General features: G+C 33.2%; 3 protein-coding genes across 7 annotated transcripts; 2 read left to right on the top strand and 1 right to left on the bottom strand.

Moving 5' to 3' along the window:
* The first annotated feature begins 15,666 nt into the window (after window positions 1–15,666).
* Csl4 (exosome component 1 Csl4) lies at window positions 15,667–19,215 on the top strand. The gene is made up of 4 exons (XM_085954684.1): window positions 15,667–15,971; window positions 16,486–16,734; window positions 17,370–17,531; window positions 18,157–19,215. The coding sequence occupies exons 1-4, from the start codon at window positions 15,792–15,794 to the stop codon at window positions 18,217–18,219; spliced, it is 654 nt and encodes a 217-aa protein (XP_085810810.1). The 5' UTR covers window positions 15,667–15,791; the 3' UTR covers window positions 18,220–19,215.
* LOC147067075 (uncharacterized) lies at window positions 18,529–27,009 on the bottom strand. Its single transcript, XM_085954682.1, has 12 exons — window positions 26,599–27,009; window positions 25,711–25,913; window positions 24,183–24,385; window positions 23,939–24,087; window positions 23,668–23,852; window positions 23,437–23,569; window positions 23,036–23,182; window positions 22,474–22,618; window positions 21,736–21,802; window positions 21,188–21,314; window positions 20,087–20,251; window positions 18,529–18,921 (listed from the first exon to the last, which is right to left on the bottom strand). Exons 1-12 carry the CDS (start codon window positions 26,912–26,914, stop codon window positions 18,716–18,718), a joined length of 2,046 nt encoding a protein of 681 aa, XP_085810808.1. The 5' UTR covers window positions 26,915–27,009; the 3' UTR covers window positions 18,529–18,715.
* A 1,528-nt stretch (window positions 27,010–28,537) lies between these two features.
* Window positions 28,538–53,559, top strand: LOC147067074 (uncharacterized). 5 transcript variants are annotated; one of them, XM_085954679.1, is made up of 10 exons: window positions 28,538–28,602; window positions 31,326–31,434; window positions 31,886–31,979; window positions 33,592–35,430; window positions 37,612–41,210; window positions 47,162–47,251; window positions 48,067–48,207; window positions 49,107–49,252; window positions 49,968–50,212; window positions 51,838–53,559. In XM_085954679.1, exons 2-9 carry the CDS (start codon window positions 31,337–31,339, stop codon window positions 50,177–50,179), a joined length of 6,219 nt encoding a protein of 2,072 aa, XP_085810805.1. In that variant the 5' UTR covers window positions 28,538–28,602; window positions 31,326–31,336; the 3' UTR covers window positions 50,180–50,212; window positions 51,838–53,559. The 5 variants fall into 5 exon arrangements, with proteins under 5 accessions (XP_085810805.1, XP_085810806.1, XP_085810807.1 ...); XM_085954680.1 differs by having other exon boundaries at window positions 28,538–28,657; XM_085954681.1 differs by having other exon boundaries at window positions 28,538–28,712.
* Window positions 53,560–72,089: the final 18,530 nt, after the last annotated feature.

Raw genomic sequence — 72,089 nt, 5'->3', positions numbered from 1 at the left:
TTGGGTTATCTTCTTATTTCCCGCAAATATATCTGACAAGCATGGTTACTCTCCCACAGCCTACCTCTTTCAAAAAGTCACCCTTCGCCACTGAGGAAAGATATAGGTAGGTACTTTGATATTTTCACTACATGCCTACCTACGTTGATAAATAGAATTTACGGTTTTTCTTTTATTTTTATTGTACAGGGCCTCAAAGTCAGTCAGTAGGTACCTAAATCCCTAATCCCGAAGATACTGAAGGAGTACCATTTGAATGGAGTCGCACTCCTTAACGATCATTAATACGAATACGACTGAGAGGAAGACAATCCCACCCAGAATTATTTTGAAACCACCATTTTCGTTAGATACTACTAAAAAAATAAAGAAAAACAAATACCTACTTAGGTAGATAATAGAAAGAAAGTAAATAATAACGACTAGTCCTCGAGCTCGTAATTTTAATTCCCTGGTATGAAATATTTATCTATATTTCCAAGCCGCATACATCAATTCGTAAATACATATTAAAAATTGATATCAAAAAATAATAAATATTGTAATTTGAAGATTATTACGTGCGCCGTGGGCGATCTATCGGAGAAAAAAAATAATAAGCGATAATCAATTGATTCAGAAATTATTCTATCAATAGCTTTATCTCTGTGTTATTATAATGTTATTATTTGATTTTTCAATAATGGTCACTTATTTTAGTTTTTGGTAGATAAGTACATACTTAATATACTTAGATACTTATATTTACACTTACCTACCTAGTAAACTTTACATATTCTATACATACGTACCTACCCGCATATTTTATACGAAATTGTATGAGGCTTGTGATTTTGTCTGACTATTAAAATTAACATTCGCTTTTGAAATATCAAGACATCTATTATTCTACTATACGACTATATTCTATTATACCTATCAATACTTTTGGTTTATTTCTCTAGGGTGGACGTACGTAATATTTATAGTTATAGGTAGATACAGTGCTCGAAATGGAAAATTTCACGAACAGGAACGCTCTATAATTTTCCGAAAAAACGGTATGCTTATTTTTTTCTTTACATACGTACGTACGTTGAATGTATAAATGCAACAATAAACTTTGAACTTCTTACGTGGATGTATATTGAGCAAGTGGGCAAGGATTGTCAGCGCCGCAGGCGAAAGAACCTAGTCTCAACAAAGTATATCGTCAAGAATTGTATTATTCTTTACTCTTACTTTATCTACCACCCACAATCAGCAGGCATGTTACTTCTACCACCACTCGTCACTGCTTATAACTTATATTACTGTCTCATTTGGGATAGTTCAGTTTGTTAATTAATTAAACTTAAAAAACAACATATCCACATACCTACCATAAAGATTCAAATTAAAAATTAGTTTACATATAACAAATTTTACAGATTATAGATTCAAGACAAGCACAGAATATTTAAAAAAAAATCAAAGAAATAGTATTAAAATAGTGTTTAAAAATAAAGAAATAGATGCAGCAACTATTAGAAAAAATAGTAAGTACCTATACAGAGACGAGTAAATACAAAATTTATACAGTACATATCTGTACACCGATAGAGCTAACTACGCCATTTAATTATTTAAGAAGTTATAAAACAAAGAATTATAATTATTATAATTATAATAAATCGTTCACATAAACTCGTTCTCACGCAGGAGGAATATACCAATATCCGAAGCAATTTGGTTGAACACAGTGTGTAAGCGTTCTTAAGATAAATCAATCGGATAAAGCCATGGATGGCATCCACACAGCTTCAAAAAAAGGATCCTCAAAGATTTCTTTTGAACCTTCTCCACCATAAGGGCCATTAGGCCATACCCACTTCTAAAAAAAGCTTCAAGCCATCATCACCAAACTACGTATCTATAGCATTTTAAATTACCAATGGTGTATCATTAATTATCGGCTTTTGAGCTTTGAGAATCGATGTCTCCGCCGAATCTTAGGGGTACATTGGTACGACCGCGTTACAAATACCCGAGTTCGTGAGTACAGCAGCCTTCGGTGATTAAAGTTATCACGAAGAGACGATTTACGTGGCTGGGACACGTATTCCGGATGCCGCCAAAGAGTGCGGCACTTCGTACCCTTGTGGCACAGCCTCAAGGGTTCCATCGCCGTGGCCGCCTCTCCCTCACCCGGCAGCGGTGCTACAAAAGCGACCTATTTGCTGCAGGTCTGACATGGCGGGAGGCGCATGGCGATGGACCGAGGGAAGTGGCGCCAATGCTTGCCCTATGCCCCAATATTAGGACATGACAGGGTAGAAGAAGAAGTATCATTAATTATATAAGATAAAACATGACGGAAGGTGCAACTCGAGTTGCTAAACACGATTCCTATAGAATAATATAAAATTGTCATTAATCAGTAGGTGTAGGTACCTACCTATATTCAACATTATAAGGACTAATATTGTAGTGTATGTATATACCTATACCATAGGCCCCACATCGTGAAGCTGGCCCCCAGGCTAGGATCTTTGGTGGGGCCCCCTTCTTATCGCTAAGAATAAAGGCAGTATGTACGGGGTAACAATAATCTGTATATTTAGTGTTTTATTGTATATTTTAAAACATTCATACGAATTATGGAGATGTCCAGTATTGATAAACAATTAAGAATTGTTTCGTATAACCACATAACTATAAATAATAGTATTGTAAGAAAATTCTTTTTTTTACTATTAAAGCAAATTTGTGATGTGTGTTTATCTCACTTATCTGGTCGATTCGCCTCGCCAGGCTCCTCCTGAGCACGGGCTCCCAGGCTAGAGCCCTCTCAGCCCCTCGTTGTGGAGACCATGACCTATATGTTACAATGATGATGCTTTGGTTACCATTATTGTAATATACGTACACTTACCACCTCAGATTAAAGAACTTACCACCGTATTTATTTAATCTATGACTACCATCTAAAATTATTTGTTGTCCGCACTGAACACGTACCTACCTAATTTGTGAGTGTATTTTAAACTAAACGATTCAATTTGTGATGTTTGTCCTTACCTAGTCTCATTATAGTCATTATTATTGCCACGGTGATGAATAATGATAATACAGAACAATAATTTATTATTATGATAGTAATAAAATTTTATTGGAGGATATTCTTTTTTTTTAAAACAAATTTACAACAAAAATTAACTAAAAGTTCTCTACATAGTAGGTATCTATTATTTCTATTATTTTTAAAGTAGCAAGTTACAACGTATGTAATTATAACACAATAGAAACGTCCCTTAAAAATAAACTAATTACGGTAGGCTATTCAATAGTTTCATACCAAATCATTTTTGTAGGAAAATGGCATAATGGTGCATTTATTTATTATTCACTGTAAAAATAAGGGTTTACGACACGTCATAAATATTTTTTAACACGTCGAGTCAATTGTCGAAATGACATTGAATCAGAAAACCCTGTTTCAACTGTATTGTCGATCTTAAATGCTTATCGGAGTGAATTCTTAATGTTTTAGCAGATTTACAAGAAGTACCTACTACTTAATTAAACCTTCATAAAATTTATAAATATCCACTCATATTTATCATTTTCAAAACGAAAAAATTCTGCTTGTGGCCACTGGTCAACAGCATTATATGTTAAATCAGTTCGGATACCAACGACAAAAAATATACTTATATGTAATATATAGAAAGGTATCGCCTGCTGAGATGTTTAACCAAATTTTAAGAGAACAAAATTAAATAATACAAAATGTTTTAAAAAACAAGCGATTATCACTAATAAGTAGATTTTAGCGGAATTGTACGATTTAAATTACCAAACTTTATCATATTAATTTTACCACCGAAAATTTTGCCCGCAAAAATAGACGTGGGTATAAAATTAACACGGCGATTAGATGGCGATGAAAATAAATAAGTTTTATCACTCACAATAAAATATAAGTAATAAATTAGTAGGTAAGTAAATTCGCAATGCATACCAGTCAAAGGTTAAAGCGAGACTGTACTGAGATGTTTCATACTTTAGAAATTATTATACAAATATGTAGGTGCCAACTTTATTTTTTATTGAATTTAAGTTATTTAAGTACAAAAGGTTTTCAAACAATGTCAGCAAAGGCACAATTCTTTTGTAACTTGCAGCTGTAGTTACTTTTTTATGTAAGTATGCAATTATTTGGAGTGCTCAGACAATGCATTTAGACACGGATGTATCGACACAAAAAAGAAAATTGAAAGAAATTTAGGGATGTCATAAATTTTATTGTTAACCCTTGCACGCCCGGCATGACATAACTTCGTTAATTTTTAATTTTGAGAAAAACTTTAAAAGATACATTCACACATAAATATCTCAATCTAACGAACCGCAACGCAATTTTAAATGAATCCACGAGCCGGAACGGTATATTTTGAAATTCCACGAACCACAACGGCGCTCCGGTGCGTTCCTGTCCATTTCGAGCGCTGGGTAGATATATTTTACGGCAATGGTATTCAAATTGTGCGCTGCGAACAAAATCCAGGGGCGCCGCTAGCAATTTTAATAATTCCAGACAACTTAATAACCATCTCCAACTCCCTGATGCACGATTGCAATGATAGTTCCCATTGTTGTATCTGTTTGTGACACAGAACACATTAATAAATAGAATTCCGATACACTACATTTTGACGCATGGTTTTGAATGTGTGAGTGTTCTACAAAAATGAACCACACATTATAGTTGTGCAATGGTGTGTGTTGCAATTTCAAATACACCAATATTGAATAAGCGTCAGTGCATAAAATGAGAGCAGTGAGAGCAGCCAAAGATCCTGGCCTGGGGGCCTGCTTCAGGATGTGAGGGCCATCAGTGGCGCACCCAGGGGGGGGGGGCAAGGGGCACTGGCACCCCCCAAAATATGAAAATCATCAGAATGATTTTACCCATTGAAATTGAACGCCAATAAACTATACCTTGGGCTTAAACAAATAACACGGAAAAAAATGATTTGTAATTCTCCAGCACCCTTTTTTTAGAAAAATTTCTTAGATTTTATTTTCTAACGCAAAAATTTCGAAACACTAACGTCGGGGTTTTTTAGAAACCCGTTCCCTAATGAACTGTCAAAAAAATCTCGGTGTCTACCTGAATTCAAAAGTGGTGTAGGTCATGGCTGGGGAGGGCTGACAGGGCTCTAGCCTGGGGGCCCGGCGTGTTGGGTTGACCAGATAAGTGAGATAAACACACATCATAAATTAGCTTCAATAGTAAAAAAAGTCGCCTGCGGCGCTATTATACTTCATGGCCATGAACACTTTAAATTATATAATTGTCCAATATATTATCTGATTATTATGTGTCGATACTCGACAGCTCCATTATTAAAGTAGAAATGTATTGAAAATCGCCAATTATTCACTGTAGGTAGGTGTATCTAAATAATCTCAATTTGAACTAAAACACAATTTGAAAAACGTTAATGTAGTGTTTCACACTGCCTTTAATCTAAGCGGTGGATAGGGGGCCCGTCAAATACCCTAGCCTGTGGACCCGTTTCAGGATGTGGGGGCCATGGTGTAGGTACACCGAGTGCAATAGACAAAATACCGATAAGCGAGATATTCGGCTGTGTTGTGTTGAGTAGGTTGTGTACAAGTTAAATGCAATAATACTTTTTTGTCCATTTTCAATTAATATTTTGGAACCTCAATATTAAAAAACCAAAAATCTACGATAAACATTCGGCGAAAAGAACGACTACACCTACTACAGTCGGTGGTGGTGTAAATCAAAAGAACATTTTTTTCGGTGGAATTCGGCATAAATATTGTAGCTCTCTAGACCAGTGTTCCCCAAACTTTCGTTATCTGTGTACCCCTTCTATGATTTTCGTAACACTGAGTACCCCTCGTCAAAGAAAAATGCATGTACCTAAGTACTTTAATAATAATCAAAATATATTTAAATTTTCCTTTTGTAGTACATAAACAAAATAATAATAAACGAAAAATAAATTCATTCATAATAAAATATAAATAAAAGTTATATTATAAAAAATAACATTCATTATAATCAATGAGAAGGATGAAATTGTTTATGTTGAAACGACAGATCATCGTAATTTGGTTCCCTGGTTATTATTTTAATCTGAGATGCGGTTCCACACCCAAAAGGCTGTTCTCTTTTTTTGATTTAATGTCTACAAATGCTGAAAAAGCAACTTCACATTGATATGAAGTTGGAAAAGGCAAGATGTATTTCAGGAATTTCTCTGTTAAAACTGGATACACATGTTGCATTTGCAACCTAAATTATGTTTAAGTACACTCCTTATATTTATTTTGCAAGAATCCGTCTGAAGCTAATAATTCCAACAATTGCTCTTCTTCCGCATGCGATAAACCTTCCAGCATGGATGTTGTATTAATGCTTGTTGAACCAGGCGCAGCCATAGCCCGGTGCAGCGCGTACCTCCACCAAACTCTTCCCGTACCCCAGGGGGTACGCGTACCACACTTTGGGAAACAGTGCTCTAGACCAAACGGGTAGCACAGCCGATATTATTTGAGTAATGTTTTAGCATACTAGGTGCACATGTCCAGCATGGTCGCTGTTAGTCACTTCCAATCCGCCAGTCGCTGATGACATGCTCAACGGTTACCGCCACTATGCCTCCAATTTAATAAAAAAAACTAGGAGAAACTGTACAAATATATCGCCATGTGTTGTGAAAATATGTAAAAATAATTATATGAAGAAGAAAAAGAGACTATGGGACTAATTTACATTCTCCTCCTTCCCCCCCCCCCCCCCCCAATATTAAATCCTGGGTGAGCCACTGAGGGCCATGGTCTGTAGATAGTAGTTTTAATAAAATTATATTAATTATTCTGACAACCAATTATTTCTTTAAATTGTGCCACTGAAAGAAATATGTATCTACAATGCACAAATATATCAGAAGCGTTCTATTTTTTCATGCTTTTAGATTTTAGGACACATAAAAAGCATTTAGGTAGGTATGTCGCATCAGTGGAATCCTTCGTGGTTAGAAACACGTGTAGGTATATTAATTTTGCCTTGTGCTTAGGTACCTATATGTAAGTAGGTACCTACCAGTCGACGATCACAATATTTATGTACTTATAGATTTGGTGACTAAAAACATTTTTTAGTTCCTAAGCAGTGACCTCTCGTGGAGGCAAGCAAGTTATGCATTGATTAGGAGCGGCACATTCTAAAGTGCGGTAAATTGAAAGCAAAGCTTGTGAATAATACAGCCTTTTAGAGATTTATGGATTCCATGAAGACGAGATTTTTCTGTTTGCGCTAAGTAGGTACCTACTACTCGCTCTAATCCCTAGCGGATATGTATATTATGTACATCAGATTTTCATTGCAATATTTACCCATTTAAAATAGCCACGAATAATTAATAAGGAAATGTAAAGGATTTACATAATTAAACATAAAGACAATAAAATCTTAAAGGCGGATATATGAGACTACAAAAGGGCGTCACTAAAGACGTTGGTCACAAATGCCTAAGCATGATGTAGGTACCTATTAGACCAGTGCCCCTCCATAATACGTAAATGATTTACAAATCTGACCCGATAGCAAGGATTGTTGAGAACCCAGAGAATCTCTTGCTATCGCTAGAACTTTTTCTGACTAGGCCACTATTCTTCTTCCATCTAAGGTTGGTGACCAAATCGCAGTATGTACCTAGATAGGTGTCTCTCTGCACCCTGGGTCAGTCGTAGCGTATTACCTATGTCTTGGAGATTGCGTAGCAGAGAGAATCTCCTTATACATAATATGCTTCTCCTCTTCTGCCCTCTACCGTTATCTGCAGTACCTACATATGTGCTAGACTGCACAGGTTCCCAACCTTTTTCGGGTGCCGACCCCTTTTTATAAAAGCCATGTGACCCGCGACCCCGATGCAATTGAAAAAGGCATCTTAATAAGGTACCTAACTAAAAAAACAACGAAAATAGTTTTTTTAGTATAATTTTATTTTAAATTATGTTTAATAATTAATTTAATGTGATGGTTGAAATTGCATGTTATTAACGAGCCTCAAAATTCGCGGGCGAGTTTTTGTTAATGCCAACCTCATGTGATTCTCAACATTTAATCTGTTTCTTTCTTTTGTTTTTAAACGAAGAAGGGCTGAAAATCCACTCTCGCAGAGATTTATTATGTAGTCACAAATGGAACTAAAACTCGAAAGGCAAGCATCATCACATTTGGGTATGAATGATACATACCACGCCAGAATTGTGTGAGCAATTTTTTATGTGCCGAGGTACGTTTACGGTTTACGTAACGTCATTCCGCAAATTCAAGAATTCATCTTATAATTCATCGGAAATACTGGCTACATCAAGGGAAGCAGAGAATGGATTTCGTGTAAATGTAGTTTCTTCTTCTTTCAGCTCAGGAAAAAACGCTGAAGTTCGTTTTCAAGGGATTATTTCACCTTCAGATTCATCTACCACACTGCAGAGTTTCTCAAACATGGCAACGTTACCAAGATTTATTTTTCTTCGCCAGTTTTTCAGCTTGGATAAAAATGCCCCGAGATTATCGTTAAATAATATAATATTCGTTTCCTTTCCCTGAAGTTTCAGGTTAAGCCTATTTTGCTGTTCTAATATATCTGCTAGATATGCTACTCTTTTAAACCAAGCTTTGTCGTTAAATTATACTAAAAGGTCATATCGTTTCCATTGCACTTCCAGGAGCAACTTGATATTTGCATCTTTCAATTCAAAGACACGATTCACAACATTTCCTTTCGACAACCAGCGTACTGCAGTGCAGAAAGTAGAAAAGAAGAACCTTGTGATCAGAATCTATGTCTTTGCACAGTTCTTTAAACAGAGCTCCAGATTTGATGTAATTTACGATTTTTATCATCGAATCAAGTACCTCTTGCAGAGGAGTTGGAAGAGTCTTACTGGCAAGGTCATACCGGTGAACAATAGAGGCATTTTCACCATTACTCCCAAACTCTCAACACGTCATGTTTCAACCAACTGTGACAGAATAACGTAAGTATCTAGTTAACACTTATTTTAATTTAAAAAAAATATATACTTATGAAATTATTCAAACTTCAAGACACCATTAAAAATAAAAATTGCATTATAGTGAATATTTTTTTAGTTGACTGTATAAGTTGGTGACCCCACAGAAAACCCCCTTTGGGGTCGCGACCCATAGGTTGGGAACCCGTGTGCTAGAGTTTAACATAGGTACTCCAGATTGCGATATACCTAAGTCATATTAGCTGTCGGTGTAATGCCTAAAATAATTGATTAAATCATTCTCATTGGTAATGTGATCGTCCAGGAAATCCTCATCGTACGCCGATACAGCCACATCTTGGATTTATTTCCTCATATTGTTTTGTAATGAATGGAGATATTGTATTCGTATTGGAATTATTAATCTTTCGCCCCGTGGATTATGTATTGGTCTTTCTAATAAAAATTGTAGTACAGTTACTGCCATCTATTAGTTGAAACGGTAACGGGTTAAGAAGCATAAAGGTAGATTAAATTTATTAGCTTTTTATGGTTTGAGTCTTAGATAAAAATGATTGCATAATTCGTGAGCTTTACTACTTAGCTAAATGATACTTCAATAGATGTCGGTCAATCTTTTTTTTATGGTGTTGTCATAATACAGTATAATATAAAATAAATAAATAAATAAAAATAATAATATAAAGCTGCTATAGAAGTACTTTTCACCAAGTATGACGTAGGTAGGTACTTTTTTTCATACAGATAATAATAAATTATGATACCTACGATACTAAACAAATAACCATAATATTTCATTGAAATACGTACAATGCTATGTTATTGATATAGATAATTATTATTCTATATCAATAACATTGGGTAGCGGAACTTACCAGACTCCAACTTTTCGACACAGATAATTGGGCGGGGGTTCGCTACGCTGAAACCCAAAAACAATATTTGGCGGCCCCGTCTTTCGTTGAGTTGGGACTCAACGATGAGTTACGCCCCTACGATCGTTCATCGCAAACGATATATCTAAGCGCTTGGCCGTAGTCATGGGGCGTGTAATACGCGGAATAGGCGCGAGGACGGGCACGGGTAGAGTGTCCGTAGTAGCCCGCGCGCGTCCGGTCGTGTACAGCGTCAAATCAGGGATAGGAAACCATAAACACAGAAAAGTTTTTGCTGGAAAACTCCTATTTAAAATGGCAAAACTTTGCAGCAAAATATGGGGACAATGAAATCAATATGGAAAGCACTTTAACAGAAGAATTTTATAACTTATACAAGAAACTGCGGGAGCAACCAGACAATTTTTTCTAATAAGAGTAACATGAGCAAATATTTGATTAAGTATATTCTAATTGACTTAATGTTTTTACTATTCTTTTTGAGCCATTTTTTGCGATCCGAATATCGCCTTTCGGCATCTTCAAACACTACCAATGGTGAATACATACTGTCATCTAATACAGTTAATTCCTGTTTATTTGGTAAATTTATATTTTTATTAATTTAAATTTAAATTCCATCAAGTACCCTTGGTTGATATTATATTTTGATAATATATTGGATAATATAATTATAAGGAAACTTAGTTTAAAAATGACTTTTGGGTTCTTAAGGTGTGAATGAATGTAGGTGTAGAGTATACGCTTCATAACTTTGCACCCCGGCTCTAGGATGGAAATGACGTACCTACTTAATATTAATTTTTAATTTAATTTTTATTGTGTTTATATTTTTTATTAAGGGAAACAAACATTTACATAGATTACAAATATGTATAAAATAGACTAGAAAAAAGATATTGCAACCAGCAAAGTTTCCATATAAATTATAATATAGTTAAGCCTAACAATATATAAAGCAAGAAGAACATAAAATACAGAGAAATTAGATAAAGAGATAAATGAGAAAGAATATTGAATAATTATATACAAAAAAAAAACATTTTTTAAGTACCTTTATAAATATAAGTAAGATAAGTATACAATATTATAAGTATGTGTGTTAAGAATTATTGAAATTTAAACATATTATTTTTACATATACTTAATATTATTTATATAGTAAAAAGTGCAAAATTATAATATACCTATTTTACATCACTTCGCACTATCTATGCTTTGCGAAGATAATACCACAAATGCACCTGACGCGCGCGGTAAGCTCATGATGGTTTGAGACACCCGCTGCTCGCTCGTTTCCCGCGTCGGCGCCCGTCCATTCAGTGCGGACATCTCTATGCGCGCAGTATGGGAAGAGCCCGCCGCATGTACGATCTTGTCTGCGCCAAGCTACACGCGCCAAAACAACACGCGCGAACACCCGTCCCCGCGCATTGTCTACGGACACGTCGAGACGTCTTCATACGTTTGAGTTGCCCGCCCCGCCGCCGCCCCGCGCCCGCCAAACCACCACGGACGAGCACTAATGGAGCGTACGATCGCCGGCCTCCAAAATGGTCGACTCTGTCAGCGACCACACCATCGGTACGGCTCTTTTTGAGACGGTCGTAAAAGAGTTCGGGACCTCTTCAGCACTCAACAAAGTGTCTGAGGACGTCACCCGAATCCTTTGTGGAAAACGGGCAGAGTTGGTTCAGACGAGGCGGAAGAAAATCCTCTCCGTTATAAAATACACCTTCACGCGAGAGGCTCTTAACAAGATCCCACCTAGCGCCGATCATATCTTCAATAAAGATAAACTGGCGGTGTTCCTAGAAAGAGGTGGGGTCGTGAGAAGGTCTTCGATCAGACCACCAAAGTGGTTGACCAGAGCAGGGAGAGTCAATCTAGCACTTCATACCAGACCAGGTTAGGGGTGGCTTGCCGAGAGGCCCACGCCCATCCAACCGAGATTTTCCCAGAGATAACCGAGGTAGTGCGAGGGGCACTTACCCTAGACGCAGGTGACCGGGTCTCCCTCACCACGTTCAAAGGGGGACGCCTCCAGCATTTCCAGGAAATCTGGTAAGCCAAGGATTGCACCACCACCATTATTAAAAATAATAACGGGAACCCGTATTCCGTTTATAAAGAAACCCCCTCTAATAATGCCTTCCATGCAATTCCAGAAGGATTTCCAAACGCGACAATCGCCGGAGATCACTTCACAAATCGCGGAACTGAAGAAATCGAGAGTATTGGAATTATTGGCAGAACCATCTCCGAGCTTCCTCTCAACCCTGTTCCTAGTAAGGAAGCAAGACGGCAGCCAACGACCCGTCTTCAACCTAAAACGCCTAAACGGTTTCCTACAACCAAGGCCGTTCAAACTGTTCCACCATTTCAAGGTCCCAACATTCCTGCAAAGGGAAGACTGGTTAGTAAAAATAGAACTAAGCCAAGCGTACCTACATGTACCTATAGCTATACAACATCGCCGATTCCTTCGGCTAGTTTACCAAGGAGAACTCCTTCAATTCACGTGCCTTCCGTTCGGACTGTCGGCAGCACCAAGACTGTTTGCCTCATTAACCTCCGTGGAAAAGGTATGAGAATCGTTACTTTCTTAGACGACTTTCTGATGGCAAATCAGTCCAGAGAGATTCTTCTGTCGCAACTGACTTATATAATAGATTTCATGCAGGCACTAGGCTGGATAATCAACAAGAAAAAATCTTGTCTGATTCCAAGCCAACAGCGGGAGTTTTTGGGTATCACGTGGGATACTCACAATAATCGGAAATATCTATCAACAGAGAAGTGCACATCACTTCGTCACCACCTGCAATTGCAGATCCAAAAAGGCAGTTGGTCGCTCAGGCAGGACCAACGCCTCCTTGGGCGACTCAACTTTGCGACCTTCGTCACTCCACAGGGGAGGTTGCATTGCCGACGTCTACAACGTACGAGCGCTCAATTATCAAGGAGCCACCCTCACAAAACAACATCGATTCCACCACAAGCTCGAGAGGACATCATGTGGTGGATTCGAGCGGTGGGCTCCTCACGAATGATTCACAGGGCAACCTACAATCACTTCCTCACCACAGACGCAACCAATTCAGGCTGGGGAGCGCAGTTAGACGGGTACCACCTATCAGGTACATGGAAAAAACGCCAATCCACGTGGCACTCCAACCTAAAAGAGCTGTATGCAGTACTCTCAGCCATACAACTCCGGGAGCAAACGCTCAGGGGATCAGAATTATTCCTACAAACCGACAACAAAACAGTGGTGGCCTACATCAACAACGAAGGGGGCACACAGTCCGCAACCCTACTAAGTCTTTGCCGACAGATCCTGGAAATCGCCAACCAGGCCAGTATATCATTGGCTGCACAATACCTTCCAGGAAAATACAACTGCGTGGCAGACCATCTCTCACGCAGCAAAATTATCCCAGAATGGCACCTAGTTATGGCGGCTACAGCTCCCCTATTTCAAAGATGGGGACTCCCAGACGTAGACCTATTCGCGTCCAACACAGCCCATGTTGTCGCAACGTAATATGTCTCACGAAATCCGAACGATGCCCTTGCACTGTTCCACGATGCCTTCAGTCGACAGTGGGACTTCAAACTAGCCTGGATATTCCCGCCGCCGAATCTAATTCCACAATTAGTATTGGCACACCTGAACATGGCAAGGGGAAAATATTTACTAGTGGCCCCATGGTGGAAGAAGTGTTTTTGGAACGCAGACCTACAGCAGAGATCACTGGAACCTCCTTACCCTGTCCCGCACTGGAGTCATTTCTAGTGGATACGGTGACAAACCATCCATCTCCACAAGTCCGGGACCTATCACTCCAGTTATGGATAATTTTGGGTGGGCAGAGTTAGTTTCTAGCTGGTCGGTAGAGGACAGATCACTTCTCACTTCCGGCTGGCGACCATCCACTTTGAAGACTTATAGACCTGCATGGGACAACTGGAAGACATGGTGCATGGCCAACACGATAAGCTATAATACCCCCGAGCCGATTGAAGTGGCTAGATACCTGGGTCACTTATACAATAAGGAAGGTCTTTCATATAACACTATTCTTGTACATAAGTCAGCCATAGCTACCTACCTTTTGCAAACCTATGATCAGTAAAAACATCAGCAGTAACATAGTAGTGCGTCATAATAAGTTAAAAGCCATATCCACCCGCAAGATTAGACCTACAAAACCACCGATTTGGGATCCAAGAATAATCCTGAACTACCTCAAGAAAACAACACCACTAGTATACAACCTATATGAAGTTTCACGCAGAACAGCTATATTATTATTACTCGCATCGGGACGACGGGTTCATGACCTTACCCTACTCAGTGTAGCGGATAATGGCCTAGTCAATAATGGCGACCATATAATTCTATTGCCAGTGTTTGGTTCCAAGACAGACATATCAAGGCACCGCCAATCTGGATGTAAATTAAGCGCTTCCAGTTGCCATCGATCCAGTATTTTGGCTACGAATTCCAATGAGAGAAGAGAAGAGGATGGTAATATTCCGGCATTATTTATCTCGTCAAGAGGCCCCCCAAAACCTGCGACTCGAGCAGTCATCGGAAATTGGGTGAAGTCAGTACTCGCTGATGCAGGGGTACAGGAATCACCAGGCAGTACTCGATCAGCAGTCGCCTCTCTAAATTGGTTAGAGAATTACCCCATAGATCACACCCTGCAGAGAGGTAATTGGCGCCAAGAAGCTGCTTTTAAAACATTTTACCAGAGACCGATAGACACACAGACTTCTACAGCGGGGGAACAAAATATGTTGACCTCTCTGTTCAGCCCGGTGCACTGAGCCTAAAAGCAAGGAGATGTTATACCTAATTCTCATGTTAGGTTCATCCACCCTATCTTGCAGGATGTATCTTGCTTTACCAGGTGATAATAAACAGATATCTCCAGGGACTTTAGAGTCAATAGCGAATAATTAAAGGAGTTTTACCTACCATTAAAACTCTTATTATTCTTGTTGACTCTGAAGTCCAAAGAACACCTACCTGGTTTCCTTGAGACATATCAAATTGAATAACCAAAGACAAAGGACGCTACGATAGAAGCGTCGGTCCTGCCAGCCTGCTAAACAAGTTAAGCAACCAGAGAGATAAATAATCGAGAAGAAAATGGGGTAAAAAGAGGCCAGCACAGAAGAACACAAGGCAAAAAATACGATCAACATTTCAAGGGAGCATAAGCGTTGGACTATAAAGCCGTGGGTCCCAGGTTCGAATCCTGGGTCTGGCAAGTACACATATTGTTTTTCAATTTGTGTGTGTCAGGGTATGGACCTAATAGGTTGAGCAAGTGGCTGACATCCATTTCTCGTAAAAAAAAAATCTGTCAATACAAACCTCCACTCTGTGGAGGCCCATATGATCCTATCAGGATCGGACATGGTCGAAAAAAAAAAAAAAAAAAACTCCTTTTATTATACATCACGAATTTTCGTTTTCTACGTAAAGAAATTTGAATTTTAATATCCTTTTTATTTTATAGTTTACAGCTATTTTTGTTTCATACTAGGTGCCTAGATTTTTTTTATATAAAAACCGTTTTGTACAAATCCAATCTCTTTGGTTTTGTAAATAACGAGTCATAATGACTTATATCTATTTATTTATGAAATAAAATAACTTCTAGCAAGGCTAGTAAAGTTTATCCTTATCTATGAAGGCTAGTCTATGCCTTAACCTATAACATAACGTTAAACGTCAAAACAAAGCTCATCGTGTTTTTAACCATTAATATTTTTAACTGAACTGTCCGTAATTTATTTCTGTTAGTCTATTCTTTTTATTTTATAACAATGGAGGACGATGCGAAAGCTTTATTGGAAAAGGGGGAACTGATTGCATTTCCTGGTCTCCGGTTGTGCTGTTCTGACGATGAGATGATTCCCGGTGATGGAACATACGAAGATCAGGGTTATATTTTTTCCAGCTTAGTTGGAACTGTCAAACTCGTAGAAATAAACAATGAAAGAAAGGTTGGCTATTCTTTAATTCTTATTGAGATATTCACGCAATTCCCAATATTTTCGGTAATTATATAGTACAGTACGTCTTACTATAAAATTAGATTACATCCCATCGAAATATTGTATAAAATTATTTTATTTTATATATTTTATTGCAAACACTTATAACATAAAGAAACTATAGTAATAAGTTGAAGAGTAGAGTTCGAACATGTCCCATCTCTGCTTCATCATATTTTGCGATGATAATTTTTGTGAACATCAGTGAAAATATACTCAATAAAGGACTAAAATTTGTGATAGGTATGGCTATTTATCTTGGAATAGTAATAATGGAACTTGAGAACAATACTTTATTTACAGAATGTAGAATTTGCAATCGCATACTTATTTACCTAACATTACAATCGATTTACTCGACTTAATAATTTTTATAGTCAATTGTGAGCACCTAAATTTTAATTTTTTTTTTCTTCATATTCACCATTTGTTGACTATTGCTAATGATATAATATATTTGCAGACACAGCGTGTAGAAGTATCAGCTTGTAGAGGTGGCACAGCAGTGGCTCGCGTGGGAGAATTAGTGACAGCAGTGATTGCGCGTGTCACGTGGCGGGCAGCACGGTGTGAACTGAGATGTGCCAGCTCCCGGCCACTCACCAGGCCTCTGAAAGCCATGCTTAGAAAAGAAAATGTCCGTGCCACTGAAGTGGACAGAATCGATATGTACAAGAGCTATCGACCGGGAGACATTATATTAGCGAGAGTTGTATCCTTTTTAAATTGCAAGCAGTGATCAATTCACTAACACAACCGAACCATTGTAATATCTGGGACCAGCGTATAGTTTAAATTTCATTACATTTTAATTACAGCTGACGAGTACAAACTGTAAATTCTTCCATTGCTTCAGACTTCCTGAAGTGTTTGGTGTCTAATGGAATAATAAAATCAGAGCAGCGAAACTACATGCATTGAACAATGGCAAAACGATAACTGATTTGTATTCAGTATATATATTTCTTCAGTCATACATTACTGTCAAATGCAGGCCTCCACTTTTACATTATTCCTCATGACGTTAGTCAATCTCTGATATGTAGGACATACAAACCTAAATACCTTATCAACCCAGCGAGCTTTTGACTGCTCTTTAGGTGTTTCAGAATCTCTTGAACACCATGAGATGTTGGTATCCTCTTTCCAGTAACGTTGCCTACCCATCTCCACTTTTGGCATATACTATGACCTCCACCCAAAGTTTTCATTCTTTACCAATTTATTTTATTTGCAATCTAGACCCAAAATCCTGGAAATGTCTTTTCTTACCACCCCTTTCATATTACAATGGCGTACAAGATCAATCAAATAATATTCAAGTATCTTCCTTAATCAATACTACAGCTGCCGATTACCGAGTTACAGTGCTATCAACTGTCAACTGCTGAGCCTGAATTAGGAGTTGTTATAGCAAGGGCAGCCGATGCTCCTGCAGGCGTTAACATGGTACCTCTGAGTTGGAAGGAAATGCAATGCCCGGTGACATTAGTTAAAGAGCTGAGAAAGGTAATATAAATTGATTAAATTGTAGGAAAATTATCAATGTCTTATGATACCAAAGATGTTGAAGATAACTTTCTTCTGTAGGGTTTGATCCTAAATATAATAAAGTGAAGCTGAAATCAAGGTTACATAGACTTCTGATTAAGTTAGCTGTAAGTTTGAATAAACATTACACTATCGTGCTCTTAGATTTATTACACAGAGATAAAAACGCTTTACATTGGTGTTACAAGCGTAACACCAGTTTTTTGTATAATATAAATATATAAACCGTCATTATTTAGAATATTTAAATGAAGAATCACAAACATACTACATCAAACATACAGTGTAACAACCTGAAAACACAGGTTGCCACCTTTCAGTGCGCCGGTACATATATAAATTTTTCTCTCAACCACACTAAAACGTTCTGGAAAATACAAAGAGGTTTTATGAATCCATCTAGTATAGTTCAAACTCTTTGTACGATACAATAAAATTATGTATGTTAATTACAGAAATCAAGATTTACCTACTCAATTAAGCCAGCTTTATTGGATGCTTCCTATCAGTGATTGGTTAGAGAATAACCATCCAGAAACCTCATCATCTTACGTAAAAGTTTATATTGATTCTTATATTTCAGGTAGCGAAAGTTGTTCCAGAACATATTCATAATATGGGCGAAAGAAGTCTTGCAGTGTCCTGAATGAAGATTATCCTCTTAAATATTTTTCTACTTTTTCTATACAAATTATTAAGTTACATAATTCAATCCCGAAAATAATCCTGGAATTAAAATACTTATAACTTTCGTCTTTACACACTTGTGGTTAATTTTTCAATGAAATTTTATGCAAACTGAAACAAAATTTCCACCGCATTTTTTTGTAGATTGCTTATAAGTTGCTTTGTTAAAATGAAGTCGACTACTACACACATGCCACATTATTTTGGTTTCGTTTTAAAATCCCCCTTATTTTGTTGGCAATAAAATTAAAGTTCAAAACTTCAAAAACACTGTAGTATTATTTTTATTTCATGAAATTCCAAAATACACCAGAGATTAAATTTTCAAAAGTAATATCATCAAATGCATAATATGTAGGTACTATTATACATTTTTTTTGTTTAGTAAACAGCCAATTTATATTTGATAGTTGTACGTTTATTACTTTCTAATTTAACAATAAATTTTATCTGCATTAAAGTGTTCTCTTTTCTTTAAAGTACTGCACAAGGGATGGATTTTTCTCAAAAACCTGCTTCAAGGTCTCTTGTGTGTATTTTGTAAACTGTTGGGGACTCTTTTCTAAGTGTTTCGAACTTTCATCTTCAGCTATCACTTTGAAAAAACCTCTTTCTTCCAATGAATCACGTGATGTTGAATCGCTTTTTACATTCTCAGCAGCTGAAACACAACATAAAAAGTAAATTACAATTTCCATTCCTAGGCCGGCAATTATCTTTAGCGATTGTTATAGTATTTTTTACAAGAAACGGTTGCCAGACGACATTTGCCCAACTAATTAGGTCCGTACTCTAGATCAAACGCGGATTGAAAAAAACAACTCGATTTTTGTCGATATTTAAACAAACACCCACGGCTTCAGAAATGGATACTCAGTCATAACTCCAAATGTGAAATATAAGAAATTTTAAATGAATAATTTACTAATAAAGCACTATATGTACCTAGGTACTTATATTATGTTTTTTATGTGCAAAAACAAACATTAATTCTGTGTCCGTTGCTTCATCAGTTTAAAAATGCAAAACTGGTATTTTTAAACCTTTAGACAAACTGTAATGACAAATTTTATAAAACTACCCATCAAATTGCGAATCCTGGACCCAAATGAAGAAACAAAAAAGGCCATCCAAGTATTCAAAAGTAAAATTTCTAAGAATACCAGAACTGGTTATGAAAAACCAATAGATGTGCATCCTTATTAACAGTAATTTTTTTGAGTAATTTAACCCCAATATAGTTGATATCTAGAGAGTGCAAAGACTCAGATGGGCTTGTCATGTCGTTAGATGCGATGGATTGAGAGCTTTCCATATGGTTTATATGAAGGAACCTCAGTAAGCATTTGACGCCCAAACAATGTCAAAAGGGAAGCAGAGAACCTGAGTGTGACCAACTGGAGAGATAGAACTTGGGGTAGCGACACCTGGAGGACAGGGCAGTCAGTCATGGACTTAAACAGCCTGTAGCACCAGATTAAGTAAGTGGGTAACCTTCAAATGCTATCATTATTTCATTGACTAAACGAAAAAGTTCACAAAATCTATCTCAAAATTACCAATTACGCGCATAAATTGATCAAAAACCATAGAATTCATATTTGAAAAAGACTAGACGAGAAAATGATTTGAGTTACCCCATCTCCACCCGCCATGTATATGCAGCCATGGTTTTTACACGGTTGCCTTCCATGACGCTATAAATGTTCCAGAATGAAACGATTTTAGTGCCATACTTCCTTGTACTGAAGCGATGCAGCACGGGAGTGATGTAGCAACCATAAGCTTTGGCATAGTAGCATCTATGTGAAGCCAATAATACTCACCTGGAGGGATAACGCAGCAAGTGTTTGTGCGCAGCCGACATGTGCAGTTTTCTATATCTTCCACTATTGTAGTCTCTCTTTTAGTTTTTGGTGTCCAATGAAATGATGGAATCTCTAAATTTATTTCGGAAGGTTTTTCTTCTTTTTTGATGCCGGATTGACACGCTTCAAACAAATACACACTGTTAAACCTTGGATGAAAGCCATTTTATAAAATAAATTCTATTTTAAAAAATTGGCAATATAAATCATTTAATAATACCACATTATCGACAGAGATTTTTGTAGATTGATTTTTGAAATGATTCAACGTGTATTATTGGTACAGGAATCTTAAACAGAAGAAGATATTCAATAACAAACTCTTCTTTTGACCAAAATGGGATTTACGTACTAGTTTTACAAGTTTGAATGCCAATAATTGACTTGCTCCACACACATACATAAAGCCTCTATTACATTGAGCTTCTTTACGAGCTGTTTATTAGCGAATTTAAAAGCGGGCGATTCAACTACTGCGATTTGATGATTACACACAAAACTTTCCATTCGCTGAGAAGCCACAAGCCAGCGACTATTTTGACAGAACGTAGTTCGTTTTTTTACCGGGAGGTTGGTACTGCGGTCTACTGTGCAGACGCAGTAGGTCCACACGCCGGCGTGTAGCGTGTAAAGTTGACCGGATTTCAACTTTTTCCTCGGTAGAGTGTTTACAACCTGCTTATTAGCTTATTCGATGATTACACTGGGCGTCTTTACAGGCAGATTGTAAATTCGCCAATAAACAGCTCGTAAAGAAGCTCAATGTAATTGAGGCTTAAGACACCTGTGGTTGTCACAAACTGTGGCCTGTATTTCTTGTACCTTCTGTGTAAGACGTTCGCACAAACAATGTTGCTGTATCCATCATACGCAGCTTGCTACGTTAGTCGATCAGTCCACAACGCTATGACGCAAGCAATGATTACATAGGTTGCAGTTGTAAGTTGCTTTGAGACCAATGGCAGCCACTGGTGTAATGCTCAGCTGCAAGTGGCTGTGCTACTCATTAGTTATGTATTAAATTTCTATAATAAATATTAATATAAAAATAGATTATACTTTTTGATGGACTTTTGTGATGTCCATAAGTTCTCTGCACATTGTCGAAACTTTCATGAGCCAAGCGAGTCATGTACGAGGGAAGGTTATAACAGTAGATATTCTTTGTAATTGGTGGTTCACTAGCCTGAAATTTTTTCCTCGCTTGTAAATATTATGAATTTAACTTTTATATTCACTATGTATTTTTACTGGTTATACCAGTTTCTGGCAAAATTCGCATGTTGTTTTTCGGTTCCATTCCACAAAAAAAAAATGTCAATACAACCTCCACCCTAAGGAGTCACATATGTTCAGCTTAGGAACGTAAATGGCAATTGACTTTTTTATAATTAAATTTTCCATAACGTCAAATCCATAATGCAACTATTAGTGCATAATGATATAAAAATCCAATCAAAGTGATATTTTCAATAACATCTTTATCGTATTAAAATTGATTAGTTTTTGGGATGAAATATGTAGATACTAAAGTATGTTCACACTACAACATGTAAGATTTTTTTTATTTTGAAAAAATATGCATCCATAATGAAAAGTAAACTTACATTACTTATTTCAGACTTGGTGGCAATCAATTTATCTTTCATCAATGTAACACTGTCATGATGGCAACTAAAACAAAAATCAAATCAATTCATTGGACTACCCAATTAAAGTTATTGACACGTACCATGGTGATTTTAAGAATAGGCAACTGATCAATTAATAAGCTACGTATTCACCTTATTTTTATTGGTGCCTTTTTATATTACAATATTTTATTTTCATGGTTAGTGTTATCAGTCTTCGGTTACAAAAATGTCACTACCGAAGTGGGTTCACTTGGCTGGGCTATATTTTGCATGTCAATCATCGATAGTACTGTCCAACAGGATCTTCTTGGCTACGTGTTAAAACTGAACTAACAAGCTCCTCCCATTTTTAACCGCACTCCGATTGAAGCGCCTTCCGGTTAGCGACGAGTTTTCCACGTGTTAAAACTGTGAACTAACAAGCTCCTCCCACTTTTAACCGTATTAGCGACTTCCGGTTATTGCCTAGATCTTCTTGTCGGACAGTAGGTACTTCAATCCTTGCCTTTATGACACAAATCATAGCCATGGCGGAATCTCTCATTACCCGTGATATAAACGCTGCCGTATTGACATGGCAAAAGGCACTACATCGTGGTATGGTCTGACGCAGGAGTGTGATGGGGTGTGAGTAACGAGAAAGATCTGAGTAGAAATTTAACAATAATAATTTTAGAATATTATGTAATAAGTACAGTTTTAATTTCCTACCTCAGACTAGGGTGGTGAATACCTTCAATGTTCGAGGCAGATGGTAGATTGAATAGTTGTTCTAAAAATTCATCATCTTCGTAAGGTTCAATTTTTCTCTCATTTGACTCAGATGAAATTATGGATAATTGTGATACAGAAAGTCCTAAATAAAAAATAATTTGACTCATTATTGTTTTTTATCTTTTCATATTATATTATCCAATAAGCTCTAGCAAATATTTCGACAAAAAATGCCAACAGGATCACGGGTTCTTTCTTGCAAATAAGACTGTCATGAAAGAGTTAGTTTTATTATTCTCCATTTTGAATTAGTGACACCGGTTGAGTACACGTCGTATACATCCACTGGGGCTAAAAGAAGATTTGGACGGTTGGGACTGAGATGGCTGGCCACAGGAGATTTGAAGATGCTGAGCCAAAAGAATGTGAAAGCAGTGGCGTTGGATCGTCCGAGATAGAAAAATTTTATGGAGGAGGCCAAGACCAGCCCGGGACTGTAAAGCTAAGAATGGTGAGTTGTCGTATGCTACGGGAAAACAATAATGATTTTGATATTCACCCAGTCCTGGTATGATTTCGTCTTCGAAAACCAAACCTCCGTAGACATTTTTGGAAAACAGCGCTTCATCATTCACGCCTCCGTATATTAAGAAGGGGGTTTTCTGGGATTGTTTTTGTGTTTCAGCTCTATTAAAAAATACAAAGCCTGGAAACATAAATTATGAACATAATTACATTTTAAGTAAAATGTAAGCAAAAATACTAATTTGTTTAACATAGTAACCATCCTTATTTTATAACTGTTAATTCTTAGTGATATATATTTTCTTAATTAAAATAAAACAACCCAGTGGAATAAGTACTATATAATGTGTTTTATTTTAATTAAAACAGTGACTAGTGTTTTATGGTTTTCAATAAATGGAAAGCTACATAATAAACAAAATACATGATTCGTACCCTGTTCTTTGCTAGGATTTTCTTGAGCTCTAATTTCTTCAACCATTTCAATATCTTTATTGTCTGCAGAATCATCTTCATCAGTGGTGATTTTATTATCATACAAACTTTCAAATACAGGCAAGAATCCGAGCTGAAATAATAGGTAAATACATAATAATCTCTCATTATATACTATTTTCGAATTTTTTTCAAGTAAAAATATAATAAGTAATAAATTTATTGCAATACCTGACTCGGTGGTACATTAAATTGATAAGCCATAAAGTTTCTCATCATTTGACAGAGTCTTTCTATGTTTTCTTTTAGTTTTTGTTCATTTTGTGTAGTTTTTGTATATTTCAATTGAGTGTCTTTAAGTTCGTGCTCACATAAAGTCAATTGATCCGTAAGTTCGTCGTATTTCTCTTGAAAATCTGTTTTAAATGTGAATTTTATGTAAATACTTTGGTAGACAACTTAATAATTTATCGAACACAAAATTGATAAGAATTCCTCATACGTCTCTCGGCTTGACTTTTTTCCAGAAGATAATGGTGTCGCTCTGAACACGCAGTGTACAAAATATCTGCCATCCCTCTGCATTCCAATTGATGCCGCAGGGTTTGTGTTTGTTCATGTATCTCTTTGGAAAAGTGAGCATGCTCCTGCCTGCAATGAGTCATTAATATTATAGAAACATTATTGAGCTTGAGACATATTGTGATACATTCTTTTTATCGAAAGTGGAAATAATACAAACTTACTCCAATAGTATATCAAACTGTTCTCGAATTCTTTCCTTCTCAGCTTCTAATTTATTTTCATATTCAAATTCAAGTTTTTGTCTTTGTTCATTGAGAGCATTTTCTTTTTCTTCGTATAATTTTTTTTTCAATTCTAAATTAGATGCTTCGATTTTTGATACTAACTTAAAATGATACTGATGATCCATTGCTATGATTGCTGCCTGAAATTAAAACATCCGATTGCTAACAGATTCAGTTGTGTCATCGTCAACCATATTGAGTTTCAGAAATAATTAACTTAAAAATCTGAATCATTATTATTATTGTTATTATCATCATCGATGGCACTATTATAGTTATAGGCCTTGGCATCCTCCAACATTGTTTTCTATCATCTTCTCTCTCTTACTCCAAATCGCCAATTGAACACTGCATTGTGAATCTGGAAGCCTTTTTCTACTTTTTCCAACCAGCAGAATTGTGGTCTTCCGTTCCCCCTGGGCTTTGTCGATGTTATATTAAATTTGTATGATGATGTATTCTTTAACTTAAATATTGTTTTAGTAGGTAATACATAACAAATATTTTTTATGGATATATTTTACGGAAAATACCAAAATTAATCAGTACATATATATTCGTATATATATAACTTAGAACACAATGGATAATAAAATACGAGTTACTTTAAAACAAATATACATAATTTGTAAATTGAAACAAAAATAGATTTCAATAATAATTGTAAAATAATATAAACTCTTTCATCAATATAAATTGCTTCTCTGGTATCTTTGTTGTGGCTCAGGTCAGATAATGATCCTAATAATAATTATGCTCGCATTCGCATTCGATAACCACTATTGGATGTGACAGGTAGCAACTCGCAATAAGTTGTAAGTGAGTACTTACACGTAGTTATAGGTGCATGCCAGGCAGTAGCGAACGATGGAGGTAGGCTGTTAAGATTCGCCATAAATAATGCACATTAAACTTTGTTAGTCATACGTATTTGTTTTTATTGAACTAAGACTACAATTTACATATGGTATCGATTATTTTTTAAAAATCAATTGATCCCTGCCTAATCCAAACCACAAATATTTGGTATATTTTAGGTGATATGACAAAATTGTGCACACTTTTTCATTCATACTTACATTTTTGTTTTCGTTGGATTAAGAATACATATTATTACACATATTGTCAATTCATTTTTTTTAAATTCATTAAGCCCTGCCTTACCAAACTATATTAGATTAAAATTATAATAAATACTTTGATACAAACCTACCCTAAGTTTGATAATATTTATCACTTTAGCGGTCGATAAGTATAGAATAGACCCACTGGTAGATTTTGTTAACCCTGCCCCCTCTGGGCGGTTTAAAATATCAATAATAAATTAATTAAAACATTTTTTCGAATCGGCCCCCCCATACCATTTTTCTGTATGCACATCTATTCAGGTTGCTTGGATATATGTGCCAAAAATAATACCAAGAAATTAATTATAGTACAGTATATGAAAGAAACCAATAATTACATCATGAATCTTGGTATATTCTGAGATAATATTATCTGTATTGTTTTCCTGCATGATTCTTTCTTTTTTCACTGCTTGTTTGATGGATTTCCTACATTGATCTTTGACAATCCACTCCCAGAGCTCATCGTTTTTAGTGAGAGCATCTCTAATCTGGAGGTCATTTTTTTCTTCTGTATGTTGGAGAACCTTATCGCCAATACCTAAAAAGAATAATTATTATTTTTAATGGGTAAAACATAACATAACTGCAGGCTAGTTATTTGATATAATATTGGGATATTGCATGTAGGTACCTACTTAACTATTAATGAAACTTTTATGAGTTTATTGTAGATCGCTAGGTACCTACTAAGAGAGAATCAGAAGAAAAATAGAATGGTAGGTACAAAGGGAATAAAATAATAATCTCATTGATAAACAATAATATAAGCAAAAGGGTTGAAGACCCATCATCCAACTTTTTTAAAATAATAGCTGTCTTGTCTTTGTAACTATTATAATTATTATAATACGAGAATATCACAAGTTTAATTTCAATTAGACAAATTCAGTGAATATGACATATATATTTTTTTTAATTATGTAAGCAAGTAATATTGAAAGTGCAAGATGACAAAACTTCAAGTATCAAAGTCTATCTAAAGAATTGTCAACATGGATGCCATATTTATTAGTATGGGCACTTTGCAACGATGCATCATATCGCCTTGGGTTTGCCACTTGGTGAGGTCAAAACCCACCATGGCTATGAAGCTAAGGATGATAATAATTTTATTATTCAATGTTAATGGTAATTCACAAACTTCATGTGGAGTCAGGCCAAGTCAGATATACTATGTTTAAATATAAATCAGTTTATAAAAAAAATGCAACAGAAATATTTACACAGAACTCCATAATGAGTGAGTGCTTTGATGTGATCTATGGGCACGGGGCAAAGTTTTCTCTCCACAGATAAATCTGAATTTGGTGGAATCCAAAGTTGGTCTCCTGGGCCAGAAAGATTTGGTTCATAGCCGACTATGTGTTTTGTTTCTGGTGATAATTGATCTTGCAAAATATGTTGAAGACTTCCTGTTGTGTCTCTGATTTCAGTTATAGATGGGATAGATTTCTCCCTTAAATGCCTATTTCTTGCATAATAATTCTTACTCAGTCGTTCACCCGCAACGCCCTCACTTTCTTTTTCGAGATACCCCATATTATTAATTTACATACATAATTTTATTTATAACAAAAGAATGACCAATGGTGATATTTTTATTTATTTTTCCCGGGAACAATGAAAACAAGAATGTTGTCATTTTAATAAAAATGTTTTCATAAAATAATGTTGGTTGTCCAAAATAAAATTTCGTGGCTAGGCAGTGTATTGCCAAATTTAATATATTTTATTAAACTAGTATTATATTACTATCAATCAAATATATTTCTTAATTAAATATTTTATTTAATTTTAATCAATTCTGTCTATCTTAAAATTTCATTGTAATTACGATCGCTCCTGGCCGACGGACGCTAATGTCTGCACTTACGTGGTAAAGAGTTAAAGCTATTTTAACGCAGGCGGCAAGATAGCATTCATTTTCCATATCTTCTAAATGTTTTGTGACACATTTCTTTAAAAATAACATTATCCAAAAACCTTCAAGAAACTTATGTTTTCGAGTTTTTATGACAATTTGTAGCGTAGGTACTACACTTTTGACAATTCTATAATACTCAATTGTGAAGATATTGCCAAGATACATTTTAATTCGTTTTGAAAGTACGTACCAATAGTCATTATAATTTTAATTGACTATGACGTCAAATCGCTTGGGTTACTAAGAATGCAACGATTCAAATAAGGTTACATATGTATGTCGGAAGCCGAATGAAAATGATAGTTTACAACCTCACGTGCGAGAGTGGAAATGCTATATGCTCGATCATGCCATCGTAACCGTCGTCTAGCTGAGAAATAATTATTATTGATGTCTCTAGTGCAAGTTCATGCATATAATATAATAAAATATACAGCAACGCCCCTAGGCAAAATACTGCCATTAGGCAGACTTAGGATGACGTCCCATTTCATCTTTAGTTTCAAATTGCATGTAAAATTGTTAGATGCACACCTACCTTTATTATCATCTTAAACTAAAATAAATAGCAAATGCAACAAAAATCTTTGAAAAAATTGACATACACACAACTTACTGAGAATTAGAGCATTTTCACGAAACCTTATTCCAAACAGCAGTGGTTTAGAGTACGCGAAGGCCTGAGGCGCTGACAAGTATGGGTGCTTCCTTATGATGTTTTAAAACTAAGACGTCTGTACTTTACAACGAAGCGACCGCACGTCTGCTTCATGGAAAACCGCCACTGCTTCCAAAAGTCGTGATGATCGCAGTCGTTCCTTCATTTGCCGCTCTTTACATTTTACTTCCACTAGGCAACGCATGGCCTGCCTTTTCCCACGGAACATCACTGATAATATTATACCTACAAGTGTGAGTGAATAAATAAGTTTTCACATCGGATCAAGAATAATGAAACAAAATAAATAGATGGATAAACAATTTAATTTTCGTAATACGAGTACGTTTAAATCTAGCAGAAATACACAATAATAATCGGGTGTTTTTTTAAAAGTCTTTATTTAGGAGATTTTGCATTTTATTTCAAAATTCTCAACACGAAAAAAAAAATCGCGGGCCGTAACTTTATTAACCCTATTAACGAAATGAGTGTTGCCTGCTATATAATTTTGAAAGTGAAGCCACGTGATTACACGAAAGCCTGTGGCATACACAAGTATAAAAATTGTCTAAATTCTAAATGTGTTAGTGACATTACCTAAGCAAGAAGTAATCCCATGTGATGTTTTGAATTCGCGTAAATGTGCGTAAAAAACAAACAAAATTGTGTTGATTGCCTCTTGTGAACTGTTAATCTCGTGAGTGGGAACCTTTGGTCGAAATATTTTCAACATATTCCTGTTAATATAAGTGGTATGCGCGAAGAAACATAACCAAACTTTTGGTGGCCCGTATGCTTTTTCAATGTTATGTCTAAAATAGATCGACCAAAATGTGTGTTTAAGCGTGGGTGAAGACGCGTTGCAGTTGGATATGTACACTTTGAAAGGTTGATCGGCCAATGAGACGCTTGACAGTGTGTTATTGTCGAATGATTTGAGTGGAAAGGTTAGGTTTCACTTCAATCTGCCACCTTGTACCGGCTGCGAATGTCGCACAATAAAGAGCAATAACTTATCAGGTTTACGTCTGATATAAACAATCACCAACATTTTATAAGATATATCACATTGTTATAGCAAAATTTTGCAAGTGCATAGTAATTGCGCGCCAGACTATCTCGTTTATATTTTGACACATTTTCGCATCAAGTCCAACCTCTTATTTTAGAATACCTGAATCACCGTTATTATGCATAAACGTATGCCTTAATTTGTTGGGATTTAATATTTATTCGTAAAAATGTGTGCTTTCCAGGCTTAATTTGAATGTTTATCAACATTGAATAATTATATCATTATTACATGTGGGTCTTTTGGAAATCGCATAAGTAGCTGTAATATACATAGTCTTACAGTCAATAATAACTCATAACTTAGAAAGCCGGTGTTTTTACTAAATTTACTTTCTCTTCAAATACGAAATTTCCAGCAGTACGAAGATAAAATACTAATCTCCATCCAGCGTATAATATAAGGATTATAATCCGTTATTGCTTGATTGCCCCTTATGTTGTATTATTTTGTTTGGTAAACGAAAAACTTTTCTGAAATTGAACAAAAAAAATTTCTTCGAATCAAAAAAAGTGTGAATGTTTTTTGAGAAATGATTATGTATAGTGAGTCATAAAAACTTAACATGCGGTGTTGTTTTTGTAGTGCAAATACTTAATCTTTAATTAAGGTAACCTCAAAATAAGTATATGGTTAAAACACGATTTATAACCTATATGATAATATTATATATCTAGGGGCTCATAAATAAATCAAAATATGTTTTATTTTCCTTTGATAGTATTATAATGTTCTTTTTATAAGAGATACTATAAATTTTAATGTTATTAACTTATAATGTATGTTTGGAATATTAAAAAATGTGTTTTTATTTATTTTAAATCTTACTGGTAAAATATCAAAAATGATACTTTGTGATCAAAAGGTTGCCATGTCATCAATGTTTGAGAAACAGTATGAACATAATTCTGATGTTCAAAAAATCAAAATTGTAAATTGAATTATAAGCAGTTTTAGTGTCTCGTTTTTAGTCAGCATCTTATGTTATTCTTTTTGAAATGTGATGTGCTAAGCCAGAAATTAGATTCTAAATATTTGATTCTAATTTATGCTGATGTAGAGTTGACATGATTTTTAGCTTTTTTTAGCCTTTGATTTTGCTTTAGAAAATACTGTTCATATTAATTGCTTAGTAGGTATAATACCAACCACCAAAAGTAGATTTCAGACTTTATTTTTACATGGACATTTGTAACATAACGAGCAAAAAAAATCAGTCATATCTATTCCCACATGCAGAGAAATCGCGCGCTTAGACAAACTTAACTACTTTTTATTAAAGTGATTTTTGATGATTGATTATTTTTTTTTTTTTTTTGTTGATTGATTAAAATTAAACTGTAACGTTTCTCAGTTTTTATTAAAAGTAGTGTTTCTGGTCACTGAATACTCGATTTTCACTACCTAACGTGCTGTCTTACGTAGGCGAAGTCGATGTGAACGCGATTGCGACGCGGTTTGAAGCGATATAAAGCGTAACGATGCGGAGCGGCAATGTTTTCCTATGTGCCCTGTCACTAATCGGCAATGCATATTCATAACGGACGGATGCAAGGGTTTTATTTATTTTAAAACTCTTATTTCTTTGGCTTTTAAATACAAATTTTTACAGAAATATCTATCTCAAAGAAGTGGAACTAATATTATATATTTAGAAAGATACGTTCATGGAGAATTTAATCATTTATATGAAGATATTCAGTGAGTATCCGTCGCGCGCCACGTTTGTTGGCGCAAAAATATGTTGGGTCATGTATTGGTTTAATACGGTTGATTCAGAATATTGGCGTAAGCGATTCGAAGGTGTTCACATAATATAGAATGCTTCATTCTTCTATTTAACATAATCTTAAGCTCACATGCAGAGATAGGTAAAAAATCAAGCCGGTAATTTTACTAAGTTTTGCAGAATTGAATAGTATGTTAATTATTGTGTTAAATGTCTGGCATGTTACATCGTCACATCAATTCTAACTTATTATAAGTGCGAATTGTTAGTTTATTGTTTAAATTAGAGGACAATTAATTTTCCATTAATTCGCTAAAGATGATATGAATAAATACCGTAGAAAAGAGTTTAAAAGGTTGAATGTTTGAATTCCATAGCCTAGTTTAGGTTAATATTTATTTATGTTATGTTAATTTTTTCATTAGTGTGCGTTTGATTCCAGTGCGTGTACTTGTGATTAGAGTGAATGTGCAAACAACCAATCTTTGTTAAAAATCTGTTTAAAAGATACCGCAGATAGGTATAAGCAGAGGAAGCCATCTTTATCTATTTGTTTATTTTCAGTGGATGCAATAATGGAAACTGGAATGCTGAATCCTTTTCATAATGAAGAAGGGCAATTCGGCATTGATAGGGATCCCCAAGAAACTTCACCGTGGGGAAGTGACCATGAGTATGTTTCAATTTTATTAAATCTCCATATATAAATTTGATCTTTTTAATGCTGTTATTAAATTTTGTTTACGTTTTTTGCAGTAATATTTATGCAGTACTTGTAAACAAACTATAATAGAGTATAAAATTTATCGATGTTTTGTAGCATTGAAATTGAAAAAAGAATTTTTCTAGTAGGTACCTAATGGACTGTTGGATGGTTGATTAACTATTAATTCAACTTTCTGATATTTATCGGTTGCCTGTTACTTATGGTAATTTATTACACCAAACAAATATTACTTCAATTTATATCTTGAAAGAGAATGCACCTTTAGTTCTTTGTTTTATTGAATTGAAGTTTTGTAAATGTTGAGAATTTTCATTAGTACGTATTTTTCATTATTCATCATATTAATAAGCACCGATCCAATCAAAATTAATAGAATTTCGTAAATTTGATATTATAGTGTCCATGAAAGCCATCTGCCTTCATCCGATGGCAAAGAAGAGGATTTCAGGAGAACGCTACACGATTGGAGACGGCATGTCGATGCTTTTCCTGTAAGTTTAGAAGACAATTCAAGTTAAAAATTTTCCATTTCTGTATTTTGGAATTAGATTTCTTAATCCCGATCCCTTCGATATTTGTACCTACCAAAGACACCTTTTTCTTATAATTCAGTGGGCAGTAAAAAGATGTAAAATAATGTTGCCGATACTGGAGATGCCGAAAAAATGTGTCCTATATTTCCGTGTATCACGTGAACATGTTGATAAATCTAAAAACATCAATTCTCAGAGTATAGGTAGCTACCTATTTGTAAGGTTGGTTTTCTATGGTAAATCAGGAATGTTTTTAAATTTTAGTTGAGAATTTACAAACACTAAAATTTATTTTAAAAACATAATCTGATTTACCACAGAAAGCCAAACACACAAATAGCTGCCCTGAGAATTGATGTTTTTAGACTTATCAACATATTCACGCCATACACAGATTTTATTCAAGACTTTTTTTAGCAGTCTAAACAATTTTTAAGCTACACTTTCTACTATTATGACATAGAGTAAAATAAAATAATACAGTGGAAGGTTAGCGGTTTTTTTAAATAATGAAATGAAAATGACTTTCGAAGATTGTTTATAACACGTATCTATCGCGCCACTGTGTTAAGTTGAATAATAATTTGTAAGTTGATTAAATTCACTCTAAATGAAATATATACTGTAGAGCATAGTTTCTTAACCAGTGGTCCGCGAAGATTTTTGGGTGGGCCACAAAAACTTTCTGCAGTTTAAAAACAGTTAGAATCCATTTTTAAAAGCTTATATTAAATTTCAAGTAATAAATATCTTTCAGAACTTGTGCACCTACAAGGGTTCACAATGAATTAACAAGTCATTTCCGGAATGAATGACACTATTGTATATAGTCATAAATCGTTTCATAGAAAGGACGGGACCGTGGTTTACCTAGAAACCCAACTTTTGAAGTAGGGTTGTATTATATTTCGACAATTATTTCAAAATTAGTGTAAATATAAATATTTATTGTTTTATTCCAGTGTTGATGGTCCGCAAAACATTTTTTCGTGGTCCACGGATGTAAAAAGGTTAAGAAACATTCCTGTAGAGCAGTGGGTTCTCACATGAAATTTAACTGTGGCCGCACAATTGACATTGACAGTTCTATGGAAACGTCTGGTCGCTGCACCAAATTTCACTTTTGTTGTGATTGAAAAAATTAAAGCCAAATTTTATTTGCTAAAAAATGCATCAATTTATTTTGAGACATGTCCATTTAATATCGTGCAACTCTAGAATATTAAATTATAAGGTCATAAAAAAATATTTTAAAATTTAGTGACTAACACTCTTGTATTTACTTTGTTATATTTATTTAGTACATGAAAATATGGCATTTTGTACAAGTCATTTTGTACAAGTAATGAATCCTGAAATTTCTGGATTTCTTCACTTTCAATCTAGTGCATACTTACTTAGTAAGTGGGGATTAAAAAAATAAGTTAACATTCCATACACATTGAAAAATCTCTTCAATATTATTTCTTAGTTGTCATCCGTTTAGTTAGTTAGTTCTGGCACTCATGTATCCTTTTTTGTATGTTGTGTCTTGATAGCAGCTGATATCTAATAACTTACTTTGTTTCAGATGCCAGATACTGATGATTACATCCCGAATGAAATGCTCCCGGCTGACATATTCGAACAGACCCCGTCCCCGAGCAAAACGAAAGAGTTTTGTTTCATGTCACAAAACACAAATAATTCAATGAATGACGTCAAAAGTCCTCAGGGTGCACTCCCCAAAGGAGGCTACAGCTACGCGATAAACCAAACACACCACAACTACACATCGCAACTGAGAGGTGACAACAGACTCATGGACAATGATAACACCTCGTTTAAACAGGAAAGCTTCGCTTGCTCTACGGAGGATGAAGATTCTGACATCTCGGAGTGTGATCCTGGGATGGACATATTATCTAATGGTTATCAAATTATTCCTGTCAATCCTGATCTGGATTTGTCATCCGACTCTTCGGTGAAATCGGATAGCCGCTCTAGTACTCCAGATAATTATTCGAGCAGCGATTCTCAAAGCCCAGAATTGCAACACGCTTTACAGAAGTCTATAGCGGATGAAGTTAAAGATAGTACCGTCGGAAAGAATAGTCCTAAATCTTTTGACAAGGAACCGCTTCCCGTACGCTCTGTCACAAATATAATGGAGTATTGCATACAAAAGACACCCGAGAATATTCGGTTCAATAAAATGCTTGCGATGAACAGTCCGGGACAGTACAAGAGGCAAAATAAGAAGTCAATGTCTTTACCTCAGTCACCTAAACATGTTCCGCATACGCCTTCCGAATTATACGGCTTAGATTTGCACACAAGCTTATCGTTTGAGGATATGAAGCTTTTAGATTTCAGTGAGTTTGTTAATGTCAGTCCTAATTCATCATTTGCTAAAAAATTTGATATTTGTGAAGTGTTCGATGCACCCGTCCCGCCATTTTCGGATGGTAGGAATTTTCCGCCAAAACGTGAATTGAAACCGACTGATTTGGGCGTTTCGAAGATCCCTGTTGATAATAAGTGTAAAGCGATTCACTCGAATACCAATGACATTCTTAGTATAATTGAAAAGACAGCAATGAATGAACACGAACTGAACACGTCAGATATTCTTTTTCCGTGCAGAATGGACGATCTGGAAGTAGAAGACATGAACAACTTTGATTTACCGAGCTTCATTATGGACGATTTACACGTGGACTCTCCGGGTTTGTTAAAAGATAGCCCTGATTGTAGTCCAATTATAAGTAAATCGACAAAATATAACACGAAATTGGAGAGTCCGGAAGATTTTGTTCACACGTCTGATTGCAACGGAGAAAAACTAACAAGTATCGTCGTGTCGACACCAAAAGTTAAAACTGAAATGTTTTGTACCGTGGATGAAAATTACCAAAATGGTAAAATTCGTGAACCGGAAATCGCGTTGACAGTGAACGATCAGAAGTCTTATCCGATGGAAAAAATAACTTGCAACGGAGAGGTCATATCGATGATCGCTTCGACCGGCGATGCTACTGATGCGTCTGCCGTCGACACATCTAAAGGCGATACGGAGGATTTCGTGGACGTAGAAACAATCGACGAGGGCGATAGCTTTACGGTTTTAGCCGCGAACAATGTTACCTCTTTATGGGAGCAGTTTGAAGCCACCGAAGATCTTGATATAAGGAATCGACCGTCGACCGGTTCGCTGGCCAATAATCGCAGTCCGAATGTTTTCACTAAAGTCACTGAGGCGTTGAGCATACAGGACAAAAGTCAACTGGTGACGCTGGATGGAAAGAAAGCTCTTCCGTGGTCTCTGCCTGTCCGCCCGTACATGGTTATTCCTGGCATGTCCAAGAATAAATGGCAGGAGTCACCTGATAAAACACAACCGAAGCCTGAAATTGTATCTCCTATTTTAGTGAGTAAAGTATTCATGTTTTATTTTGTATGTTTTCTAAAATGGTTGAGAAATACATTTCTAAGAATGAAACTTATCATATTTCCACTTCTTATGTGGAAGAATTGCTATGCACTTCTTCGTCTGTTAAATGTTAATTGTTCAATGTTGTTTAGCCTGTTTGAGTGAGTCGATATTGATATTTTGTCTATAGATTAAATAAAGTGGTTCTTTATGTGAGATTGGAATAGCAATTTGTTACGAAGTCAAAGTTTCGTATGTTATTGTTTCGAACACACTTAATAAATCCGTATTGTATCAATTACAAGATACATGTATTTTTGCCTATTTTGGTTTCTCTGAATTCAGGGGGCAATTTACACTTTAAAACTATATTCTATCCGATCCCTAGTCGAAATGTGATTAAGAAAAAACCGGAAACTGAATCTGAAGAAATTTCAGGCTCGATATTGATACCACAGACGAAAGTCCATAAATAATATTGTACTAAGAAGTAGGTACTTTTTATTGCCATCGCATGACTTTCATCTTCGTAATAAAGTTTTTCTGATTTTGTGATCATTTATTTTAATAGTGGAGTTTAAAATTAAGGATGTGTCTTATAGGCAATGCAATATGGTCTTTTATAAAGATTATAATATTTTAATGCAATATTTAAGGGGGGACATGCTCGTCGAAGGTCAAAATTGAGTTTTTATTGTATTTTCAAACCATGATCCTGGACACTCCTTAAACGTTGTAGATAATCTATTTATATAATTTTGAAGCCTTATTATCCTTTATAGTTATTTTAAACATTTGATGACTGCATGAAGTATTTTTGTTACATAAAATAGTATTCTTTTAAACCTCTCGCTCTAATGTTTTAGAATATAGTCATATTTCGGTACAGAACTGTGCAGTGATGTTAAGATTTTTTACAATTATTAATTTTTAAACGCATTTATGAAACCATTAGCATAATTTATTACGAGATAATTTTTGTAAAATATTCACGATAAAAAATTATTTTGATAATCTCTGTGATCCCAAATTTGACAAGAATTAGGCATTTTATTATTCAAAAAATCGGCAAGATTAACACATTTGAAGATGATTTTAAAGATATTTATTATAAGCTATGTCTTTGACCATTCAAGTGTGATAAAAATCTTATGAATAATGATTGCTTTATAATAATTATTGACCTAAGAATAAGGTAGTGTTTTTTTGAAATACGCCATTTCTTTTGTCATTCCCTAGTGGTTAAGCTACAACATACGGCCGTAGCCATAAAATGACAAACTATAATTAAAGTAGGGAGTAAAATTATGTTAACGCGCGTGTTTGAACATGTACCTAACCGATTTTTTTTTTATTTTTTTTTAAACGGTACATGTTCAAACACGCGCGTTAATATCATTTTACTCTTTACTTCAATTATAGTTTGTTATTTTATGGCTACGGCCGTATGTTGTAGTTTAATTACTGGGGAATGACAAAAGAAATGGCGTATTTCAAAAAAACACTACCTTATTCTTAGGTCAATAATTATTATAAAGCAATCATTATTCATAAGATGTTTATCACACTTGAATGGTCAAAAACATAGCTTATAATAAATATCTTTAGAATCATCTTGAAATGTGTTAATCTTGCCGATTTTTTGAATAATAAAATGCCTAATTCTTGTCAAATTTGGGATCACAGAGATTATCAATATAATTTTTTATCGTGAATATTTTACAAAAATTATCTCGTAATAAATTATGCTAATGGTTTTATAAATGCGTTTAAAAATTAATAAATGTAAAAAATCTTAACACCACTGCACAGTTATGTACCGAAATATGACTATATTCTAAAACATTAGAGCGAGAGGTTTAAAAGAATACTATTTTATGTAACAAAAATACTTCATGCAGTCATCAAATGTTTAAAATAACTATAAAGGATAATAAGGCTTCAAAAGTATATAAATAGATCATCTACAACGTTTAAGGAGTGTCCAGGATCATGGTTTGAATATACAATAAAAACTCAATTTTGACCTTCGACGAGCATGTCCCCCCTTAATGCTATTAAGATACGCATGTAAGTTAAACTTAAATCTTTGCCATTCTGTATTCAGTATGATACGGACAATGAAATCGTTGTTCTGTATTCAAGTCATAGTAAATGTATGTTTTTTATTTATTCTAGCTTGTCAAGGATCACTCCGCGTCTCTTCACAACACTAGCAATAAATTCGTGCACTTAGATCACGACTACTGCTCTCCAGTTAGAATAAAACATTACAACCAATCGATGACACCGAACGGACATGACGAAAGTGAAACAGATGATCCAAAAGACTGCCATTTTGTCAGTCCAAATCGGCAAGACATAACTAACCTATCAACCGTTTACAAAATGTTAAACGCTTCCAAACAAAAGCTCGGTCTCGGTAAAGGCAAAAGTATTTCTATTTGCGGCATATCGAAAGATGCAACGACTGATGAATTTATTGACAACATTGACGATTCATCGTCTTCAATTAAACCTCCCAAGTCTTCTACTAATCAGACAGTTATTAAATTGACACCTTTTAAGAGTGACAGTAGCATACAGAGTAGATATTCAGACATGTCGGACAGCGATTGTTCCATGAGCGATCATTCATATTCAAAAGCCGATTTCAATAAACGATTACCGGATTCTAAAAACCTTGATATTCCAAACGGTAAAGAACTTAACGATAGCCGAAAAGTATTTAAAAAGAATACACCCGTCAGTTCTAAAGATCAAATACAGGAGACGCCGAAATTAAATGTCTGTGATAAAAAAATAAATTTCGATGAAAGCTTTTCGAGAAACGCTCAAAATTTGATGGTCTTAAAGAACGGTAGCGAACGTCTGACAGAAATGAGTAAAACCTCCAATAGTTTAATAAGCAAAAGTACTGCATTCACCAAAGGCAATAAAAATAGTTTACTTATCAATAATATCAATAAAAACTACAACGGAAAAGAAAGTGTCATTAGGAAGTTAGTTATGAATGCGAATGATAAAGTTTCTGTAGTTCGACAAAAGCAAAGCTTACTTAAACCGACTGTCAGGAATGAAATCAAAATGGTTTCACTGCTGAAGAGTAATAATATTGACAAAAATATACCAGCTATTGACTGTGAAAAGACCGTTATAAAGTCTGAGCAACCTAAAGTGACAGTTTATAAAGTCACTGAGAATAATGAAAACATTACTTCTTCAGTCCCATTCAAAGATATAGAGTTGGAACTACCGTCGAGTAAGATTGCAGTTAATAAGGGGCTGACAAAGATAGAATTACCTATTGTGGCTGATAATACAGACAATATTCAGGAGAACATCGTTGAGAAATCAGATAAAAAGTTGCCCCTCAAACGGAAGTTGAATTTGGAAGAATATAAGAAACGTCGAGGTAATTCGACGAGGTCCTGTGAAACGTCTAGGACGTGCAGTCCTGTTGTTTGTGCTCCGGATAATTTTGCATTTTCATCTCCGAATAGTCCGGCTCCTATTGCCGAGACTCTTATCAAACCTGTGAAGATTGTGGAACCAACCCCTTCATTGACAGAGATGTTACAAAATGTCCTGTCTAATCCTAAACATCCGCAGAAACCCCCGGAAGTTTCTATCGCACCCGTTGACATTAAAGAAGAAGAGATCGACAAGAAATCTGAAATTTCAGATAAAAAAGTATTCAATCCTATTGCTGACGCTTCTAAGAAAGCTCTGCAATTAAAGAAAATGGCAGCACTGCGATCTAAAGATGATAAATTAATTTTGAATAAAATTCCCAAAGTCACCAATGATACAATACTTCCAATGGCTACAGAAAATGGGAAAATTCTCCCTATGACCAAAAATATAGATGAGGTTGAAAATGAACCGGTCAGCGTGGCTCCAGTTCGAAGGAAAAATACTGATTATGAGGAAATTATAATGTTTAGTGTCGGTGTCAATACAAATCCTGTTATAATCATCGATGAAATCATTGAAACGGAAAATCAAGCTTCAGATAGCCAGTCTGCCGACAAGTGTAGCGTCTTGAAGCCTTCTATTCAGTTCAAAATCAAACAAAACAAGACTAAGATAGTTATGCAAAAAAATGTGTTTGATACTAGTTTAAAGGAATATGTTACACCGATTTCTGATCAAGCTGTATTCGGTAATATTAATTGCGCAGAAATTGTAGTTCTTTCAGAATCTCAAAAGAAATTGTCTAAAGATGCCTCCAAGGTTTGTAAAATTGATAAAGATCTCAGAAGTATTAATGCCACACTGGAAAAGGTTGAACGGAGAAAGGATTTGAAAATAACCAGCAATTCTCTCATAGCGAGCATCCAAGATGTGGTGCATAAGAAGAACAGTAAAAATTCAGCCGGGCGTTCTCCCGATGACGGTGATTTGTCGAATCATAAAATTAGCACTATTACAACCAGCAAACCGACTATTAAAAGTAAGGAAGCTGAAAAGAAAACTGGTACAGTGAAAATTAAAAAATCTGATGATAAAAATATAACGGAAAATATTAAGAATTCATTGGATGTTCAAAACATCAAAAAATCACCCAGTGATTTGATGAAAGATGTTTTGGATATAAAGATTATCAAAGAGCTTCTACAAGATTTGTCTGATAATAATGAGGATACAAAGTGTACAGTTGATTTGTTGAAATTGGAGCATGGTGAAGATAAAGTTATAATGCACCTGAAGAAGGATAGAGTTCGACCGGATATGTGTACACTTGCTATACAAACCGATTTCAAAATTCTTATAAAAGACATTGTGGTCGAGGAGGTCATCGATCACTCAATCAAAGAAGAAGCTATCATTGACCACCATGGTAACTGTGTAGAAGTGTTGGACGACTCGGTTGACACTATGAAAAAACCAGATGATAAAAAAGATGTAAAACCTGAATTGAAAAATGATACTAAGAGCGATAAAGATTTGCCTGTTGAATATGCAAAGAAAATTCAACCCAATAGATCGTACCGTCGCAGGAAAGATTCTCTGTCGAGTGAGGCCAGTGTGGAAAATTTTGATGTGGCCAACAGGCGAAAAGACAGGAGGTCCTCCAGAGATGGATATGATAATTCACGGAAAACTAATTCAAGGGAAAGGCATCATCGAATATCGCGTAGCCCAGGATCTAGTCGCAGATCTGTCAACCGCTCCAGAAGTTGGGGTCGGTATAATAGATACAATAATAGAAACAATAGACGGCAAGATTCGCGTTACAGCCGCCGTTCGAGGAGTGTATCCAGAGACCGAAGGAAGCGGAATAATTCGAGAGATTGGAAGAGTTATCGACCTTATTCCTCAGCTCGTAACGGTAACAGAGACAGGTCGCGGTCGAAGATTAACGACCGGGATGACAGAAGCATGAGGTCCGTCAATTCTGTATCCAGTAAGCGGAAGAGATTAGTGTCGAGGTCGTCCCCTGAAAGACAAAATAGTCGCTCGCATACTATGAAAAAATCTGCAAGGGAGTCAGAGCGGACTTCTATATCGTTGGATAGAGCAGATTATAATTTACACGAGAGAGAAGCGCAGAAAAGCAACGATACTGTATTTGTGGCTTCAGGCGAAGTACGGAACGGAAGTGTGTCCAAAGAAAACACACATTTAGTTAATAAACCTAATAGGAGCCGTCGGAGAAAGTCAACCGAGTGTAGCAATGCTTCATATGCATCGCGGCTTACTAAAAGCAGTTCCAGATACTCGAGTAATTCTGAAGATAGTTCTTCTTCCAGTGATTCGTCTTCTTCATCAGAGTGAGTAGATTTATTATTTTTTGACTCTCACAACTATTGATTTACCATATAGGATAGGCTTCTAGTTAATTTTGTTCAGGTTTAATATGTACACGTTTTTTGACATTTTGTAAACCAATCAGTCATTCATTGGTTGGCTTGTAGTCAATGAGTCGGCTAATAGGTATGGAACAGTTTTCAGCCAATAAGGTTTTATATTGATAAGCCACAGGTGATCCCAAACTAAACATGGATACGATTTTCGCTAGTTGAGCACAGTGAAAAATTTCAAATCTTACTGTTTCTAATTCATAATATGTAGATATTTGGGGTTACATGAAATTTGTACGTATGCAGTTCTTCGTGGAACACTTATTCGTGTGCCGCAGTACGTGAAACATGAGTTCGTGCAACATTTAATCAAATGACGAGTTCTTCGTTGAACATTTCACTGTGGAATACATTTCACCGTGGAATACGTATTCTACAACATGTGGCGCTAGTTTGCTCTTCCAATTAGATTCAATACGAATTTTATGAGATGTCTTTATTGGTTTTAAATAATTTAATGTTAAAACTACATAAATAATATACCTATACGATGTGATTGTATTTATAATCTACTTACCTACCTATTTTCTAATGTGTGTTTCTTGTATTACGATGGTTTTATTACGTATTTTTAAGTGTTTTATTTAGAAATTAATATTGCAACTTACAGAAATAGCAATATTTTGTTGTTTTGGTGTGGACAATGGACTAGTTGATTTGAAACCTTTTGTAAGTATGCATTATTGAAAATAAAAAGATGGCAATACCTACCTTTTTTAATTTAAAAAATAAATGTATATAGGTACATAGGTATATGTAAATGCTGTTGTTTAATTTATTTAGGATATTATTGATTTTTATAGATAAGTACGTAGTACCTACTTTACTTTTAAATAGATGTGCCCGAGTTGGGGGAGCGGTCGTTTATGAAGAGTGGGTTAGTTCTTCCCGCGGATATACAAAAATACACGTTGTTTTTTTAATGTGTCTATTGTGGCTTATTGCGTTTTATTTTAATTAACTACCAAATATGTTGAAAATTTATTATAGTATTATACTCGTAGAAAATGTGTGTTCTTATTATTATTTAAAATAATATTATGGACAATGTTGATTTGAAACTTTTTGTAAATGGATATTATTGAAAATACGAACGTGTTAATAGCTGCATACTTTAATTTAAAAATAAATATACCTACTTATATAGATGACTGCATTTATTGAATTCATTTTGGATATGATTGATCTTTGCAACTTTAAACATAGGTACTACTACGTAGGTACTTTAACTTTTGCATATCCTGATAATACAGCCATGGTATCCGACTTGGCAGAGCGGTTCCATATAGAAAGTGGGTTCAATCCTGTGACTTAATAAAAAATACATGTTGTTTTTTAAATGTGTGTTAATCCAACGAGAGACCAAGATTGGCTAACAAGTAACAACCGTTATTCGTAAAAAGTCTGTTAATATAATCTCCATTCTATGGAGCCAATTTATGTTCCGGATTGCAGAAAAAATATTAATTACCTATTCTACACTCGTATAATACACTCCGTTTCATTATAGGTTATTTTTGTTATAGTAAGGTAGGTACGTAATAATGTTGACTTTTTATTAATACTTATTAATTTTTAGATTTGATCAGAACTCCGGATATTAGGTATGTTACAGTGGCCAAATGTTTTTTGTGCACTAGAAGCACGTGAAAGTTAAAGGACCTACCTACACAATAAACTGCAAAATACAACGGATTTGTAATTGATTTATTTCAAGATTTTTTAATTATATTTAGGATATTATGTTGATAGGTACGCGTACTTTATACATATATGTATAAATATAAAAACCTTTTTATTTCTTACAAACAAAAAAAGTAAATGACAGTGAATTGACTATATCTAATGTATAACCTATGATTATATCTATGATTGTATTATCTACTTATTATCTAGTTTATATAATATTAATTAAGTATTATTATTTTTATATTTTTTGTATAATACATATTATATATATTAAGATACTTAAGTACTTACTTTATATATTATAAAGATCAATAATATCCTAAATGAATTAAATATATATACCTAGGTAAAAACATTTATTTTTTAAATAAATTAGGTATTGCCATCTTTGTATTTTCAATAATACCTACTTACAATAAGTTTTAATTCAATTAGTCCACTCAGATTATAATAATCTAATTAAAACATTTGAAACCATTGTGTGTTAATACAGCGTAAAGACCCAATGGGTTTGGCGAATGGCTAACAAGTGACAACATTCTTCGTAAAAAGTTTATTTGGTACTGTTCGGTTATACGGAATACAGCGGAAAACGCATTTTGAAAATAGGCGATAAACTGGATTATTTGTTAGTTTGGGTTAGTTTAGGTTAGGTTTGGTTAGGTTAACCTAACAAATAATCCAGTTTATCGGCTATTTTCAAAATGCGTTTTCCGCTGTATTCCGTATAACCGAACAGTGCCGTTTATTTATTTATATAATTTCTATTCAATGCAGCTCAATGTATTGCGCTTTGGAGCAAAAATGTTAATTATTTAGCCAAGTACATACTGTATTCTGTTTACTAAGTATTCACACATACATGATTTATAAATAATATGTAATGTTTAATACGCTTACGTTATAGGTTACTTTTGTTACAGTTGCATAATAGTGCATTTTAAATATCTATAGGTCATACCACAGAACTGATTATTAAGATAGAAATGCTAAAGCCAGTCACCATCGACCCAGAATTTGAAGCCAGCAACGCAAGAAATACTAAGCCCGTTTAGTGTCTTCGAATATTGCCAATATTGAATGCGCGTTTCATTTATGTTAGAAACTTTAATGCATGTTATGATATTGTTGTTTTAATTTAATAAAACGCATTTGAAGGAGGAAAATGTAAATTAGTGCATAGGATCTATTTCTTCTTCACAGCCTAATTTCTCGTTTATCGGTCTTTTGTCTATTGCGCTCGGTGTACCTACACCATGGTCCCCACATCCTGAAACGGGCCCTCAGGCTACGATATTAGATTAAAGGCAGTGTGAAACACTACATTAACGTTCTTCAAATTGTGTTTTAGTTCAAATTAAGGGTACTTATTCAGTGAATTATTGGCGATTTTTAATACATCTACTTTAATAATGGAGCTGTCGAGTATCGACACATTATAATCAAAAACTATATTGCACAATTATATAAGTAATTGAAAATGTTCATGACCATGAAGTATACTTTTTTTACTATTAAAGCTAATTTATGATGTGTGTTTATCTCACTTATCTGGTCAACCCGACACGCCGGGCCCCCAGGCTAGAGCTCTGTCAGCCCTCCCCAGCCATGACCGACACTACTCCGGAATTCGGGTGGACATCGAGAATTTTTGACATTTCCATTAGGGATTGTGTTTCTAAAAAAACCTGACATTAGTGTTTCGAAATTTTTGTGTTAAAAATTAAAATCTACGAAATTTTTCTAAAAAGGGTGCTGGAGAATTATTACAAATCATTTTTTGTGTCTTTATTTGTCTAAGCCCAAAGGTATAGTTTATTGGCTTTCAATTTAAATGTTTAAAATCATTCTGATAATTTTCATTTTTGGGGGGTGCCAGGGCCCCTTGCCCCCCCCCACCCTGGTTGCGCCACTGCACGACACATTGGGTCTTTACGCTGGATTGATCGATCCCACTTCTTGATAGACGACCACTTTACCAACTCAGCCACCATGGGTGTATTATTAGTTTTACTTATTACTTATAAGTACAATATATAATAAACGGTACTGAAATGATACCAATATCTCAGGATTATAGGTTAACCTATAATATCCATGTGTGAATTGTGGAATAAACACTAACTACTTATTTTTGTGTTTTATTTTAATTAACTACCTAATAAAATGTTTTCCTAATTCCAACCAATAAATAGCTGTTTTTATAGTTACCATTAAGTGCACTTCATAATATTAAGTACTTATAAAAATCATCAATTATTAATACTTACACGATAATATCTATATTAAACAAGGAATTATAAATCTGGATCTTGGTAAAATAAGTGCCAATACTAAGTTAAGTGTTGAAAAGTTCCTAAAAATGTTGAAAAATTGCTTTATTTTTTGGTCTTTTCCAAATTATTTACTTGTATTAAAAACAACATAAAAATCTATCGTGCATATTATTATTTATATTACCAATTAATGACTTTGAAAGGCATTAAAGAATCGTTTGTACTGGAAAAAATGACATATCGACATAACCACTTCTTTTACGAAGGTAAAGAAATATAATATTATTTACTTACAATTTTGAAGAAAATAATGCTATTTTGGTAACGTATAATAATCATGTAAAATTATAACACCATCGGAGTATATGGGAAAGACGGAAGAAAATAAGTAGGTAACTAAATTAGAAATAGTTTCATATTGTAATTATATGTATGTAGTTTCAACATTAAATTATTTAAAACCAATAAAGACATCTCATAAAATTCGTATTGAATCTAATTGGAACTGCAAACCAGCGCCACATGTTGTAGAATACGCATTCCACGGTGAAATGTATTCCACGGTGAAATGTTCAACGAAGAACTCGTCATTTGATTAAATGTTGCACGAACTCATGTTTCACGTACTGCGGCACACGAATAAGTGTTCTACGTTGAACTGTTTACGTACAAATTTCCGGATACGGATATTTGGGGCATGAAGAATAATAACACTTATTTAAATAAGTGGACTTACGCCGTAGTAAGGACGCATGAGAAATAACACGTAACGTAAAACTAATTAATATGTACTAGCGGAGCCAGCTGACAGCTATCTCGCTGGCTGGCAAATGCCAACTTTTCAATATAGCTATGAAATTCATAGGACTGAAAAAAATATTTGCTTGGAGATGCCTTCATCTAGCAATAGATTTATTCAAACTGATCATGATAATAATGAAATGGATAGGAATATGTCATGATTTTTTATAAATAAAGCAACACACAGACTGAGAGGAGTAGAATCAGCTTAGGGATACGTTCATATAATGGTGGATTGATCCAGGTTGACGATGCTAATGATTATATAAATAGGTAGGTATATAATATCACCGTTTTGATAAATATATCAATGCATACGACCAATATGAAAGGAATCAGCTCACAGAGGCTTTCATCCAGCAGTGAATTGATTAAGGTTGATAATGATTATATAATATCACCTGTTGTCAAATGGCATCCTTCACGCAGCCGTAATATATTTAAAAGTAATATGTTATTTCTAAAAAAATAATCAGTAGATGGAGGGTAGCCATAAAATCAAATTTGATATATTATGTTATCTATGGAAATTGGTAGTGTCAAATATCTTTAGGTACTTATGGAAATGTATCCAGTGACTGTCATCAAACAATATGTAGGTACATAGTGAAATGTACCAAGATTATAGTTTTCTCACCGGTAAAAAAATGTACATACAATATTTGAATTCACGGAATTGGGTCTTAGGCGACCAAAACACCATTTAGTTATAGGTATGTCAACAGTGATATTATAATGAAACGCATAGTCAAATTCAAATAGAAAACATTACGGGAACGCATAAATCAAAGTGAAAATGCTAAAAATCAACAAGAGAGGTTTGAATAAGAAATAATTACATACATAGTATGTTATCCAAGAAATTCTAGCATAATTATTATAAGTTTCTCAACAAAAATTATTAGTTTAAAATTTTTTTTGTGTACTGATTATCGACGCAGATATGAAAGACTAGCAGTATTTAATATGTCCTATTATTTATAGTATTCATACTTATAAACAGAAACCAATATAAGTCTATCATATTATGATGGACTTATATTGGTTTCTCTAACTGGGAAGATTCATTAAAATTTAATTTTTTTATTTTTTCAGTTCGTCTTCAGATTCTGACAGTTCGGATTCACACTCGGACAGAGAATTCAACTCAGTAGATAACAAAAAACAATCGGCACCATTAAACAGGTATGGTATCCATATTGTCAATATGAATGTATGTATATAGACACTCAACAGAAACGGAGACTGATTGGATGGCAAAACTGATTGTTTAGAAGCATCTTTAGGCTATTGATAGATAAGTTGCTATCATTTGTAGAAAACCTTTGTGTTTTGAGATTTATTTGTCAGTGCTGGCACTGGGTTAAAAACTCCTTATTTCGTATCCACACTCAGGTTGAAACTATCCAAGCATGAGAGTGTAGCAGGCGCGCTCAGTCTTCCTAGTGTAACACATAGGGAAAGTTTTGCTGGGTGTGTGGATACAGCGTTACAATAATTAGTGTTCCGAGTATAAACTAAGTGTTCTGTAACTAATTACTGATTGAACTGTAGCTTACGTGATTTGGTGTTCAAAGCGGTTGAGGGTTCATTGGTCAAAACAGCTGTCAACAAAAATAATTCAGATATTGTAGAATTAACAAAAAAAAACCTTGTTTCAAAATTATTCCTAAGTTGTTTGTACATTGAACTATCATTACTTAGAATATTTAGATGATACAGTACAACAGTATGTCATACATATATTATAACCAAACGTCAGAACAGAATGCCACTTGAACCAGCCACTAGTGCCGATGTACAAGATATTAATTTTTCTATGCTTAACGATTTACTCCACACCTCACCGATATACCACAACTAAAACATTTGGATTCCCCATCAAATGTAATTTGGAAAAGATCATAATTATAAAATTCCATTATTTTTGTCCAAACTCTGTATAGAACTCACCCATTTAGTTGTTGTGTTTATATGTATTGTGATTTTTAAAATTCTAGACAAAAGTCAGAGTTGGTTGAAGAAAGACGCCAAGTGTTTATCGGTAGACTGGAATCGGATCTCACCAAAGCTGAGCTTCAAATGAAATTCATTAAGTATGGTCAGGTGACAGAGGTTACAACGCACAAGAAAGATGATGGGTATGTATAATCATAGTTTTATGTGCCCTTTAAGTTAAACTATTCTTTGTTATCAATGACTTTGATAGAAGGAGTCTAAATATATGGAAGTTAAGCTAGAAGATAATTACTATGAACCTACCGTTAAAGTTCGATAATTTGGATAGGAAGCAAGAGAGAGTGGGAGTGGCGCTAAAACGAAGCGTGGTGATTCAACAGGCGCGATTTTAGCAAAGCCCAAAACAGCAACCACAAGATGTAATACGTGAATAAATGGCATTTGCATATTAAGCCAGTGGTTAAGCAGTTCCACTATAAGCCTGACGACTAGGTTAACCAACAGCAATTTGGTATAGCAGATTCATTTATAGCAAATGTCATATTGTTACTGTGTTACTAATTTTCAATTAGGTTCACTCAATCAGTCAATTTCATAAATTATTATATGTACAAATATTATCATGATAGACCCTAAAACTAGATATGAATGGATGGTGATACATTTTAATTTATATGAACAATCATGTAAAATTGTAATATATCTTATGGTTTGGCCTGGTGTGTGGGTGAAACACCTTCTGTAAAGGCATCTTTCAAGCCCCATTTTTGTATCATATAAGCACACCTGGAATGCTTACACCGCATTCAGTTCAGAAACACACTATATTTGCGTGGAAGCATAATACCCCGTTTCGCGACGTTCCTAGAAGGTTTGATTTGTGGTTATGCGGCAGACGAGGCAAGTTTAGATGTGTGAGCTGGATAACGTAGAACAAGTTTTTTTTATCAAATTGAATCTTTATTTATATGAACAATCACAAAAAAATATTATATATAACAGTTAATTAGTACGGTAACAAGAAATGCAAGATGGGACATTACTCATCATGCCAAGACTATATAACTGATTTTTCCTTTAGGACTCGTTATGGTTTTGTGACATTTGGACAAGCAGAGCAAGCATACCGAGTTGTAGAGCGAGCCAATTCTGATCCTGACCTCAAGCGATATGACGTTTCATTCGGAGGCCGGAGACAGTTTTGCCGACAGTTCTATTCTGATCTTGGTAAGTTACAATCCCTATGAGCAATAATATATTGAGAGTTTCAGAATGTAATGTTTTGTATTTTTCCATTTGAAAGGTTTTTTTCGCCACCCACATTCGCATTTTCAGGCACTAATACGGTTACAACAAAACCCCGTTTTGAAAAAAATTTTGAAAAAAAAATGTTTTTTCCTTGTTGCAAATGTCATATTGTTTCTGTTTCCCATACAATTTCCTTCAAATTAATATCAGTGGTGATTACTATGGTTCATTCATTGCATTAGTGGAAATAGGTTTTATAAGTTTTAGTAAATATTTAGATTTACAGCGAATTTAGAATTACTGTCCAACAAGAAGATTTAGGCACAAGCCAAAGGCGCTGTCATCGACTAAATGGGATGAGCTGGTTGGTTTATAATGGAAGTGCGATTGAGAATGGGAGGAGCTTGTTAGTTCACAGTTTTAACACATAGCCAAGAAGTTCTTGTTGGACAGTAATGATGTTCATGTTAACAAAACTTTTACACGAAAAAAATCATGAAAACATCCTTACCAAGTAAAGAATTAATTACACAGGCATGGGTATATCTGATGTGTTTCAAATATTTCTGAGGTGCTCCAAATTATGTATATTCTATATTGAGTTCTTGCACAGAGTCAAATCCATTAAAAAAACGAAACCCTAACCCACAGCTTCATAAACAGAATGAATAGTATTTTTAAAATGACTTTACAGATGATTTGGAAGCTGTTGAGGATACAGATTATTTCTTGGCTATGGCTCCGAGACCGATGGTTGCGTCTGCATCAGACGTTTCATTCGACTTCTTACTCGAAGAAATGAAGGCTGCTATGGCGAAAAAGAGTAAAGATTTGACTAATAGACCGCCCACCAGCCAAGCATCGCGGTCACGACAACCACGGGCCGAAAGTCATTGCAAAGTCTGAAGCAGAGACCACTGTCGTGAGACATCTGATTAAGTGAGATGTTTTCTATGGAACTATAATTTTTTATTGAAGCTTATATTATGTCTTATTTACTTGTATTTTAATTGTAATTTATTAATTAAGTGTAGAATCACTTGAAGCAATGCAATTTACCATATTTTGAAATTAATTAATAATAACTATTTTTAACATACTATTAATCAGCCATCAAAATAAATAGACACGTCATGGCACTGCTGCTAATAAAATAATACAGTCGAACTTGGTTATTACGATCTCGGACATAGCGAGATATCGGATGTAATGAGGAAACATTCGTTGACATTTGGTTTATAATTTTCTCCATACATTTATTCACTGTTATAAGGAGCGACTTATCGGATATACCGAGCTAAAATACTGTTAATCGGTCGACATGTTTAAAAATATTTCGACCCTAAGCAATAAAATCCGATCAGACAGGATGCCGCCGGGAGACGGATTAAGTTTATGATACTAGTAAAGTGTCTAATTGTTGTTTTCGGCAACAATAATGAAAAAGTATCCACGCACATGGTTGAAAATTCAAGGATGGTGAAGTCCGTAGGTACCTACCAGCGTTCATTACAATAAACAACTTCTTTTGTAGTTTATGAAGGTCATGCTTGTTTCGGGGAATTTTACGATGGTTTTCAGATTTTTTATTTTCGACGTTTTTTTATTATGTGACCGCTTATTTAAAAATACCTATTCTCTGATATAACGAGTACCGCTTATAACGAGCGAATGTAATCAGTCCCATCTTCCCTGTAATAACCAAGTTCGACTGTATAAACATATTGATTGTTTCAATGTATAATGCAATTCAATTCAATTCAATTACTTATTCAACTATTACATATTATATTATCATCGTTGAGTTGTTTAAATCTCCAATGTGAATTTTGTCAAAATGTTTTTTTTTTTAAATATTTCCTGTTCCATTATTAACTCATTCAACCAACCTCGTCCAACGCAACAGGTGCATTGCCAATTAGTTGGCCATTAGATACTATTAGCATGTTAATTAAATGTGGTAATTAAATAGTAATTAACAGGTTCGCAGTGAATGAGTTAAACCTCATAGTTTAGTAAAACCCACAATTTTCTATATACCACCAACATTAAAATATAATTAATTATTGAAACCTCCATTGTAAAATGTCTCATTTTAATAAGACCGTAATACGTCCATTACACGTGTCATCACATCGGAACCATTATAGTGTTACTCGAATATGATCAGATGCACTTTTTTCCGGTGCAAATGAAATTATACACTACAAATTGATTATTGTTACGATTTCTATATCCATCTTTACGCACAAATTTTATTGCATCGCTTTGTCTCGCTCGGTGTCGATGCAACAATGACTTATTTTCTGTCAAAATTATCAAACTTCATGCTGATGAGGAATGTTTATACAATACTGATGACGAGTCCCTCACTACCTGTTATTTGAATTTTATTCGGACACTTACAATTTTAAATCTATCTTCAATTTTTGTGCTTCTCGTCTCATGTAATATTACAAATTTGTCATATTAGAGGTTTTCACAGCACAACGATGATTTATGTCATATTATGATTTAGTATGTTTTCATAATCGTAATTCATGTTTTGTTTTCAATATCCACAGGTAAGCTAAAACTGAGTAATTGATGTCAGAGCGTATGTACATACCTGACTCAGAATCCAGGTGACATTTTTATTTACTTCGATTTTATTAAAGGGGTAATTACTGTATGGCAGTGTGGTATAAAAGGTTTATAAGTTGACCAACAATTTATGTACTCTGTTCTTTGATTAATTTTAATAGTACATTAAAAACATTTCTTTGATTGAAAATGTGTAGGTAAATCATCTCGTTTTATGCAGCAAGTCAGTAATTACTAAAGTCTAACTAAAGTATAAAGTAACATGGAGATATCTACACATACATACCTTTAAAATAACTATGTATTTATAAATGTATCAAGATTTTTTTATTAATTACTACATATTGATTATAAAACTTCACTGAAGTAAATTTTACGGGTGCAAGATATTTGGATATTTTTAATGTCAATTTTATTTTCAATGTATCGTTGCTGTACACGAAATAACTCCAATGTGGCAAAACCATGTTTAGGAGGTAGAGGCAAAAAACTGTTTTAAAAAATCCATCTCCAATGTGCACAATCGAGTTATTTAGTTATGTTCATCATAAAATTTGGTTGGAATACACTACATTGGAGATTTACATATAACTTTCAACGAAAATGACATAGCACATTGGATTTTTTTGTCAACGATAAAGAAAAAGTCAAGGAATATTTTAACACCAAAAACTCATTTTCGCAAAATTGGCGTGCAGCGCGGTTTGGTAAAACATAGTATTCCCTTATAATGATTACTTTACATTGATTTGGTGATTCTTTACCAACTTAATATTTTTTCTGCCTATATTTTGATACAAAAAAAAATTTACATTTGTAATAGTTTGATTTATACAAAATTTGCCTAGAACTCAATTGAATTATTTTTTTCTGATATATTTTTAATAAATTTATCGAGTTTTGATATATGGATAACATACAAATAAATACACAATTATGATTCAAAATAACAATTAAATTGCAAAATTATTGGTAACAGTATCTTTGCCTATTGATTGATTCTGTAGATAATTTATAGGTTAAGAAAGTTTCAGATTCACTGTATTGAATTACAATAACTGAATGACAATGTTTGATACACATAATTAATAAATGCAACAAAGGTCTATGAAATCTAGGCTTTTAGCAAAAATATATATGTAATATCGTAAAGATTAGAACATATACAATAAAAAAATGTCAATACCTACAAAAAACATTTTCACAATGTTTATTTTTGTGATGTTCTGGTAAAATTTACATAGATATGTTAAAAATATCAATATCTCAGAAAAACACTTTCCAATGTAACTGTTGGATGCAACTGTACCCATATATAATTAAATACATCCATCTGTGTACCTACATAAAATGCTTACAGCGTGCTTAACGTGAAATTAGTTACATATATTTTATTTATATGCTATAGCTATATAGTATTTCACATCGATTTTTAATGGCTTTATACTTATTTCTATCGGTTTTTGACTGACTGACTGCTTATATTATATTAACAACTCAATATTATATCTACTCATAACTTTTACTCAAAAGTATAAATGGTTTTAAAATCTCGGTATCTACCCCGATCAATACAGATTTTATCTTGTATCAACAATTTTTACCTGGCTGCAAAACGTGTTGAATGCTACAATAAATTAATTTACTGTGGATATTTTTAAAATTTATGTCATGTCACCAACGGAATTATATTTTAATCATATAAAATAACAAAAAAAAAAACAGCAATGCAAATTAGCTTTATTGAATTATTATGTCTTTTTTAGTTATATTTTGAGATTGGGTATATTATTATGTAGTTAAATTACTTTTCAATTATTTGAAACAATATTATTTATTATTTACTTCCTACCAATATTTAAAAATCTTGTAGGTAGGTACATACACTTTCTTTGTCTTCTGCCAAATTTACTTATTGATGTACATATTGCCTATACAATTTTCCTATATAGTAAGTTTCAGTACATATGTTAAAATGAATACTTCTTAGTGTTAAATAATAACTCAATTTTATAATAAACATAACTACTATTTGTCTTAAGCTCTCTCGTAGTCTTAAATTCTTGCCGCTTTTGGGATACCGACTCAAAACAGACCTCAACTATTATTATACGGATTTTTTGTTCTCCCATACTTTTTATTAATTAGTATCATTTAAAAAAGAGTGGACAGCATTTAAATTCCAATTTTCTTAATAAAATCATTTTCGGTTAATTTTAATCTCTTTCGGACGTGTACTATATTCTACTGTCTTTTGTAAATAAACTAGGTATGTTAATAGGTCAAGTGCTATAAATTATTTTATAGATAGGTACTAAGCTCAATCTTCATTTTACATACCTAATGTAAATATGTAACCAGAAAAATAGTGTGTAACTGTAAAACTAAGTTTTTTTATCCTATTATATAAGTTGAAAAATTATTAGCTGTAAGTTTTCACAATTTTTGCCCTTCAGATATTATTTGGTATAAGTTATTATATCTTCATGAATAGTAGAAGTATTCTGTATCTATATCCACTTCCAAGAGGAGCATACGGCCACCATGCATATGATATGATATCATAACTCTTTTAGATGGATTAATCATTCGCTCTAATAACTTACTAATCTCAACTGGATTGATTATTTGCTATACTAGTCACAGCAATTGACACATCGATAATATGATACATAAGCATTTATTATAGTAATATATCCAAAGACGAATAAAATTTATTGGCTGAGATTATTAAATTTATTTGAGTACACTTGTATATAATACGCCTTTCTATTTTTTCTTTATAATGACTTCATTTTTTAGTAATATTCAATTAATTTGGCACTTGTGTGCGATGGCCGATCGATAATGTGTCGGCTTATAAAGTTATAGGTCACAGGTTCGAATCCCGGGTCTGGCATAATCACAGGTTGTTTTATGAGCAAGTAGCTAATATCTATTTCTCATAAAACAAAAATCTGTTATGAAACCTCTTCGTGAGGTGTCCAAGGTCCGTAACGGATTGTAGAGCCGATTATTAAAAAAAACACCTAAATATATTTGGCAATCACTAATTTTAGTAAATTATATTAATTCATACCACTTGTGTCTGATTGGCAATAATGTCATATTATTTCTTCTGTAAAATGTAGATAGCTGTTATGAATTTGTTATAATAAAAAATGAGATTTTATTGTTTTAATAGGTGATCCGAAAAGTCTTTTAATAAAATAATAGCTAAACCAATTATGACTTTTCCTTTATTTTATATTGTAACCTATTGTAATCATTCAAACATATTAATAGAAACATCCATATGCATTAAAATATAATATTTTATATACAAGTAAGTGCCTGATTGACTTATTTCTGGAAGGATATGTATCATTAAAAAACCATAACATATACTTGAAAATAATTCTTTTCGGATTACCTATTTCATATAATTCAAGCACTCTTCACTACATATTGAATTTTTTTACGAAACCGATTAAGTACTTATAAATTTAAGTCAATTATCTAGATATCGTTTCGTTTCATTCACTTAATTGAATCTGAATTTAATCAAAAGTCAACAATTTTATAAATATTTTTATTGCAATAGTAGGAATTCAACGAGTGATTACTGTACCGATCCTAGCAAAGTAACCACTAATGGAAACTTCACTGTCATTAGGGAATGCAATACCGAATGAATATATTAATACTGGTATTTCGGTATTTCTCATTGAATACCGGTATTCGTCAAAACATATAGAAAAAAATAAGTACCTATCAATAAATCGAGTGCTTAAAGTCAGACAACGTTATCTACATAAAAGTGTTTTTTTTTTTTTTTTTGAGATAACGTTATTTTACATTTACGGCTACATGATAGTCAAACAACGTTATGTCAATCTCTTCTAATTTCTTATTAAATCGTCAGTAAAGTTTAACGCTAACTACATAAGTTACCCTTGTTTTCATATTTTTTTAAAACTATCCCTATAAAGTTTAACATCATCATAAGCAAGATAAATGTACAATACACAATAAATTATAAAATATTAACATTAGGTTTTAAATAAACATTTCCCTTGTTAAGTTACAAGAATCTAAAATAACGATTTTTGGCTCTCCTGTAAAGTTGCACTTTTGTAGATAGTGTTGTTTGACACTAAGCCCTCGAAATATGACTATTTAAATCTATTTAAAACACTATTTTATAGCAACCTAAAGTACCTTTGTAAATATGCATAGATCATAATATTTTACAACTGCTCCGGATACAGAAAAATCTCTCTGAAATTCAACGTTTGTTGGATATACTATCAACGTTGGATCAATAGTTACAAAATAATTGGAAAAATTAGCCATGAATGTTATCTTTTTCAAAATATTATATTAATTCATCGCAACACTTATTATTCTATAAGTATATTTGAGAGATTTTTTTTTAATTTTTTTTACCTTTGTTAGTTTCAGTCAATATTTTTGCATTTTGACACCATAAAACTTATAGGTACTTACATTAAATTTAATATAAAATATAGTAGTAATTAATGTCAAAATAATAATAATTTCAATTTTGAAAAACATAAATGTGAATGCTTTCTTAATACCAAAAATACCGGTATATTAGATTTTTGAAACCGGTATTTCGGTATCGATAAATAATTGAATACCGGTTTTGAAATACCGGTATTGCAATCCCTAACTGTCATAGGTCGTGTTGGATTTAAAAACACGTATCTGATTGGTTCTGTTCTTAGCTTGTTTAGCTTAATATAAATAAGAAAAAAAAAATACGGTTTTTGTATCGATAATTGAAACTAGTCTTTATTTTATATTTATATATATACATATATATCATAGGTACTTATATTATAAAAAAATATAATCTTAACGTATTATATCGGTTTTAAATCAATTTTTGAATGGATGGTTAGGTAATATGACACACAAATTTTTACTTTAAAGGTACTTCAACTGATACGTCAACTTCCAGAGCAGAGGCAAACACTGGATGTCTTGAAATTAATTTAAAATCAATGACTAAATTAGCATGGTAAAATTCTAATATATTACCCTACTCATTTACACATTACAAATTCCAAAATCTTGCTGAATATGTACAATGATTTTTTCGTTGAAACATTAATGAAGGTATGGGGAATGCAAAAATTATACATTTGAAATAATTTAATTAACCACTATAATGGAATAAATTCACCTTGAGTAAATAGGCTTTGATGCGACTTCACATTGCGTTCAGCAATTAGGTAAGGTGAATGTCATTCTTGTTACAGTTGCTATTCTCGATTAGTACTTACATCAAGTCAAGCCTATTACATTGCCTTCTATCGCTTAGCGCCGACCCGAGTATGTATGTCTTGTTTTCTGTCAAAACTATTAATCCTCACGCAGATTTGGCATGTCTATAAAGTGATAATGAAAGTGACTGAGTAGATTAGAAATTTTTTTTAAAATGCCTTTCCTGGTGTGTTTCCATGATTTTAACAACAGTGTTCAAAGCGGTCCTGAAGCATTTATCTATCTATAGATGGTCTACCGCCTAAACGTGTTAAAATTACATGGCAAAAAGTACCTCCCTGGCAGATAGATGTGTTCCAAATAATCTTTTTGTTGAAATAAGCAGTTTCTTTCAATAGAACAAGTACTGTTCTCGCAATGATTAATATATATTTCCCATTGATGATAGTCATCGATTAACAGTTTTGAAACAAAAAAATTGTGACATAAATTAACTTTTATAAAATGCTTATTAGGTTGGTATATTATTATAAAATAATAGATGTCATCCGTAGTTTAATGTATCCCTCAATCGATTAACAGTTTTGAAACAAAAAAATTGTGACATAAATTAACTTTTATAAAATGCTTATTAGGTTGGTATATTATTATGAAATAATAGATGTCATCCGTAGTTAAATGTATCCCTCAATTTTTCTTCTTCGGCCATATCCGCTCCTTCGTTGGAGCAAACGGACACCACGCGGCGCCTCCAAGAATCCCTGTAAAAGTCCCTCAAAAAAAGACAGCCATTTTCGTTTATAATTTTAGTATGTTTTTACTAAACAATTTCTAATTAAAGAATATAATCTTATGATATTTTACTTAGGTAATATGCAATAAAATAATTCTAATGATTGCCATATTTTCTTTTCTTTTAACGAAATACATCATTTCAAATTATTTAGATTAGCGTAGATTTAGCAAATAATTGTCTTCTAATTAAAATACTGATATTGTATTACATATTATTATGTGCTACTTATTACCAACCCTTTGATCGAGTATTTGTAGACGGCTTCCACAATAAAATATATAATTGCAAATTTGTTCAACTCTTCGAATTCGTTCAACAGTTCTTTGACAAAAAAACCAAAGGGTCTATTTTGAGCATTATTTCATTATAAAATGATATTGTAATAATTGTAATTATTATAATTTTTGAATATTTAATGTACATAGTTAAACATTACAGCGCTTTTGTGTCGTTACTGAGTGATTTACTTTAAGATCAGTATAAAACACTTATCTAACGAGTAATTATAATCTATATCTAATGTATTATATTAAAAAAATGGTGAAAGATTAGAAATGGAGATGTTAAAAACCTATTAACATTTTGTGTATGTATGTATTTTCTCTAACTGACATAAGACTGAGTTATTACCTAGATTAATACAATTGAGTAACAGCCGTGCTTACTGTGTTATGTTGTAAGTCAATGTCAAATCCAAAACGTAGATATTGGATGACATTGGTTGTGATAGAGAAACTTCTCACATAATGCTTCCGTTGAATAGTTTTGTGAATTGGATTTCATAGTCGGATCACATGACATTACATTATATATCTTTCCGTTCACTCATTATTTAGACATTTTTCGAGGAACATGAAAACACAGTCCAATTTAAACAAATTGTTAATTTTAACCAAATTAAAATCAGGTCAAATCAAATTATAATCAAAATTATATTGTACGATATATTACTCATATTCTCATGGGTTATTTGAATCAAGCGATACTGTCAATTGCCTCATACATAAATACATACGCACATCAGTAATTTAAATGAGTTCTTTCATGATAATTTATGTCTTTTTGTGATTGAGAAACTTGAAATTGTTCTATAGAAACGATATTTATCATGCAGGTTTATAAAACAATCACTGATGAAGAGAGGATGTTGTTATATTAGTGAGAACATCTAACTAAAATGTGGCACCAGTGTTATTATAGATTCATCCGATTATAGATTCATCATGGAAATATAAAAAGTTGATTTCTTCGCAGTTAACTATAATAATGTACTCAAATATTGATATAAAAACATGCTCTCTTCTTAGTAATGTAGCCTCATATTAACATGTCTGTTGTAAACATTACATATTAAACTGTTATTAACCTTCATTATCCAATATTGTCAAGCTTTAATTAGGTACATATGTGAATAAGTACTTAATAGGTCTATTTATATTGAAAATGATTTCAAATTCTAAAGTTTCTTTAGCTCAGGTGTATTTCAAAACTTTACATCAACATTATTTTATCAGGTACACTTTAATAGTATCTTAACATAATGTACAGTACCAAATAAATAATAATGTTAAAATTCTTTTTGCTATATCACTTCTTGTATATTGTACATATTATATATGAATAATGTTGCACAAATAGATTAAGTTTTTATTCTATGACAATTAGGGAATATTGAATGTATCGCACTTATATTTTTGTGCAATACATGAATGTTTTGTATAAACTGATTATATTAAAAAAAGAAAAAAATAATCAATTTCGATACATGCAGTCAAAGATAACTAACCATAATGTTTCGCGTTACTCACATAATATGGACAGTAAATATCTGCGAAACTCTTGTCATTTGAGTTCTATTAATTCTGGTTCTGTGCTATCAAAATTGTCTGTCATATATATAGACTATGAAATTTGTGTAATAAAATTAAACATAGCATGTATGTATGTAAAAATATTAATCCTTTCAACTGTTGTGTAGAAAACTGGTGCTTTATGTACATATTATATCTATTTCTATAAAAACTATTTAACAAACAAGCTACTTTTTAATTAATATACTATTTGTATTGTGATAAAAATTAAATATCAGCATATGCTTTAGATACGACACATCTTACTGTTTTATACGTCTTATAAATTCTTGAGACCGATAATTAATAACAAGAATAATGTTTTATCTCGCGATATAAATTTTTGCACAATTCAATAATACAGATTTGACCTAACAATAAATATTACTCCTGGACTTATGCCATTTTAAATTTATTATAATGACTTAGTTTAGTTATTTTTAACTAGGTACCTACATATTTCCTGTATATTATGTGGGTACATTGTTTTCACATTTCTATAAATTTAAATTCAACATTTACTTGATATTGATTTCTCATTATTATTCATCGGTTTTGATGTTAACAGCATTTTTTATAGACAATAATAATAAGGCATATACAACCACAGAATAAATACATAGATGCAAGAATTCTCATGAACTACAAATTTCAATTGCAAACTCTTGATATCGATCAGTTATGGTACTGTATTTTATAAAACTGTAATTACTATTATAAGCACTTACATCCGATCCAAAATAATATTTTCGATTTCCAATATTGACGAAAACAATATTTTTGGAATGTATTTTACTGATTTCTATCATAGGTTTCTTCTATACTTTTTCTTTATATCAAAATTGAATTAAGTACATTACATTATTAATAATGAAAATCTTCACAAACACTACTTCTCCGCAATAATCAGAATGTATGATTTTCATTCTTATACAATTCCTAAGTGTTTCCATAACATAAATTTAAGATTGCGTGTGTATTAATATTGTACTAACTTTATCCAAAAACTATGATTTTCAATAAATTTTTTCATCAAAATAATATAAATTATCGCATTGTAGGTTACAAGATACGTTTTCAATTATTTTTTACATGAGGCTGAATACCCCAGTTGCTAAGGACGAAGACGGACTGTGGAGATCCGTCAGTGCATACTAAACTTTGTCAGTCATAACCATTTGTTTTCATTGAACTAAGAATAAAAATTGCAGATGGTATTGGTTAGTTTTTGAAATTCAATTAAACCTTGCCTAAATCAAACGATAATAGATAAAATATATTCTTTGTTGGGGGTCCCAGGTTCGAATCCTGGGTCTGGGAAGTACACATATTGTTTTTCAATTTGTGTACGAGTCAGAGTACGGACCTAATAGGTTGAGCAAGTGGCCGAAATCCATTTGCCGTAAAAACAAAATCTGTTAATACAAACCTCCACTCAGTGGAGGCCCATATGATCCTATTAGGATCGGACATGGTCAATAGAAAAAAGAAAACAATAAAATATTTAAAATGGCATAATTTTAGATATTTTATGGGTAGGAGAATATTATTTTTATCAATTATAAGCTTAGGCAGGGTTTAATTGAATTTTAAAAACTAACCAATATCTGCAATATTCTTCTTCCGACCATGTCCGATCCTAATCATATGGGCCTCCACAGAGTGGAGGTTTTGTATTGATAAATTTTGTTTTTACGAGAAATGGATGTCGCCCACTTGCTCAACCTATTAGGTCCATACTCTGACTCATACACAAATAATTGAAAAAACAATGTGTATTAAGCTAAGCTTAAGCCGCGCGGCCATCGTGGGGGGCCAATGTTCTTAGTTCAATGAAAACAAGTAAGTATGACTGACAAACATTAGTTTGTAATATTTTTGTCGGATATCCACAGCCTACCTCTACTCTTTGCTACTGGTATCACACATATTGAATAAAATAAATACTTTCACATAATTTTTTAGAATTATTAATGCTTGTTTTCAATTTCTCATTCATATTTTATAAAGAATGTCCATAAACATATTCTTTGGACAGATAATGATTAGTTTGGAGTTGAAAAAACATTGAAATAAAGCTCAATTAAATTAAATGTTTAAACTATAATGATTAATCATTAACAACACTTCTCACATCATTGTATGCCATTTTAAATGTCCTAACTAATCAACCTTGTAACGAACTAATCCAAAATATGGAAGAACTTTTTACTTTGTGACTGAGAATGGTTATGTTTTCATTGATCTGACTTGTTCACCTCGGTGCATGTTTGAAAAGGTCCTAGACTACATATTTAAAAAGATACACCGTTGCCTCTTAGTAACCGTAAAACATGAAAGAACTTATTATTTCTGTATTCCCTACTTCTTTTTTTTATATTTGTGGTTTGCTAAATAGGAGGTTCATGTCATTTTCTTTTATAATATAATTTTTTGTAGATTAAGTATTAAATATCTTCTAATAAATGACACATAATGGATATTATGGAAAATATGCCTAAATTGAATTTCTTTCTATTCATCCAAGTGACATTAGCCTTCCTAGCCCTCAAATTTTCTTAGCTATACAATTCTTTAATACCAAGGCCAATTGCATGTTACTTGCATGGTCAAGGAGTTAGGTACATGTGATTCTGAGATAGTGCATCTATTTTTAATTCTTCCGGTATAACTTGAGTGATTTTATGATATTGTTGCATGACGTGTTATCTGGTGTTCAATACGTTAAAAACAGATGAGTCTTACTAAATCTGGAACATGCTTAAGGCACAATATAATATCGTGGTTATCATTATTGTATTCTTCCTCTTTCAATACATCAGGTACTCACTACATATGCGACCCAGCCCCTTGGCCATATGAAGGAGTTTGAGCCGTTAATAATAGTTTTGAATTTAATTTGTTATTTTTCTTTTTCCAAATGGTACAATTAATGAGTAGCATAATTAATATAACACTCTTTGTATCATTGGATGCGATGTACCTGTTATTGAAATGTAATTTCGTTCAGTAGTGAGAGATTATTTATATTATTGTATTCATAAGATAGTGTTTATGAAAAATTTATAATATTAAAAAAAATGTTAATAAAACCATGACTGTTATTTATTCATTTATTCAACCCAAAATATTGGAAAAATCCTTATTTCATGTAAATTAATAATTATAATCATAAAATAAAATTTTACATGTTAATTATCAGTATTATCACTCATCACAATTCACATTATTCAGTAGTTTATTTAAGTAGGTACTGTCAAACATTACAATGTGTTTCTAATATCATGAACACTATTTTTTATCTTTCCACCTGTACTGGACTGCACTTATTGTGATATAGTGTTCGTTGCACTTTTAGTAATTATATAGGTACCAAAATTGTACCCGTATTCTATAGTCAGTCTAAATATATGAAATTGGAGTGAAATAAAGATTATTGACCTAATTATTAAATTAGCTGCAATTCATTTTACATTGCAGATTCATTTGTAGCAAATATTACACTGCTAGTGTATAAGTTTTTTTATAGAATGTTTTAAGTGTTTCTTTAATTAATTACCTAAATTGAAAACAAGTTATTTTAGAAAATTCAAATTATGGTCACAATTCTTGAAGAACAATTTGATATAATTAAACAAGATTTCAAGTTATATACATTTTCATTTCTTAGTAAAATTTATGTTTTTTACATATAAAAAGTACATAACAACTGAAGTACCTATTCAAAAATCTGTAGGTATGTGATTTTCGACCTACATTGTGATGTTTTAAATCTGCAGTGATTTCTTTTAGATCACGCAATCGATTCATCGGAAGATTTCAATGGGGGCCTCGAAACAGTTCGATGAGTCGTACAGTTATTTAAATTTTACCAAAATCTTACGCATTTTTCACAAATTAGTAGGTACGTATAAAAGATTACCCAAAACATAAAAAAAGTCCCTGTAATCTTGTAATCCTGCGCATCTATTCTATACACAAGACTGCTTTCGGTCTTTATGGCAGCTAACTAGGGTAGGAAAGTATCGAAATATTGACACTTATTACTCAGTACATAATTACAATTAAAATGAAATTTTAGATTAAATAATTAAGACATGTAAATTATATTAAGTTCCAACTTTCGTATTTTGTCATTAGATGCCTCCAGTAATTCACAAAAAAAAAATCCATGACAATTATTTATAATAGACATACCATACCATACAATAATTTATTTTCGAATAAAATAAATCTTTAATGTGTTTAGATAATATGCATCTAATTGTAATTGTCTGTAATATTTATTGAATTCCACCTTTCAAATTTGGTTGCTAGATGCCTCCACATTCACAGTAGTACTGGATGTATTTAACCTTAATATTTAGAAATTAGAAAAAAATAAAATAAGATCATAAGAGGAAATCGTGACAACGAATATCCCCGTTTTTCACAACAGTGAATATTAAAAATAAAAATAATCGAAATGCGCATTTTTAGACCAATCAAAAGTAAAATGTAATACAATTTTAACATCCTAATCACCAGAAAAGTTTTATATGAAAGTCGAAAATGATAAAAATTAGGGTAGTACCTTTGGAAGTTAAGTCTGAAGAACTTGCAAACTTCGTGGGAAATACATAATAATATTATGTATGATGATGTTCTGTTTTTTTCTAATCCAGGAAATTTACTTACCTACATCTATCTACATGCCGTATTTGTTCGTATGCTTGGAGGTCTCCATATTAGCTTGTGTAAAAAGTTGTGTTTATTAAGGGCCCACATGCTCAGCGTAGATTAAAATGGAGCTTTAATGGTATTTTCAGAGCATAACCCTGGACATTCGTTGTTGTAGACAATCTATTTATATAATTTTGAAGCCTTACTATCATTTATATTTATTTTAAACATTTGATGACTGCATAAAGCATTTTTATTACATAAAATAGTATTCTTTTAAACCTCTCGCTCTAATGTTTTAGAATATAGTCATAATTCATTACATCCATATGCAGTGGTGTTAAGATTTTTTAGGTTTATTAATTTTTTAACGCATTTACAAAACAATTAGTAAAATTAATGTTAACATTATATAGTGACATATTTACGATAAAAAAATATATTTTATAATCTTTGTGATCCCAAATTTGACAAGAATTAGGCATTTTATTATTCAAAAAATTGGCACGATTAACACATTTGAAGATAATTCTAAAGATACTGATTATAAGCTATGTCTTTGACCATTCAAATGTGATAAACATCCTACGAATAATGTTTGCTTTATAATAATTATTGACCTAAGAATAAGGTAGTATTTTTTTGAAATACGCCATTTCTATTGGCATTTCCCAGTCGCTAAACTACAACATACGGCCGTAATAATAAAATTGACAAACGATAAATGAAGTAGGGAGTAAGATCATGTTAACGCGCGTGTTTGAACATGTACCGTTTTAAAAAAATCGGTTAGGTACTACCTTATTCTTAGGTCAATAATTATTATAAAGCAAACATTATTCATAGGATATTTATCACATTTGAATGGTCAAAGAAATAGCTTACAATCAGTATCTTTAGAATTATCTTCAAATGTGTTAATCGTGCCCATTTTTGAATAATAAAATGCCTAATTCTTATCAAATTTGGGATCAAAAAGATTATAAAATATATTTTTTTATCGTAAATATGTCACTATATAATAATGTTGACATCAATTTTACTAATGGTTTTGTAAACGCGTTTAAAAATAAATAAATCTAAAAAATCTTATCACCACTGCACATGGATGAATATGACTATATTCTAAAACATTAGAGCGAGAGGTTTAAAAGAATACTATTTTATGTAATAAAAATACTTTATGCAGTCATCAAAATGTTTAAAATAAATGTAAAGGATGACATGGCTTCAAAATTAAATAGATTATCTACAACGTTTACGGAATGTCCAGGTTAATGCTCTGAAAATACATTTTGACCTACGCTGAGCATGTGAGCCGTTAAATACAACAACATAGTATCGTGCTGTCATTATTTACAGTTATTGAAAAATGCGCATTTTTTTTAAAAACAAGTGCTTCAAGGAAAACCGCTACCGATCGCCAGTAATAAAGAGAGATGGGGGGGGGTTAGTGACGTCCCTAGGTAAAGTGAAAATTAGAGGATTTCCATTAAACCTACTTTCAAAACAGTGGAGGTCTGTGGTGCTGACAGGTTTGCAGGCACCCTTATGAAAATTTTGCCTAAGCGATAAACCGCTATTACAATGGGTATACAGTATCAGGATTTCTCGTGTTTGGATTATCCTTTATGCCTTAAAATGTTGATACTACTGAAGCGACAACATTGTCTACTTCATGGAAAGCCTCCACTGCTCTTCAAAGTTGTGATATTTGTATTCGTTCCTTCATTCACCGCACGTTATAACGTGTCTGACATATACAACGCATGACCTGCTCACCCCACGAAACGTCATTGGTTGAAGGAGGTTTGAATCATAAATCTTCACGTATACCGATCCAATGAGATATGCGTTAATGGGTATAACTATGAAATATTTAAATTCGCAATTTCAACTCGATAATATTATTCTGAGGCGACTCGCCTGGCCGCATCTTATTTTCCTCCCCCAATAAACCTTTCACTTTTGTTGACTCTCCATTTTATTCGCCCACAAATTCTCGTTAAGGTAAACAGTTAAGTTATAATAAGAGCTTAAAACAAAACCTACAAATCGGCAGAGGGGGGGCACTGTAATAATATCTGCGTAGCCGAGTAAAAGCTCGCGTAGCATTTATTAGACTGCCTACGTCGTAGACTCAAATTGGACTATGCGTTGTTAAAACGTATCGTGTTAAGAGTTCTCAAGTACAGATATTTTAATAACTGACTAAATGATAATTATGGTGTCTTTCCGAAAATTCCCAATTACTTTAGAAACAATTTAAATAAAAATAAAACTCCTAGTCTTACCAAACTATAGCAGGCTTAACTGCATATTACTTATTATTATCAAGAAACTTGCACAGATAATTTCCTGCCCGAACTATCGAAACTTATAAAATTTGGCAGATTTTATAGTGGGTGCAAAATATTCACAATAATGATCATTGTAATATGGATAAAAAAGTACCTAATACTAAAATATGCTTTAACAACGAAATAACAAAAGGCAAAAAGTATTATTTTCAATTATGCTACTACCTACAGTAATAAAACCAAACTTTGCTATTCTAAATAGTTGACACGGTAATATGCTTCCGTTATTTTTATTGCTCCAAATAACACGGATATCACATGGAGCAATTCTATAAACAAGGCAGTTATCTACAATAATTGTTAACACATGACAATTGAAAATTCCAATTTGATTCATTTGAAATTATGTAAGACGTGTTAACTGTGCTACTCAACCAATTTTGACAGCTCGCGGTTAACGCGGTCATCGGCAGCCGTGTTAAAAAATATCACGCCTGGCAATAATTAACTGACTGAATACGAAATATCATATTTTATTGATTTTGGAGTTAAGTGATGTTAGAATGTACGCCAATAAAATGCTTGATAGGGAAACAATTCTAACAATTAGTCGTTGCAGAGCTGATCACTGCAATCTTACAGCATCCTCAGCTCTCGTACCTATAACAAATGATCCTAAATGAAAATATGGGAGCAACAAAGAATATAATATAAATTACGTTGTTTGACAATGTTCGCTTTATGGTGGTCAAAAACGAAGGCTTCCTGAAAATTTCAAAAATCAAAATTATCAATTACCATGTTATCTTGAGATGTTTATAGCTCAGTCAAACATCAGAGCGTTTTTGTGTATCTAAATGTTTCTGAGAGAAGATAACCTGCAAGTATAAATTATAATACCGCATGGTTGAAGTTAACAATTAATATTATATAGGTACCTACCCATTATGAATAATATGTATATTTTAAAACATAATAATTATTCTTGTATAAATGAATGTAACAACAGTGTTTAATTAATAAGCTCAGCTAAGACTCTGTAGCTTTATAACAATAATAATAAATAAAAAATATATCCTGAAGAAACTCTTACTTCTATAGAGATGAAACCTAAGCAAATAAAAACGAAGCAAAAAAGCTCCCATGTCTATTAATTTTCATAACTGTTTACTTTTTGGTTACATATAAAATTGGCACTTACGACAAACTAAATCCTATTTCAAGGATTTTAACGATGAAGCTACCGAAAGCTCCATCTGACTAAAGAAGGGTTTCTTAAACATCTAATGTTTTGGGTTTATAATGTTTGTTACCAGTGACGTCCCTAGACAAAATGCCGCCCCATTTTTTTATCATCCTTTCATTACTCCAATATCTAAGAAATGTGTTGTATGAAGCATGGCCCCCTCATCCTGAAGCGGGCCCATGTTAGGATCTTTGCCCCCCCTACCTATCGCTAAGGATAAAAGCAGTGTGACGCTCTACAGTAATGTTTTCCAAATGGTGTACGCGTTAAAATTGATGTGTATACTCGTATTTAGTCTTTTTTTGTATATTTTAATACATACACTTGAATTATGGAGTTTTTGAGTAGGGTAAGGGGATGTATTATCGTGATATAGGTAATATCGTGATACATTTTCAATTCGATATTTCGATATTACCTAGCCTGGTGACGAATATGAAACAACGCATACGATGAGTCAAAGGAGTGAAAAGGACAATGGTATTTTCAGATTGATCGCTAAGACGCTGTCGAGCGAGTACAAAAACTTTTAATTCGCGAACCTGCCCAGACGTGTTCAACTGATTTTTGCAACATATACGCTCAGTTTTTCGTAAAATTATCTAACTGGTAACCGGTAAGTTATTTTTTTTCTGCACAACATCGATAGTTAATAGATCAACCTTACTATATTTGTTGGTATTTGTTCAAAACTTAATAAAATATTGAACAAAATTCCTTAAGTTAGCCGATGAATTTGTTAGGTTGTTTTCAAAAAATTACATGTTATTTTGACGACCTATTTTTGAATGAACTGTTTTAATGTTTTAACACATTTTTACTGCTATATTAATATATGTACGTACAGATTATACGGTCGGCATTATTACTTGATAGTTATTTATCCGGTTTTCGTTGGTTTTTTTTATCACGATATTGCCTATATTAGTATAATTTCTTTGATTCAAATATGGCTGCGACAGCGAAAGAATCCAAAAAGGAGATAATACGCATCTTCAGATATAGATCGTGCTTTACGATTAATGCAAGAAGGTGGAATGAAAATTTATGCAGCTTCAAAATCATCATTCACGCTATCCCTGTAGTTCTGCTTCTTGATTCCCACTCATCTCACATAACTCCAGACGTGATTAATCTGGCGAAGGATAATTCAGTTTATTTGTTCACTTTTCCGGCACACAACACTCACATCCTACAGCCATTGGACGTTGGTGTCTATAAGTCCCTTAAGCACCATTGCAATGATAGCGTGAAGGATCATATGAAAAATCATCCGATAGAAAAACCAGACAGAACCAATTTTCACTCCATGCTAAATCCGGCTTATTTCAAATCATTCACATCCAGTAATATACAAAATGCTTTCAAAAAATGTCGGATTTTCCCTTTTTGTAAGGATGCTGTTAACTCAGACGCTATGGCACCTTCTCGTTTAACAGAAAAAAATTACAAGTGCTGATGAAAATGTAATGGCTGATCAAAACATTGAAGATGTGTTGCCTATTGAAAAAACGAAAACCACAACAAAAAGAAAGTCCGACTCGTCAGCAAAATATTTGAATGATATAAAGATCATCAGTCATGCATTTACTTCAACAGAGGCTATTAAAAAAGAAAAGAACAGCCAAAACAAAGAAAAATTAAACAGAAACGCCAGAAAACTAAAAAATACTGATGAAGATTGGATCTGTGGTGCATGTGGATTAACATATTCTCATGATTCAAAAGAGAAGAATGGGAAAATTTGGTACAGTGTTCTTATTGCATTCGTCCATATCATAACGATTGCTTGAACATTGCACCAGACGATGATGAACTTTACATCATGTGTGACGAGTGTTCAAATATAATTTATTAAGTTAACCATTCAATTAATTTAAATATTCAATATATTAATTAATCTGTAGATAAAAATACCAATGTCAGTATCTCTTTCATCTATAAATAAATATTTTCGCTGATTTCCTTTTTATTCTAGTTGTCACGATATTACCTTACCAGTATCACGGTATTAACTGTGCTTGTCACGATATTACCAAACTTTTTCGTTTCAAATAAAATTGTAAAAAAAAGAATAGTTATTATGTTTACAAAGTCCATTTAATGTTCATCATTAAGGTGAAGCATGGCCATTTCCATTACATATTTCACATTTTTAATATTGTGCAAGCTTACAGTTATATATAGTACTTTGTAAAATCTATCACGATAATACATCCCCTTACCCTATCTCTACACAATTATAAATTGTATTGTGTAACCATATAATTTTAAATAATATCATTATTGAAGGAAAATAGCGCCGCAGGCGAATTTTTTGCTATTAGAGCAAATTTGTGATAAGTGTTTATCTCACTTATCGAGCCCGAGCCCCAGGTTAGAGCCCTGTCAGCCCCCCCCTTGTGGGGGCCATGGTTTGGATACATTACTAATAAAATATACACCTACCGCTAAGCTGAAACATACAAAATTAAATTTAGATATCAATAAATAAATAAGCGAATAAATATAATATTAGTTAGACACTTACCCAAATCACCAGAGTCTGAGATGCCATTTGGTTAATATGTCTGACACATTTGGTTTGTATCATTTAGTAATACCTACGCAGATGTATTATTTTCACACCATTTTTTCTATGCTATTATTGTACCCTACAACATGTAAACAAAATAATTTTCCTTATTATTTTTTTAATATAAACCTAAATTTAATCATAAATACACTATTAATTAATGGTCTCAACATTCAACCGTTGATGATTGAAATAAACTACAAATCCACACTATTATCAGCAAAAAATATGTTTACAAAAAAAACGACTTAAAAGAAGGTATTGCACAGTATTGTATTCACAGCACGATAAATATGATATAATCTAGGTAGATACCTACTAGTGTACATTTTTATTACAATTAGCTGGTACTTAACGTAAATACCTATTATATGCACGAATACTAATTGATTATGTCAATAAGGATTAATAATCATTATGAATAGGTATCTATTTGCAATAGGTACATCCGGACACTTTTAAATCTCGCGAATGACTGGCAAAAATATTTGGATAAATTAAAAAATACGGTATGTACCTACCTACCTATAAATCTCTACCATAAATTCTCCTTGTTTCGTTACCAACGTTGATATAATATATAATATTATTTTCTTTTAATAACTATGGCGCGACATAATTATTGGTTTTTGCGCAGTATACCTACCACTGTTATGAAAGGAACTCTTTAATCTGAGTAAATGACATTATATTATTATGACTGATTTATTATTCGTTTGTGATGTTTTACATTTCGTCGCTATAGGATTTGTTTCCCAAATATCAATTTTTGTCGAAATCAACATTTTAATGCAGTTCAATTTCTTTTATCGAACTCTACCGAAATCATTTATAAAAACAATATATTTTTATCTAGGAACAGAGATATTTTTTTAAAAAACCCGAATACGCCATGTTAAGTTACAATTACTCCGTGGTGTTCTCCCGAATGTCTAACTATTCGTACCTGAATATCCAAGTTAATTTCGGTCGAAATATATCTCTGGCTGAGTGTTTATTTCCCGAATATGACTTTAGCCAATCAAACCGCGCTCACGCCGTGCATCTCGCTCATATATTCACGCTGTCTAGCTCTAAAACAATCACGCCCACTTTCATATTTTTCGGCCGTCCGGAGACTTCTTTCAAATTTCGTCTTATTAATATTGTTTTTAACGTTACTATTGTTTTAATAGTGAATTCATCAAATTTGAAGAGATCATTTATATCTGATGCATCACCAGTTCGCCCTGAACTTAGAGTAAGTTGTGGAAGTGAGTATTTTAACCTAAATAACTGCATTTTGTTTTGATAAATGACACAAATCCCAACGGTTATATGAATTCTACAGTATGACCCGGCAACTACTATGACGTAAAAAATAATTATTATTTCAAATTATTATTAGTCAAACATTGTTTGTCTTTATTTTACTTTTATTCTAGGGATTTCTATGAAAATAAAGGCGATGCTATTATTTATTTTTGAATGCGCTGATAGTTAATTTAATTTAATATGTATGTTAGCAACTATTTATTTGGTGGATATTATATACTTAGGATATTGGTACCTACCTTATATTAGCAGCCAATG

Source organism: Rhyacophila brunnea, unplaced genomic scaffold (genome assembly GCF_057557595.1).
Source record: "Rhyacophila brunnea isolate RB1 unplaced genomic scaffold, BYU_Rbru_1.0 scaffold_4, whole genome shotgun sequence".
NCBI lineage: Eukaryota > Metazoa > Arthropoda > Insecta > Trichoptera > Rhyacophilidae > Rhyacophila > Rhyacophila brunnea.
The sequence above is the reverse complement of the archived record's forward strand: the minus strand, read 5'-3'. Positions and strand labels throughout refer to the sequence as shown.

Coding starts and splice junctions, on each gene's coding strand:
- LOC147067074 (XM_085954677.1), top strand. Junction 31,435..31,885: donor CCGTGGGGAAGTGACCATGA/GTATGTTTCAAT, acceptor TTGATATTATAG/TGTCCATGAAAGCCATCTGC. Junction 48,208..49,106: donor ACGCACAAGAAAGATGATGG/GTATGTATAATC, acceptor TTTTTCCTTTAG/GACTCGTTATGGTTTTGTGA.
- Csl4 (XM_085954684.1), top strand. CDS start 15,792: ATGGAGGACGATGCGAAAGCTTTATTGGAAAAGGGGGAACTGATTGCA. Junction 15,972..16,485: donor AAATAAACAATGAAAGAAAG/GTTGGCTATTCT, acceptor ATATATTTGCAG/ACACAGCGTGTAGAAGTATC. Junction 17,532..18,156: donor TAGTTAAAGAGCTGAGAAAG/GTAATATAAATT, acceptor CTTATATTTCAG/GTAGCGAAAGTTGTTCCAGA.
- LOC147067075 (XM_085954682.1), bottom strand. CDS start 26,914: ATGGGGTATCTCGAAAAAGAAAGTGAGGGCGTTGCGGGTGAACGACTG. Junction 24,088..24,182: donor CAGTTTGATATACTATTGGA/GTAAGTTTGTAT, acceptor GACTCATTGCAG/GCAGGAGCATGCTCACTTTT. Junction 21,803..22,473: donor ATTCACCACCCTAGTCTGAG/GTAGGAAATTAA, acceptor TTTTTGTTTTAG/TTGCCATCATGACAGTGTTA.